Source organism: Syngnathoides biaculeatus, chromosome 14 (assembly GCF_019802595.1).
Source record: "Syngnathoides biaculeatus isolate LvHL_M chromosome 14, ASM1980259v1, whole genome shotgun sequence".
NCBI classification, from domain to species: domain Eukaryota; kingdom Metazoa; phylum Chordata; class Actinopteri; order Syngnathiformes; family Syngnathidae; genus Syngnathoides; species Syngnathoides biaculeatus.
In genome coordinates this window covers 3,343,708-3,404,655 of record NC_084653.1, presented here as the reverse complement: position 1 = coordinate 3,404,655, position 60,948 = coordinate 3,343,708, and the positions used below count along the sequence as shown (strand labels likewise).

Below are 60,948 nucleotides of genomic sequence, written 5' to 3'. Positions count from 1 at the left end.
GTAAACATCAAGTCACAGAGAGGTTTACGGAGGTGTGTGTGTACGTGTGGCTGCAATACTCTTCCATGTATGGAGGCGACGACTCCCTGTCCTAATTTTTTTTCCCCAATCATAGTGAATGAATGTGAGTTTGTGTAAAACCAGGGGTCATTTATGTAAATATTGGCCTGTCCTAATTTTTTTCCCCAATCATAGTGAATGAATGAGAGTTTGTGTAAAACCAGGGGTCATTTAAGTAAATATTGGGATTTGTATTGAAAAAAATAGAAGTGTATAGAGACCGTGCATGTGATGGATGGTACCCAACGAAATATACCTACGCCTGTGTAGCCATCTTTTCTGGTCCGAATTACTCTTTTCAATCTCGAATTATCAAGATGTATTTATAATGCCAAATGACTCATTTGAGAACAATGCGTATTTAAAAAAATAAATAAACTGTTTACAGAGGTAATAGTGTGGCAGCAATATGCTTCCGTGTATGGAGGCTATTTTTTTTTTAATTAATGAATGCTAGTTTGCGTAAAACCAGGGGTAATTTATATTTGTATATTTAAATGAAATCTGAAATAACGATGTGGGATTGATTGAGAACAGATCCAGCAACAAAGTATTTGTATGCGTCCAGATTTTTATACGCTTTCAAACTCTTCTGTGGAAATCTCGACGATGTTTAAATACCTATTTTCTTCACTGTACCATGGATGCCATTTTTGGCCAGGGTTAGGGTTAACTGAGGCTTGCGATGTCTGGAGTTCTTTTGATGTTCTTTGAGGTTTTTTTGCAATTTCTTGGATGAGTCGTCTTCGCATTCTTGGAGTAATTTTCGTTGGTTTTCCACTCCTGGTAAGGTTTGCGTTGGAAATGGCCTTGCAGTCTTTTCATGTGTTTTTTTTTTTGGTCTTTTTTCTTCTCAAAATTTTTTTTCTTTTTTTTTTTATTGTGGCATGATGGATTGCTTCTTGAGATCTTCTATTCAGGGGATTTTGTGATTCAAAAAGGGGGGGGTACTTCTTCACAGAAGGTCAGAAAGGGTTTTTTTTGCCATAATAAATTTAATTGTCATTTGAAAACTACATTTTGTATTTCCTTGGGTTGTCTTTGAATGATATTAAAATTGATTTATTTGAAACGTTTGTGTGTGATAGATATGCAAAACAAAAAAACTGAAATCAGGAACGGGGAAAATACTTTTTTCACAGAGGATCTGAATTTTTTTTTGTCCCTAAATCAATTAAATTTTAATTTGAAAACTGCATTTTGTATTTCCTTCGGTTCTCTCTTAGTGATACTAAAATTTATTTCATGATCTGAAGCCTTTGTGTGTGATAGATGTGAAAAAAAAATCAGGATTGGGTAAAGACTTTTTATTTATATTTCTTTTACAGCACAGAACTTAATAGACAGAATAAAAAGTAACACAATTGCGAGAAAAACAATGAATAACACGTGTTGATTACATGCTTACAAAAATAATAATGAGCACTTTGGCCTGCTTCACAACTATTAATTATCAGTTTTCTTCCTGCAGGTGTCTTCCTTCAAATGTTAAAGGAGCTTTGAGAGCAAAATCAAACTAACACCGGAGCACATTGTTGAACAGTTTAGTATTGCTAGCAAGATGTTTATTTACGCTGTGTAGGGATTTGCGAGTCGGACCCAACGCGTGTTCATGGATCAAGGAAGAGATGACCAATGATTAGACGAGTGAACAGCAAATGGATATATTACAAAGGAATGTGCAATACAGACGTCCGGGTCTTATCTTGGTATCTGCCGCACACGTGTGTGTTCTGGCAGTATAGCCCAAAGAAGACAAAAGCTGTCCGGTAGCACAAGGTTTTTATATGTATGGGTCCATAGTAAAAGTGTCTGCCCCCGCCAGTCTGGTCTTGGGCCGGGATAGTAACTTTCCGCTTCTTATCTGGTGTCGTTCGTCTCCACGGCAACGCCTCGGAGAGGAGGTGTCACCAGCTGGTTTCTGCGTACAAAGATCAAGGACCACCGCCGCGATGACCAACACATTCTTGTCTGATTAGAAAATGGACAACACTTTATCTGTTGATAAAATGTATAAGGTCATACTTGGGGATATAATGAAAGTACAATAAAAGTAAAATAGTCTTCAGTTCCTCTCTTGATCGATGAAATAGATCACAAAAACAAACATGAAAATCACAAAAGTAAACATGCATTGCCTCATGATTCAGAACACTCGAAAGCTTTAAACCTGTACTAGACAACTCAAAAACAGCAAAACATTTCTAAAAAAGAAACAACACTCAAATGTAAGTAGTACAGAATAATCACACAATATGAGCAAGAGCAATGCAATCACACAGCATGTCAACATTCATCATCATCAGTGTTCACTTGGGTTGCAGACACTGCAGGATTTTGCTGGGATTTTGGCCCACCAAATCAGATCACCAGATCTTCTCCAGATCAGACAAGTTTCTCGGCTGTCGCTGAGAAACATGGAGTTTCAGCTCCCTCCAAAGATTTTCTATTAGGTTTATGTCTAGAGACTGGCGAGGCCACGCCAGAACCTTGACATGCTTCTTACGGAGCCACTTCTCGGTTTTCCTGGCTGTGTGCGTCGGGTCATTGTCATGTTGAAAGAACAAGCCACGACCCACCTTCAATGCTCTGACTGAGGGAAAGAGGTTGTTCCCCAAAATCTCACAATATATGGCCACGGTCATCCTCTCCTTAATACAGAGCAGTCGTCCTGTCCCATGAGCAGAAAAACACCCCCAAAGCATGATGCTACCACCCCCATGCTTCACAGTAGGGATGGTTTTCTTGGGATGGAACTCATCATTCGTCTTCCTCTAAACACGGTTAGTGGAATTATGACGAAATGTTCCATTTTTGTCTCATCTGACCACAAAACTTTCTCCCATGACTCCTCTGTATCATCCAAATTGGCATTGGCAAACTTAAGATGGGCCTTGACATGTGCTGGTTTAAGCAGGGGAACCTTACGTGCCATGCATGATTTCAAACCATGACGTCTTAGTGGATTACCAACTATCACTTTGGAAACGGTGGTCACAGCTCTTTTCAGGTTATTGAGCAAGTCCTGTCATGTAGTCCTGGGCTGATTCCTTTCTAAAGATCATTGAGACCCCACGAGGTGATATCTTGCATGGGGTTCCATTCCGATTGAGATTGACCATCATGTTTAGCTTCTTCCATTTGCTAATGATTGCTCCAACAGTGGACCTTTTTTCACCAAGCTGCTTGGCAATTTCTCCGTTGCACTTTTCAGCTGTGTGGAGTTGTACAATTTTGTGTGTGGTGTCTTAGGACAGCTCTTTGGTCTTGGCCATGTTACAAGTTTGAGTCTTACTGATTGTATGGAGTGGACAGGTGTCTTTATGCAGCTAACGACCTCACAAAGGTGCATCTGATTCAGGATAATACATGGAGTGGAGGTGGACTTTTAAAGGCAGACTAAAAGGTCTTTGAGGGTCAGAATTCCATCCCTGTTGGTCCCTCCGGCCGACCCCCTTCCATCCTCCCACATGGTTGATGGAGGCCTAGTCTACTCTGTGCGTTGGCTCCTGTCTTCCAGCCACCGGGGAAGGGGAGTCCAGTATCTGGTGGACTGGGAGGGATACAGTCCTGAGGAGCGTTCCTTGATCTCGTCCCGGTTCGTGGTCGATGCCAACCTCATCAGAGACTTTCACGCCTCCCATCCTGAGGGGCCTGGGCTGTCTGGCGCCAGCCCTTAAGTGGGATAGGGGGGAAATTACTGTCATGGCCCTGCCGGTCCTTGTCCTGGCTGTGCTGGTCCCTGACAGGGCACACACTCAGCAATCAGTGAGGCACACACCTGCGCCTCATTCCACGTAGTCACGGCTGATACAAATAGGACTCCACGTACGGTCTGGCCTTTGCCAGATTGTTGCCTCATGCCTCGTTCCTTCAGTCTCCTAATTCTGTTCCTGCTCTCCCGTGTAACAACCCCTGCCTGCCCACTGACCTTCTTCTCACGCCTGACGACTTTGTTACTGCTGCTTCCGTGGACTGCCTGTTTGATCCCTGACACCGGACTGAATAAAAACGTTTCCCGAACCGGGAAACCCCGTGTTCTGGTCGTGGCAGAAGTTTGCGAGTGATATTTTGTTTCACCAGTATTCTGTGGGCTCAAAGTGATTATGCTGAGTACACGAGCGTTTGAGTGTCACATAGGATGAGTAAAGTTTCAGTAAAACTTTGTTTGCGTGTTTAATGCTGATATAAAACTGAATGTTTGTGGGGTTGCCCTACATTGAGTTATTGTGTAAAAAAAAAGAAAAAAAAAAGGCCAATATCATGATCATTACATGATGTTTTGTTGTGAAGGTCAAAAATATAAAAAAATATAAAATTCAGCAATTTTAATTTTGAAATCATTTAAATTATTGGATTGAAACAGAAAATCAATGTAAAGCACGGCCAATAAAATTAAAATGGAACCATTTATCCATCCATCCATTTCCTTAGCTGCTTCTCCTCACGAGGGTTGGGGGAGTGCCGGAGCCAATTACATCTGTCATCGGGCAGAAGGCAGAGTATACCCTGAACTGGTCGCCAGCCAATCACAGGGCACACAGAGACAGACACTCACAATCACTCCTAGGGGCAATTTAGAGTGTCCAATTAATGGTGCATATTTTTGAGATGTGGGAGGAAACCGGAGTGCCCAGAGAAAACCCACATAGGGATGAGGAGAACGTGCAAACTCCACACAGGCGGGGCCAGGATTGAACCCAGGTCCTCAATATTGTGAGGCCAACGCTTTACAGCTTCTCCAACGTGCCGCCTTGGAAAAATTTAACGAAATGACATTTTTAAAATTAACACACAGTGGGAAGGACAGACCACCAGAGGTCAGGGGGTGAAAGGAGTGTTAATTAGTGATGCTTCCCATAACCGTTGAATACCCGAATGTATTGTGCAACCATGGTTATATAAGTTGTTTTTCAATCACTTGTTTTTCACTATCTTGTTCGCATGCATACACTCACTTGTTTTTCGCATCACTCACTTGTTTTTCGTATCACTTGTTTTTCTGGTCAAGACGTCTGGACCGTTTCACTATCTTGTTCGCATGCATACCAAAGACGAACATTGTTGTGGGATGTCTTGACAGTTATGGCTGCGTAAGATGTTTTTCAGAGCCTGAAGGACACACTTATGTGTCAATAGTAAATCAGGAAACAAACGTTGCGGCGCCAGGTGGGACGGGTAGGCCACCCGCCGTTTCTCTCGCACGCAACTGAAAAGTATAATAGAGAGATGCAGAGTACAAACAGGTAGAGTCTGCTGCGGGTTTCGTACGGACGCCCAGCTGGTTGACAAGCGGACCTCTACCTGGGTGATTGGCTCTCCACCTTCTCGGCATAGGTAAGGGGCTCATATGATTGATTTCACGCAATGTCAACTGTGTTTTGAGAACTTGCATTTGGTCGAAATACATATGCCAGTTATTGAGGCTAAATAGCATTTGGGAACGTTGGTCTTTTGTTGAGTGTCGTCTTTGTCTCCTGAGCACCGACCAGCACCGATCCTTTCAATAAAACAGGGGGTCACTGGAATAGATTGTATTGTTTCAGTGGAAAACATACATTGGACGATTGTACAATGTGTAATAACAGCATATACGACATGTAGCAGCATTTAGAAACAGGTGCACCTTATTGGGGAAATTCCACATAGTTCTAATACACTTGTCATCTAAATATAAAATGTGATTATCTTAAGGCAATGAAAGAGGTTGTAAACTGTCAGCTTGGCATCAAAGACAGTAGTTGCACCAACATTTGTCAGCATTTACACAGTTAAAACCAGACTATAGCCTAAAATACTGTTCATTTTTAATAAGACTATATACTGTATCATATACACATGCGAGTTTGAATGATTGTTAATTTGTGCCTGCAATTCTCGTTCAGGGTGTACCTCGCCTCTCGCCTGGAGTCAGCTGAAATAGGCACCAGCACACCCGCGACCCTGGTGAGGAGAAGTGGTCCAGAAAATGGATATGTGGATAAAGAATCAAGTAGTAATAACACAGGAATTAACGTGTTTTGTTCTTTCGTAACAGCTTACAATGAATTATTTTAGCGCCATGAATGCCATCCACGAGTGAGAAGATAAATTCCTCCGTAGGCTAGATGGCTTCATTTTTCCAATAAAAAGAAAGAACTGTGCATTTAATTACTAAACTTTACCCTGATTTTATTGGCCTGATGGGATTGGCCGATAACTGGCATCTTTTGGTGATTGGGCAATCGGTTTTGGTGTCATAATTACCTGATCGGAGAAAAAAAAATATGTATATACACAGTGCCTTGTGAAAGTATTCGGCCACCTTGAACTTTTCAACCTTTCGCCACATTTCAAGCTTCAAACATAAAGGTATATAATTTTCATTTTTTGTCAAGAATCAACAACAAGTGGGACACAATCATGAAGTGGAATGAAATTTATTGGATATTTTATACTTTTTAACAAATAAAATACTGAAAAGTCGGGTGGGCAATATTATTCGGCCCCTTTACTTTCAATGCATCAAACTTACTCCAGAAGTTCAGTGAGGATCTCTGAATGATCCAATGTTGAATGATGATGATAAATAGAATCCACCTGTGTGTAATCAAGTCTCCGTATAATTGCACCTGCTCTGTGATCGTCTCAGGGTTCTGTTTAAAGTGCAGAGAGCATCATGAAGACCAAGGAACACACTAGGCAGGTCCGAGATACTGTTGTGGAGACGTTTAAAGCCAGATTTGGATACAAAAAGATTTCCCAAGCTTTAAACATCTCAAGAAGCACTGTACAAGCAATCGTATTGAAATGGAAGGAGTATCAGACCACTGCAAATCTACTAAGACATGGCCGTCCCTCTGAACTTTCACCTCGAACAAAGAGAGGACTGATCAGAGATGCAGCCAAGAGGCCCATGATCACTCTGGATGAACTGCAGAGATCTACAGCTGAGGTGGGAGAGTCTGTCCATAGGACAACAATCAGTCACTGCACAAATCTGGCCCCTTATGGAAGAGTTACAGAGCTATTTGTCAACGATATCCATAAAACCTTTCGTTTAAAGTTTGCCACAACTCATCTGGGAGATACACCAAACATGTGGAAGAAGGTGCTCTGGTCAGATGAAACCAAAATCAAACTTTTTGGCCACAATGCAAAACAATATGCTTGGCGTAAAAGCAACACAACTCACAACATTCCCACTGTCAAACATGGTGTTGGCAGCCTCATGGTTTGGGCCTGCTTTTCTTCAGCAGGGACGGGGGAAGATGGTTAAAATTGACGGGAAGCTGAATGGAGCCAAATACAGGACCATTCAGGAAGAAAATCTGTTGAAGTCTGCAAAAGACCTTAGACTGGGATGGAGATTTATCTTCCAACAGGACAATGACCCAAAACAGAAAGCCAAATCTACAATGGAATGGTTCACAAATTAACATATCCAGGTGTTAGAATGGCCAAGTCAAAGTCCAGACCTGGATCCAATCGAGAATCTGTGGGCAGAGCTGAAGACTACTCTTCACAAACGCTCTCCATCCAACCTCACTGAGGTCAAGCTGTTTTGCAAGGAAGAATGGGCAAGAATTTCAGTTTCTCGAGGTGCAAAACTGATAGGGACATACCCCAAGCGACCTGCAGCTGTAATTACAGCGAAAAGAGGCGTTACAAAGTATTAATGCAAGGGGGCTGAATAATATTGCATGTGCCATTTTACAGGCTTTTATTTGTTAAAGAAGTTTAAAATATCTCCTAAATTTCATTCCACTTCACGATTGTGTCCCACTTGTTGTTGATTCTTGACAAAAAAAAGAAATATTTTATATCTTTATGTTTGAAGCCTGAAATGTGGCAAACAGTTGAAAAGTTCAAGGGGGCCATATACTTTGACAAGGCATGTGTGTGTTTATAAAAACTAACCCTATATATATATATATATATATAATATATATATATATATATATATATATATATATATATATACACACACACACACACACACACACATTCATCCATTTTCTTTGCCGCTTATCCTCACGACAGTCACGGGGAGCACTGGAGCCTATCCCAGGTGTCATTAGGAAGGAAGTTGGGTTGACCCTGAACAGGTTGCCACCCAATCACAATTTTACTGCTCAAGCTTTGGTTGGACATACAAGAAATTATTAATAGCAATTTTATAGTTACTCTGGGCAGCAGGCGCTCCTCTGCTCCAGTGCCTTTTTCTGCTGAAGCACCTTGATTAGGGTGCTATTTTTGCGTGTGAAAAATATAACTGTGTGCTGTTGGTGGGGCTCTTTTTTCTTCTGGGTGAGAATATTCTTATCAACAGACATGCCACCTTCAATTATGCTTGAGAACTGAAGTCGCGATAACTCTAAACTCCGCTGCCAGATGAGCGCACCCAAAGTCAGTGCAGTTGGCTGAAGGTCAAGCCGTGTGACTTTTCGTGCTGAAAAGGAAGAAGTGGAAACAAATGTTGAGAAAGATGAGGAGGATGCACTAACACGTGATCACATGACAACTATACGAATGAACAGGCAGTGACTACAAAGCTGCAACATGTACGTGTGCGCAGAAAGGCTGCGGGCCCTGCTGGCCACCCCCGGTACTTAGGGCAGTTGACATTAGTCTAGAGTCCCTCACCTAATCGGGATGCAGAACACGATACTGGGTTTCCCTTAACGAATCAGGATACAGAACTGAATGTGCATTCATACGATGTAAAAACAAAAGCCTGCTACACTGTAAAAAATTATCCATCCATTTTCCGAGCTGCAGGGTACACCCTGAACTGGCTGCTAGCTAATTCCAGGGCACAAGCCGAAAGGAAAAGAAGAAGAAGAAGATAGAGATGAACAACAGTCATAATCATACATAGGGGCAATTTAGATTCTGTAATTAATGCATGCTTTAGAGATTTGTGATGAAACTGGAGTGCCTAGAGAAAACACATGCAGCCACTGGAAGAACATGCAAATTCCACACAGACAGGCCAGGATTTGATACTTGGTCCTCAGAACGGATTAGGGTATTTACATGTAAAATACATTTCTACTTACGAAAGTTTCACGTTACGAAACGACTTCCGGAACAGATTAATTTTGTAAGTAGTGGTAGAGGCTGTATATTGTTTGTTGGATTAGATCAATAACACAGGCTGTGCCCTTGCAAAATAAAGACACTTAAAGTAGTAGCCGATAAAAGTTACACATTACATTGAGATGGCTTACTGGCAGCTCAGACTTCCTGTCTCAGGCCTGTCATCGACCATTTTGTTCAACCTCAGAGCTTGACGGTGCGTAAGTGTTTCCCTGCTGAGACGACTTTGATCACACTGGCTGGTAAACACTCAGACTTCTCTGTGGTGCTGCCACAACACGACCAATGTGGCTTTCCGGGATGGCCCTTGTGGCTGTGACCACACCCTTGAAAGCCTCCTGCACACACCAAAACAGTCATTAGGTGTATGAGACTTCTGGCAAGGCTGGAACTTTGTCACCTGGAAAATTACACTGAAGAAGAAAAAGAAAGAACAAAGAAAATATACCACTAGCCAGACGTTTTGACAGAGTTTCACATTCACTCGTTGCAGGAAGTTACATTTTTATTAAATACCACCATACGTGTTGACTCAATAAATCACTAAATAGAATCTGTTAGAGAACGTGAAGTAGGCTAGAAGATCGCAAGAACCAATGCATTGTGCTGTGATCCGAAGAAATTCAAGAAGAAATCGAAAAAAAAATGAAAATCAGTATGAAAAAGGTTACAATGAATTCTGTTGTGTACCAGAAAATTCTGAAGCTTACGGTCACGCTACCCTGAGAACGCCTGATCTGATCAGATCTCGGAAGCTTCACGGGTTTGGCCCTGGTTCGTACTTGGATGGGAAACCGCCTGGGAATACCAGGTGCTGTAAGATCTCCATGGCTAAATGCATAGGGGTTGCGTCAGGAAGGGCATCCGGCATAAAACTGTGCCAAATATGCCGTGCATCTAAGACGACGCGCTGTGGCGACCCCTGACAGGACAAGCCAAAAAGAAAAGAAGGAGACCACAAAATTCTGAAGGAAAACATCTGGCCATCAGTTCATGCCCTCAAACTCAAGTGGTCTTAGATCGTGCAGCAGGACAACAATCTGAAACACACCAGTAAGTCCACCTCTGAATGGCTAAAAAAAAAAAAAACAGAATTAAGGTTTTGGAGAGGCCAGGTCAAAGTCTGGACTTAAATCCAATTGAGATGCTGTGGTGTGACCTTAAACTGCCAGTTCATGCTACAAAACCCTCCAATATGGCGGACTTGAAACAATTCTGCAAAGAAGAGTAAAACAAAATTCCCCTAGAGTGATGTGAAAGACTTGTCTTAACCATGCCTCCTGAAGTGACGCCACGTGCGCTGACGTCAGACAAACAATTGTCAAAAATATCGGAGCAGCAAGAAAGGAATAGAGCGAAACTGTCCGATTTACCATCTGATTTCTCACTCGCATTCTTAGCTAACAGTGAAATATCGTTGAAAACCATACAGCAGGGCTTCAAGTATGTCAGCGAGCGGTATTTCAATGGTATTTACATGCATATCGATGGAGAAACCATTGATATTAGCGCGAGATCTTTCCAGAGTCAGAGGAAGACCGAGAAGCCACATAATATAATATATTATAACCCAAAGACGAATTCGTCATTGACAGTTTTCTTTTTTCGTGTTACATATCACACTTGTATGCAGAATCTGTATATGTATCTGTATAGCCGTTTGTGAACCACCGTATGAAGGAAAAGAAAGCGAGGCTTGATTTACGAGTTGTTTCTCTCGTTTTCTTTGTGTAACGTCACGCGCTCCCCTCAATAATTATTCTTCAATTAGTGCCGAACCTACGTAAGTCCCAATCGAGTACGACAATCACTACTTTAGTGTCCTCAAACATCCTTCCTTCAGTCTTGGTGTCTCGGTGCACGTCGAAGGCTTTTAGGACTGCTAGTCCGGTTTAGCTTAGCTAATTAGCCGCGAACAAAGGGACACGTTTGTGCAGTCAGATCGTCGCAAAATATCGCTCAACACAGATCAAGCGTGTCTATCATTCAGACTTAGCTATGTTATGCAAGCAAAGAACTGCTAATTCATTTATATGAGACATGTATTGAAAATCAAATATACGGCATACCTTCGTGCAAACACAGTCCGGTTTACCGTAGCCGCGTAGCTGCGAACAAAGGGACACGTTTGTGCAGTCAGATCATCGCAAAATATCGCTCAACACAGATCAAGTGTGTCAATCATTCACACTTAGCTATGTTATGCAAGCGAAGAACTGCTAATTCATTTATATGAGACATGTATTGAAAATCAAATATAGGACTTACCTTCATGCAAACACATCTGTTCTGCTTGATGGATTCAGTTGATCATGCGGTCTTCCTCAAAGTTTTATCCATCAAAGACATTTTTCGTACTCGGTCTTCTGTTCCGGTTGATTTTAGATGGATTCAGTTGATGATGCGATCTTACACAAAGTTTGATCCATCAAAGACATTTTTCGTACTGGGTCTTCGGTTTTGGAAAGGGTACGAATTGAACTCCACCAACTAGCCTTTCAGGATACCTGTCGTCACTATTCTAAAGTCCGTGACTACACCTCTTAACCATATCTATCGTTAAAGAACCCAAATACGCGATAAAACGCCAATAGAAGCTATACTGGACCATCCAGCGTTGTCTGAGATTTGAGTCTGAGATTATGCAGATCTCTGGCCTCTGATTGGTCAGTGACGTGGATTGCGCAATATCCACGGAGGGGTCAATTATCGCAAAGACTTGGTCTAAGTTATTGTTGCCAACAGTGGCACCTTAAACTGGCAGTTCATGCCACAAAGCCCCCCAGTATGCCGGAGTTAAGACAATTCTGCAAAGAGTGGAACAAAATTCCCCTAGAGCGATGTGAAAGACTCGTCACCAATTATCGCAAACACTTGATTTCAGTTATTGTTGCCAACTGTGGCACAATGCATTATTAGGTTGAGCAGGCAAGTACTTTTTCTCAGAGGTTCAGAAAGTTTCAATTTTTTTTCATTTCATTTGAAAGCTGCATTCTGAATAATTGGGTTATTAAAAAAAAAATATATATATATATATATATATATATATATTTTTTTTCCCGTCTAGGTCTGTCAGAACAGGTTAAGGTGGCGGCCGCTGGACGAGTGCCGCCGGAGCAGGGACAGGTGGCAGCCAGTGGACAAGCACTGCCGAAACAGGGACAGGTGGCGGCCACTGTTCGTCCACTGCCAAAGCAGGGACAGGTAGGGGCCGCAGGTTAAGCGCCGTTGGGACTGGTGTCAGCCTGAGGCAACTGCTGGGCAGCAGGTACGGGAACCTGGTGCAGCTACCGAGGAGCTGCAACGGGAGTTTGGCGCAGCTGCTGAGGAGCAGGAATGGGGTCTGCAGTCACTTCCTCAGACTGCCCTCACAGAGGTTTGGGAGGAGTGCATACGAGAGGAGCAGATTGCACAGGGACGCGAGAAGGTGACCTAGGAGAAACAGGTGCTACAGAACGAGGAGCCAAAAAGACTCGGGAGCTGGATTGCATGGACATGCCTAGGACGTGGAACAAGGCGAGGGAACTGCGGAAATAAAGTTACTTACAAACAGGGGGAAGGAAGACAAAATGTGACCTTTACTTGGCCAACACTTGGTAGGCCGGGATAGATGACCAGACAGGTGCCAATGTAAAAGTTAGAGGGAAAGGACTTGGGCTTGGACTCACTGGGGCTGGAGAAGAGGACATGTGGAAAAAAAATTACTTGGGGTTGGAAAAACCAGTGAAGTAAACAGAAAAATCAAAATCTGTCAGTCAGAATCGGACAGGTGGTTAACTAAATCAGAGTCATCTATATAATCGGAAAAATTAGAATTGAAAAATATTGTGAAACAGAACTATCTGAACTGTGAGCTGCAAGGCAAAGGTTACTGTTACTGATATAATTAATGCTTTAAGTGCATTTTAATGCTCACAAGACCATTTTCACTCAGCATTTACAGTGCAAAGGGTTGCATGGTAGACGACTGGTTAGCACATCAGCCTCACAGTTCTGAGGACCCAGGTTCAAATCTGGCCTCAGCTGTATGGCGTTTGCATGATCTCCCTGTGCCTTTGTCGGTTTTCTATGGGTATTCCATTTTTTTCACATATCCCTAAAACATCCACATTAATTGAAGACTCGAAATTGCCCATAGGTGCGAATGTGAGTGTGAATGGGTGTTTTTTACATGTGCCTTGCGATTGGCTCAAGACTAGTTCAGGATCTACCCCACCTCTTGCACGAAATCATCTGGAATAGGGTCCAACACGCCTGCGACTTGTGAGGATAAGCAGCACAGGAAATGAATGAATGAATTTACAATAAAAATACCGATGCATCTGAGACTTTTCAGAAAGTTGTTGAAAAGTACTCTCAAACAACACTGGTCCGCAGCCTGCAATACCGGGCCTCCCACAAACAAAAAAGATGTGTTCAGGGGCAACATTGCAGGGCCATCGCAAAATTAAACTTATATACTAAACATTTTTTAAAATACTTCCAATTTTCTTACAAGTTCTTTGTCAGTTCAAGCCTTGTATATGTGTATGTTAATTTCAAACCCTTTCATGAACTTGGACACAACATACACTGCTGACTAACCAAGTTCAATGTGCATGAGATGAAAATGACATTGGCAGCGACAGAAAGACTGAAATGGTGTGTGATGGAGACTTTCTGAGGCTCTTCAACTCTGATATTGAAGATGATGACTTCAGTGGTTTGGGTGAACACGAGGTGGAGAATAAAAACAGTGACTTTTCTATTATGCTTGAGCCATTTTATTGCCATTTTACAGTCACTGTTTGGAAACAAGCCGCTTATCCTCACAAGGGTCTTGGGGGAGCCAGACCCTAACCCAGCCAGCTTCAGGCAAAAGGTGGACTAAAACCTGTAGTGGTCACCAGTCAGTCGCAGGGCAGATATCAACACCATTACTAAGCATTAATCGATCCCACGCTGCCCACACCAAAGTCAGGCATGTGTACCACAACACCATCAGTGACGCTTGTATGTACTGTAAATAACTCTGGATAAGGGAGAACTTCGTGAAAGGCTTGCTTGAGGTATATTCACATACTTTTCATATGATAACGGCTCACAAGCAGTGAAGAAAATGTTACGCAGCCTAGCAAGCTCGTTCTAATGCTCATGGTTTTTTGTAAACTTGCTACCATTCTGTTGAACACGATAATGACCAGAGCAGCGATTTCCAACTGTTTTGGAGCCAAGGCTTACTTTACAGTTGAAAAATCTCACGGCACTCCAACAAAAAAAGTCACAAAAAGTAGATACATTGATTGCTGTATGGACTTACTGCCATCAAATAGAAGACCAGTCTGTCACTATGCCTCATTGACATAAATAGATGAATGAAGTTTCATTACTTATTGTAAATATATTTTTGAGCATTTAAATACACGTGCATGTACAGTAAATAAACAGGTCATTTAAATAGAGGAATTGCACCATCTTGTGATCTGATCGGTAATCATTTGTTTGAACTCGCTGATCAGTGATTGGCTCCAAAAATCCTCATTGTGTAAAGCCTAGTTTCCGGGCATAGTTCCAGGACAGCCACATCGAGCCTCCTTGGCTCCTCCGCTGGAGCAAAAGGAGCAGCAGTGGAACATTCCAGTGTGATCCCTCTGCTTTTTCTTCACAATCAAAATAAATGGAGAACCCTGCGGAACAGGACAAAAGTTGGTCTTTGAAGTGATGTGATGTTGAGTCTGTTTGATTGCTGACCTCTGCTCCAGAGGCCACTTTATCATTAAAAACAATAGGGTTATGGTGATATTGCACAATAATCACAATTGGACCTTTCCTTTCTATTGGTTTGTCGATGCTTATTCAGGGGTGTTAAACCTATGGCCTGTGAGCCAGAACAGGCCCATCAGGTGGTCCAATCCTTCCTGTGGGCATTGTTCTTCCCCTGAGGACAGTTTTAGTTCCTTTATACCATTGGTTCCCAAACATGTTTTGCAGTACCCTCCTTTGTGGAGATAAAATTTTCAGCCCCCCCACACCCTCTGCAAAAACTTTCAGCGACCCCCAACCTGGTTGCAAACATTATTCCTTTGTACTCAATTAAAAACATGGACAACATCTCGGTGTAACTTAATAATGAATAGTGTTCGTGGTAATCCCGCTGGGCGCGGTCTCCAGTTTGAAAACTGCTGATTAATACGTTCAACTCTGGTTTTGAAAAACATGTTTTTAATTTGACACAAGCACCGTAGAATTGTAAATGTTTTGAATTGCCTGATCTAAAATGTACAAAACTGAAGGAGACAAAAAGATCACCTGAGCTGGCACGCCTTTGAGCCATATGCAGGAGGAGACTTGTGCGACTCCTGCAGAAGCAATGCAAATATATCCAGTGTGCCGGTAGGGTCGGGAATGATTTGCGACTCGCCAGCGATGTCACTCACTTCGGGGAATTACCAATGAGGAGCCAGCATCAGGCAGAGTCGTGCAGGAAGAGGAGGGACTTAAGTGAACTGGGTGATTGTGTTCCTGAAGTGATGGACTGGGTAAACTGAAGAGTGATTCGTTCTGGGGACAGGCTTAAGTGAACTGAGTGATTTGTTCACTTAACTCGCATACTGAGGAACTGAGTGATTCGTTCAGCAAACTGGTGTACTGAGGAACTGAATAGTAATTTGTTCGTTTGTGATTCACTGAGGTCCGACGTATTAGTCCGATAAGTGAGTCATTTCCCATTGCAGCCCTATGGGGGCACAAGCCAGTGCAATCTGTAGGCCGGTCCCAAGCCCGCATAAATGTAAAGGGATGCGTCAGGAAGGGCATCTGGCTTAAAATTTTGCCAAATAAATATGAACATTCATCTAAAGAAACCCATACCGCATCGGTTGTTGCCCAGGTTAACAACGTCCGCACTGTTAACCTGCAGGGCGTCAGTGGAAATTCAGCTAGTGTGGTTTGAAGACAAAGAGTAGGAAAGCAGATTTGTCAGCAGAAGAGGAAGAGGAATGACCAGAACCTACAATTGAGTGTAGGGACTTAGAATGTTGGGACAATGACAGGTTGGTTGACATTACTATTATTAGAAAAAAGGTTGATATATTGTGCATCCAAGAGAGCAGGTGGAAAGGTCGTAAGGCTAGAAGTTTAGGGGCAGGGTTTAAATAATTTTACCACAGAGTAGGTGGGAAGAGAAATGGAGTGGGGTTTATTTTCAAGGAAGAGCTGGCTAAGAATGTCTTGGAGGCGAAAAGAGTATCAGATTGCGTGATGACACTGAAATTTGAAATCGAGCGTGTTATGTATAATTTAACTAGCGGGTATCCCCCACAGGTAGGACATGACCTAGAGCTGAAAGAGAAATTTGGGAAAGAACTCGAAGTAGTTCTGACCATCCCAGACACAGAGTGATTTGTGATTGGTGGAGACTGTAATGGACATGTTGGTGAAGGAAACAGAGTTGATGGAGAAGTGATGGGTAAGTACGGCATTCAGGAAAGGAACTTTGAGGGACAGATGGTGGTGGACTTTGCAAAAAAGATGTAAATGGCGGTAGTTAACACTTTTTTTTTTTCCAAATGAGGAAGGAACAGATGGTTACCTACAAGACTGGGGGTAGAAGCACCCAGGTAGATTACATTTTGTGCAGACGGTCATCTGAAGGAGGCTACTGGCTGAAAGATTGTAAATAAATGTATACACTATGTGTATGCATGCATATCATCCCATCTGTTTCGCTAATGCAATTATTAGTCTGTTTCATAATTAAAAAAATTTATCAATAATAATCCATTTAACTTACCATAATTTCTCGAGTATAATACATCCTGAAGTATAATGCGCACCCCCAAAATTGACCTAAAAAAATCAGGAACACCCTTCTACCAATGTACAATCTGCACCACCAATTTGCCACTACCTATATGCTCAGGATTTTAGAAATGATCTGTATTTATATTTTGTTAGGTTTGTACTTGTATTGTTTTTCAAAAAACTGTCTGTACAACAGTAATTAATAATAATTATTGTGCATGTGCTGATGTAGCACAAATATAATCTCGGGACAAGACACAGGGCACACCTTTCCTGGTCCCTGTAATCCTCAGAACAGAATCCCTCAACAAACTAAAATAAAAGCTCAAACTGTTGATAACATATTAGAGTCTTAAAAATATAAACTATTTAACAATGTTTAACTTAAACATTTTTTGCATTAAATATTTGTGCATAAAACGTTTGAGCATAGTGCAGTTTATCCTCTATTTATTACACATCTTTGGCCAAGCCTTCAAAAGAAGCATCTGACTCATCTCCAATCCGAATAAGATCCATAGTAGCTACCTTTGGTGCATCGCTGTGGAACTCATCATTGATGACTTGGTACAGTTCCCGTGTCTTTTGCATTGCATCCTTAACATTCCATCTTTCTCCCACCGCATGTCATCCTCTGTGCCACCCATGGCGTTTGTGAGGAAACATTTTTTTTTAATCCCAAGAGTTTGGGTTGCGCAGTAAAGTTTTCACTATAGTGTCAGGTGGCTATCAAAACAACGTGAGCTCAAACTATGTAGAAATGAGCGTAATTGGCACAATAAAAAAGCGAGCATTTCAATTGTGTGCGCTCTCCCTTTTTTTGTGTGTGTCCATGTTGCTCGTACTTCGTAGTTTGAGCTCACGTTCTTTTGATAGCCAGTTGAAGTCATTGAATTATCATACTTTCGGACAGCAGCTCTACTTTCGGGTTGGCAGTGTCATCGGCACGGGTCATGACACATTTCTTTAAAAAGCAGCTGCACAACTAGCCATTGTAGTCGACATTTTTTGTTGTACTTTAAGTTAAAACAAACTCATGGTCAGTTGTTTCTGATCTTTGTTGCAGTAGCAACAAGCATGCCACGCTAACGATCATAAAATACAAGCTCCCCTAGGAGCTCATAGATCTCAGGTTGGGGGCGCACATTACCGTAATATATATCAATGTGTAACATAAGACATCGAATATCATCTCGAAATGTATATGTATGCATTTTTTTTTACCACTCTTTGTACCTGTAGACAACTATACAATGAGAGTGTATTTTTTTTATTTTTCATCCATACCTAAATATAATGCACTCTAGTAACTTTTTGAAAATATTTTGGGAAAAATATGCGCGTTAATTTCGAGAAATTACGGTATATAGCGTTTCTTAACAGTCAAAAGACACTTTCCACTCATCAGATAAAAATAACGGCAAGGTGAGTGAGCAGGGAAGAAGCTCGGGTGGCAGATGCTGGCATCGGTGATGTTTTGGACTGGAATACCAAAAAGTCACGTTGGCTGACGAGAGCCGAGCTGGAGGTACACGGAAACAGAAGGATGGTCGGTTGTTGAACTCGCTGCATGCAAAGGTGTTTTCTCCCTGCCTTTCCTACTTTAAAAAACAAGACATCACATACGGTGCTTCAGTGAGTGTATTGAGTGAATGTGAACCTTAGGGATGGATCATTAACAGAATGAGGAAGGCTCAACGGCACTAAATGGATCAGCACTAACAAGCTAGTATGTGAGTTACCTCAAAATTTTGGCTCTCTTGTCTTAAACTAAAGAAACGGTCTAAAAATGAGTGGGAAAGCTGGACCAAGTCAGAAGACATAAAACTACCACTTTCATACCGGATGGGAGGAGTTATTTTTCACAATGACATTTTTGGAATGCGTATGCCTCACCTCTCAGTCTGCCATTGGTTTACCAAAGAAAGGAAATGTGGAGCTGCATTTTAGGGCTGTGCAGCAATGTCGGTGTAGGACTCGTTTCACTGTGGATACTGACACTTTCTTGCCAGCTTCATCCAGCATCTTCAGAGGTTGATTTGCACATTTCCGGCCAAAACACGTTCATCACTGGGACACAGAACCTGACTCGCTTCCTGAGCAATGTGATGTAACCCTGTTCCCGTGATGTTTATACTTATGTATAATTGTTTGAACAGATGTATGTGACTACTTCAAGAATTTTGAAATTTCACCCAAAGATGAACCAGACTTGTGTAGCGCCACGATTGTTTTCATAATTTTCTGGCAGATTTCCCTTTTTCCCCCCATTATTTAAAAAAGGAAGCAGAGTGATTGAGGTATGGCCTGTAATACATCCCCAGGGGTGTGCCGTCAATCAACTCACATGTTGTCAATAAACCTATCAGGAGCTTCCCAGTGTTCTTTAAAGACATAGCAGTTTTTGTTTATGCAAACTATTGACCTAGAAGAACCTAATATGAAATTCTCTCTTATTATTGTGGCATTTTTACAAAATTAAATAATTTTGGTCATCCTGAAACAATAGTGGTTTAGTCTAATTTGACCTCAGACAGTAAGACAAAAAATGAAATGTTTTTGCAGTGTATGTAAACATCTGTTTCAACCTTACATAAATGAAAAAGCAATTACAGAAAGTAACTTTAAAAATGAGAAAATAATATGATTGCATAAAATAAACACCACGCGATCAAACTTTTCTGCTGGCGAAATGCTGAACTGACACTTGGATTAATGTGACTGTTGAGTGGGGTGGCAAACAAAAGTATAGACAATCCCCGACAGTGCCCCTGGCTACCATATCCTAATACCTTTTAATTTGTTGATTACATAAAGTATCTACACTTAGTTACATATTCATGCTGTCCCTTCACGTGTTGAGCTTTGACACAAACCCACACGGAGTACATTCTGGCTTCGTCAGGTGTGTAAGAAACTTTGTAAGAACCGTCATTGTTGTCCACCACTGTGCTTTCCACCATACTGAAAGAATAAGTACAATTGGTTTTAAAAAATTGCACATACGGCAAAACCATCATGAACCACAAACATTGCTTAATCCATGTATTTCCGACTGCTTTTCAAGGTCGGGTTGTGGGGGCAGTAGCTTTAGCAGGGACACCCAGACTTCCCTCTCCCTAGCCACTTGATTCAGCTCTTCTGGGGGCATTCCGGGGCATTCTCAGGCCAGCCAAGTGACGAAATCTCTCCAGCATGTCTTGGGCCGTCCCTGGGGTCTCCTCCCAGTGGGACGTGCCCGAAACACATCACCAGGGAAGCATCCAGGACATATTTGAATCTGATGCCCCAGCTACTTACTGGATCCTCTCAGTGTGCAGGAGCAGCTCAACTCTGACCTCCCCCAGATGATCGAGCTTGTCACCCTATCTCCAAGGAAGAGCCCGGAGACCCTGTAAAGGAAACTCATTAGATGCGGGTTTTTTTAGTCATGACCACCAGCTCGTGAAAATAGCTGAAGGCAGGAACGTAGATTGATCGGGAAAGTTCCTTTTTCACCACAGCAGACTGATGCAAAGTCCGTATTGCTGCAGACGCTACACGGATCCACCTGTGGATCTCCTGTTCCATTATTCCCTCATTTGTGAATAAGACCCAAAGTACTTGAACTCTTCCACTTGGGGCAGGATCTTATCCCTGAACTGGTGAGGGCACGCCCCCTTTTCTGACTGCGAACCGCTCCAGTGATTTGGAGGTCACTGAAGCCAACAGAACCACGTCATCTGCAAAGAGCAGAGATGCAATGCCGAGGCCACCAAAGTGGACCTCCTCCATGCTTCGGTTGCACTTAAAGATTCTGTCCCTTAAATTTATTAACAAAATTGGAGAGAAAGTGCAGCCTTAGCATAGTCCAACTCCAGAAACGAGTCAGACTTACTGACAGCCTTTTCCTACTGAGGACTATTGTCTCAGATTTGGAGGTGCTGATTTTCATCCCAGCCTTCACACCTGGCTGCGATCCACTTCAGTGAGAGCTGGAGATCAAAGCTGCACTGCAAGATGGAAAAACTTCTCTCTATTTGATTCATCCATCCATCCATTTTCTTAACCACTTATCCTCACAAAGGTCTTGGGCTGGAACCTATCCCAGCTGTCATCAGGCAAGAGGCGGGGTACACCATTAACTAGTTGCCACCCAATTGCAGGGCACATCGAGACAAACAGCAGCACTCAGAATCACACCTAGGGGCAATTTATAGAGTCCAATTAATGTTGCATGTTTTTGGGATGTGGGAGGAAACCCACGCAGACACGGGGAGAACATGCAAACTCCACACAGGCAGATCCAGGATTGAACCTCAGAACTGTGAGGCCAACACTTTCCAGCTGCGCCACCGTGCTCCCTCTATTTTATTCAGTGTTGATAAAAGTGACATTTGCACATGTGCTTGTTTGTCATAAAGAATCCAAGTACTTAACTTAATGACTTAACCCAATTCTATAAAATGATAGAAAATTGTCAAACCTTATTTTCAAACATGTACAGTTAAAGACAACAAAATTTAACCCTGAGCATTGTTGTTTCATGGCACTGCAAAAAATAAAATGGATATTTTCTTTTATCTGTCCATCCATCCATCTTCTGAGCTGCTTATCCTCACAAGGGTCGTGGGAGTGCTGGAGCCTTGGCCGTGGTCAGCCAGGAACTAGGATACACCCTGAATTGGTTGCCAGGTAATTGATTTTCCTTTATTTTAATAAATTAATTAAATATAGCCGGTTTCCGAACTGGTGACAACAAATCGAAGAGGCTCCGACCTGCGAGATCGTTCAATAACTAAATCCTGCTGAATTTGGAACGAACGTTGTGACCACTCGACGTGGGATGCCCCTGGTGATGACTTCAGTGGACTAAAATCACATCTGTATAATTTTAGTACCCACATTGGAGGAGTTTGCGTTCGTGTTGCAGCTCTGCGGCCTAGCTTAGCCTAGCTCAGGAAAATCAAGCAATGTTTGGAATGAGGAGGTAAACATTCAAGAGTGAGTACCAACACAACCTGCAAAACCTACTTTTTGTTTACAATGAGGACTGTGAGTACTTACTGACTTACTTATACCAATTTAAATGTGCTTATAGGCCCAGACCGCCTTAGCTTAGCTGGCTAACAACGATTAGCGTATGTAATCAAACAGTGTTGTTGAAGAAGCGTCGAACGTGTTTAACTTCTTAACGTGTACGACCTAAACAATGGGTAGAACGAGGGATGTGAAGACTTATAGGAAATTTAACAAGTCTTTTGTTAGTACCCAAATACGAGTGATATTGTTCGCGTTGAAGCTGCTCAGCTCAAGTTTAGCCTCGCGCGCTAACCACTTTACCTAATCGCTTACATCCTCATATCTTTTGAATTGTTATATTAATTATATTTTCACACAGGTAGTATGTGATTTGTGTACCTGATGTTCTGACTATGTTTATTTGATAGTGTTTATCCGACTTAAACTTTTACATAGATTAAGTAGTCTGTAAATTGTGCATCTTATATGTTGACTTTGTATATTTGATTGTATTATACTGACTTTAACTTTAACATAGACTAGGTAGTGTGTGAATTGTATATCTTATGTGCTGACTTTGTTTATTTGACTGCTTGTTTTTGTCTATCTGCAGCCCGAAGGGGTGTACAATTCTTGTGCGTCCTGTAGGGCGGTCCCAAGCCCGGATAAATGCAGAGGGTTGCGGCAGGAAGGCCATCCGGCGTAAAACTGTGCCAGCATATATGAGCGTTCATCAAATGACGTCCATAACTGATAGGTTGTGGCCCGGGCTAACTACGCCCGCCCTCGGCACTTTTAATTTGCAAGGCGTAGGTAAAAATTCAGGTAATGTAGGTTGAAGACAAAAAAGAGGAGGAGAGCGACTGAGTCGGCAGAAGAAGAAGAGGCATGCACAGTCCCTACACCTGTGTGTTGGGACTATGACAGGAAAAGCTCAGGAGTTAGTTGACATGATGATTAGGAGAAAGGTTGATGTATTGTGCATCCAAGAGAGCAAGTGGAAAGGGAGTCAGGCAAGAAGCTTAGGAGCAGGGTTTAATTTTTTTACCATGGAGTAGATGGGAAGAGAAATGGAGTAGGGATTATTTTAAAGGAAGACCTGGCTAAGAATGTCTCAGAGGTGAAAAGAGTATCAGATCGAGTGATGAAATTTGAAATTAAGGTTATTGTGTATAATGTGATTAGCAGGTATACCCCACAAGTAGGATGTCACCTTGAGTTGAAAGAGAAATTTTGGAACTCGACGAAGTGGTCCCGAGCATCCCAGAGAGAGAGAGAGTTGTGAATGGTAGAGATTTCAATGGACATGTTGGTGAAGGAAACAGGGGTGATGAAAAGGTGATGGGTAAGTACGGCATTCAGCAAAAGAACATTGAGGGTCAGATGGTGGTGGTTCGCAAAAAGGATGGAATTGGCAGTGGTGAACACTTATTTCCAGAAGAGACAGAACATAGAGTGACCTACAAGAGCGGAGGTAGGAGCACACAGGTGGATTATATTTTGTGCAGATGATGTAAACTGAAGGAGGTTACTGATTGTAAGCTTGTGGTGGGAGAGAGCGTAGCTTGACAAAATAGGATGGTGGTGTGTAGGATGACTCTGGTAGTGGGTAGGAAGATGAATAAGACAAAGGTGGAGCAGAGAATCAGGTGGTGGAAGTTGAGGAAGGAAGAATGCCAGAATGCGGCCTTTCGGAAAGCGGTTAGACAGGGTATAGATGGACAGGAAGAGCTCCCGGAAGACTGAAATCCGATTGCCAAGATACTCAGAGAGGCAGGGAGGAGAGTACTTGGGGTGCCTTCTGGTAGGAAAGGGGAGAAGGAGACATGGTGGTGCCACCCCAAAATACAAGAAGTCATCCAAGGAAAGAGATTAGCGAAGAAGAACTGGGACATGGAGAGGAATGAGGAGAGGCGGAAGAAATACATTGAGATGCGACGTGGGGCAAAAGTAGAGGTGGCGAAGGCTAAACAAGAGTCATAAGACGACCTGTACACCAGGTTGGATTCGATAGAGGGAGAAAAGGATCTTTACAAGTTGGCTAGACAGAGGAATAGAGATGGGAAGAATGTACAGCAAGTCAAGGTGATTAAGAATAGCGAAATATGTTGACTTGTGCCAGTAGTGTGCTAAGTAGATGGAGAGAGTACTTTGAGAAGTTAATGAATGAAGAAAATGGGAGAGAAGGGAGAGTCGAAGAGGAAAGCGTGAATGACCAGGAAGTGGCAATGATTAGTAAGGAGTAAGTTAGAAAGGCACTGAACAGAATGAAAAATGGAAAGACAGGTGGTCCTGATGACATACCAGTGGAGGTATGGAAGCAATTTGGAGAGGTGGCTGTGGAGTTTTTGACCAACTTCTTCAATAGAATACTAGCAGGAGAGAAGATGCCAGAAGAATGGCGAAAAAGTGTGCTCGTCCCCATTTTTAATAACAAAGGCGATGTTCAGAGCTGTGGAAACTATAGAGGAATAAAGATGATGAGCCACACAATGAAGTTATGGGAAAGAGTAGTGGAGGCTAGACTCAGGACAAGAAGTATCTGCGAGCAACAGGATGGTTTCATGCCGAGAAAGAGTACCACAGATGCATGATTTGCCTTGAGGATGCTCGTGGAAAAGAAGAAGGTCACAAGAAGCTACATTGTGTCTTTGTAGACCTAGAGAAAGCCTATTACAGAGTACCAAGAAAGGAACTGTGGGACTGCATGCACAAGTCTGGTGTAGCGGAGAAATATCTTAGAATAGTAAAGGACATGTATGAGAGCAAAAGAACAGCGGCGAGGTGTGCTGTTGGTGCGTCAGAAGAATTTAAGGTGGAGGTGGCACTGCATCAGGGATCTGCGCTGGGCCACTTCCTGTTTGCGGTAGTAATGGATAGGCTGACAGATGAGGTTAGATTGGAATCCCCTTGGACTTTGATGTTCGCAGATGATATTGTGATCTGCAGTGAAAGCAGTGAGCTGGTGGAGGAACAATTAGAAAGATTGAGGCTTGCACTGGAAAGGAGAGGAATGAAGTAAAACAGAATATATGTGTATGAATGTGAGGGACGGAGGAGAAGGGGTGAAGCTTCAGGGAGAAGAGATAGCGAGGGTAGATTACTTTAAATACTTGGGGTCAACAATAGAGAGAAATGGAGAGTGTGGTAAAGAAGAGAATAAAAATGGGTCCAAGCGGGGTGGAACAGTTGGCAGAAGGTGTCTGGTGTTTTATGTGACAACAGAGTCTCCACTAGGATGAAGGGCAAAGTTTATAAAACAGTGGTGAGGCCGGCCAAGATGTACGGTGTAGAGACGGTGGCACTGAAGAAACAACAGGAAGCAGAACTTGAGGTAGCAGAAATAAAGTTGCTGAGGTTCTCGCTTGGAGTGAACAGGTTGGATAGGATTGTTAATGAGCTCATTAGAGGAACAGCCAAAGTTGGATGTTTTGGAGATAAGGTTAGAGAGAGCAGACTTCGATGGTTTGGACATGTTCATAGGCAAGAGAGTGAGTATATTGGTAGAAGGGCGCTGAGGATGGAGCTGCCAGCCAAAAGAGTGAGAGGAAGACCGAAGAAAAGGTTGATGGATGTTGTGAGGGAGGACATGAGGACAGTGGGTGTCAAAGAAGAAGACGCACAAGATAGGCTTAGATGGAAAAAGATGACACGCTGTGGCGACCTCTAACGGGACAAGCCAAAAGGAAAAGAAGAAGGAGATACTAAAACTATGCAACACTTTTTAAAAAGATTTACTCTCCACAAACAATATTTTAAAAGCCAAGGTGGGCCCTTCACTAAGTGCCTTTCAAGCTTGTACCGACACGGCACACACTCGTTTCCGGTGTGAGTTGGACTCCACCAAGGCTGCCCTTTGTCATCGATTTTGTTCATAAACTTTATGCACAGAATTCTGGGCGCAGCAACAACTTACAGGAGGTCCGGTTTGGTGTCCTCAAAATTGGATCACTGCTTTTTGGAGATGATGTCGTTCTGATAGTTTCATAAAGCCGTGATCTACAACTCTCACTGGAGCGATTTGCACCTGAGTCTGAAGTGGCTGGGATGAAAGATCAAGATCCCAGGTACAAGTGGCCGAAATGATTTTCCTCTGCAGGCTGTCTGGACTCTATTACATATACGGTGAGAAGTTCAGAGTACAGCCACTGCTCCTTCACATTGAGTAGAACCAAATAAGGTGGCTCGGTGGCAGCTGTTTAGAATGTCTACTGGACGCCTTCCTGGTGAGGTGTTCTGGGTGCATCCCACCGGGAGGAGATCCCATTGTCAACCCAAGACGCACTGGAGAGACATCTCTCAGCTTGTCTGTGAACGTCTCAGGATCAGCTGGAGAAAGTGGCTGAAGAATGGGAAGTCAATGCTTCTCATCTAAAGTTACTTGCCCCATGACCTGACCTCCTAGAAGTGGACAAAAATGAATGAATGAAAGAGCAGAACTTCTGTAGAACTCATAATTAGAACTAAATACTTGGCATCCATCCATCCATTATCTACCGCTTTTCCGGGTCGGGTCGTGGGGGAAGTAGCTTCAACAGGGATATCTAGACTTCCCTCTCCCCAGCCACTTCTTCCAGCTCTTCCGGAGGGATGCCGAGGCGTTCCCAAACCAGCTGAGAGACATAGTCTTTCCAGTGTGTCCTGGGTCATCTTCGGGGTCTCCTTCCGGGGGACATGCCCGGAATACCTCACCAGGGAGGCGTCCAGGAGGCATCCGAATCAGATGCACCAGCCACCTCATCTGGCTCCTCTCAATGGGGAGGAGTAGCGGCTTGACACTGAGACCCTACTGGATGACCGAGCTTCTCAACCTATCTCTAAGGGAGAGCCCGGACATGATTTCCGTGTTTCTCAGCGGCAGCCCAGAAACCTGTCTGATCTCGAGAAGATCTGTGTGGAGGAGTGGGACAAAATTCCTCCTGCAGTGTGTGCAAACTACAGGAAACATTTGACCTCTGTAATTGCAAAGAAAGGCGACTGTACCAAATATTAACATTGGTTTTCTCAGTTGTTCAAATACTTATTTGCAGCTGTTTCACACAAACAAATCGTTAACAAAATCCTACATTGTGATTTCTGTGATTATCTGTCTGACAGTGGACATGCACCTACGATGAAAATTTCAGACCCCTTCATGATTTCCAAGTGGGAAAACTTGCAATATCGCAGGGTGTTCAAATACTTATTTTCTTCACTGTATAAACCTTTTGGTTGATATCCGGCAGCACAATCTCAAACATATCAATAGTAATCACTCCATGTTCTCCTACCCAGAAGTACCCTGATACCCATTGTTTACAAACATTTTGAATTGGTGTTTAGTGAATCGATGGTGGGTTGGTGGATGGGTATGAAGTATGCATGGGTAGATGGATGGATAGATGAATAGTATATGTCCTCACCAGTTCTTCTTCTCTCTGTGGATAATGCTAACTAGCACGCCATGTGTCATGTGGTCCCCGGTGGAATCTCGGCAAACCAGTGTAAAATCAGCCCGGTGGCCCTCATTGGCCTGCTGGAGACCTGTGGACAGCAATGGGAAGATACATTTTTCAATATTTGGGTTTCACACTACATAGAGAACCAGATCGCACAAATGCAGTCATCCTGTGAGATGTCAGAGTGAGAGGGGTGTGCAAACAATGCCGTGCCTCTTTATATGAGGAATGGTGCCTCTCGGGCACCTAGAAATTAGCCAGGATGACGAATGTTCCTCCAACAACTAGTTGACTTTTTTTTTTTTTCTGCAGCGGGGTTAAATCAGGACCCTCCAGCTTCAAAGCCAAAGTCCTTACAGATGAGCTCATGTAGCCTCATCCATAAAATATTAAATGAGATACAATTTAATAGCATACAATAGGAGGGAGAAAAATATGTGAACCCTTTGGAATTTCTTAAAAGTACTGCATCAATTTGTCATAGAATGTGGTCTGATCTTCATCTCAATCACAAGAATCAACAGTGTATGCTAAAATAAATACCACACAATTATATGTTTTCAAAATTTTATTGAAAAAAAGTCAACATTCACAGGACAGGGAGGAAAAGTAAGTTGAAGCTTTAAGCTACAGATTTTACAAGAGCTAATCAGTCAGGTGTGAGCAAACTGGAGACAAATTAATGAGGCAAGATTGGAGATGTAACTTAAAACCTCTCTTGCCACTAGAAAACACACACCAGTTTAGAATTATCTCCTGTTAGGCTAAGGTGTACCATTTCTCACTGCATTCATTAAATTTTGAGAACTCTTTATTTTGATTTGAAGCTTAGGACCATGAAATGTGGTTGAACGAAAGGCAGTTGATTTGCCAAGATTAAAGTTTCAACAATCAATCTAGATGGCTGATCTATGAGTAAGTTTCTTTCGGCTTGTCCCGTTAGGGGTCGGCAGAGCGAAACATCTCAGGTGAATGCTCTTATTTGTTTGCACAGTTTTTACCTCGGGTGCCTGCCCTGATGCAACCCTTTTGAGGGAGTAGAGGCCCTAGTGAGATACAAACTCACAACCCCTGGTTTACCAAACTAAAAATGTAAATTTTTGTTAGCTGATCAGCACAGGCTTCCAGTACCTTCCCCAGCACGCCATCTGGGCCAGCAGCCTCCCTGATGTTTACAGACCTGAGCACACATCTCACTTCATGTTCTTGTGTTGTAGTTGGTGATGCGTTGTAATCCCTCCCACATCTTATTGTAGCTATTTTCTGTGAAGCACTCCTCAATATCACTTTTTGTAGGCCACCTTGGCCACTTTGATGCCTCTCTTTAAGTCAGCTCAGGCAGCGCTGTACTGTGGCTTGTCCCCTGACCTGAAGGCAGTGTTGCGGTGTCTCAGGAGGGCCTTAGTGTCTTCGATGGCCCTGTATGCATGTTTAATATTGGAGTAAACATGGTCCAGGGTTTTGTCTCCTCTGGTGGGACACTTCATATACTGGACAAATTTGGGTAGAACAGTCTTCAAACAGGCTTGATTGAAGTCACCAGGAACAATAAATACCCCGTTGGGGTGGGCAAGCTGCTGTTTTTTACAGTCACAAGCAGACGACTAAGTGCTGTGCCAATGTTAGCATCTGGCGGGATATAAACAGCGATCACAATGATTACCGTTAGTTCCCTTGGTAGATAAAAGGGTCTGGACGAGGCTGAAAGGACGTCTAATTCTGGAGAGCAGTGGGTGCCGATTATTCTGCTGTGAGAACACCAGTCGTTGTGCACATAAACACAAAGTCCATGTTGTAATTCCAAGTCATCCATTTTGTGGGTAATGGATTTACCGTCGGTCAGAAAGATGCTTGGAAGTTGGTCTGTGAGGTTGCTTCCTTAACTTAGCAGCCAGGCCCGACAGACATTGTCGCTTTTTTTTTTTTTACACTCCCTCCGCCTTCTCCGTCGCTTGCTGGGAAGATCGGTTATCCATGGACGTCTTGGGATGTCCTCCGGAGTATTGTTTTTCTTTTGATATCCATTTTGATATCCAAGTGGATTACATTCTGTGCAGACGATGTAATCTGAAGGAGATTACTGACTGTAAGGTAGTGGTAGGGTAGAGTGTAGTTCGACAGCATAGGATGGTGGAGTGTAGGATGACTCTGGTGGTGGAGAGGAAGATAAAGAAGACAAAGGTAGAGCAGAGAACCATGTGGTGGAAGCTGGGAAACGAAGCATGTTGTGCAGCCTTTCAGAAAGAGGTGAGACAGGCTCTCGATGGACACGAGGAGACAGTGGCACTGAAGAGACAACAGGAAGCACATCTGGTGGTGGCAGAAATGAAGATGTTGAGGTTCTCTTCAGGAGTGAGCAGTTCGGATAGGATTCGAAATGAGCTCATTAGAGGGGCAGCCGGGGTTGCATGTTTTGGGGACAAGGTTCCAGAGAGCAGACTTCGATGGTTTGGACACGTCCAGAGGCGAGAGAGTGAGTGTATTGGTAGAAGGGTGCTGAGGATGGAGCTGCCATGCAAAAAAAAAGCGAGAGGAAGACCAAAGAGAAGGTTGATGGGAAGGGAAGACATGACAAGAGATGGTGTTGCAGGAGACAGGTGCACATGGAAAAAGATGACGTGCTGTGGTCACATCTAACGGGACAAGTTAAAAGGAAAAGAAGAATCGGGAATGTCTTTTACAGTGTTGGGGACAGAATCTGCACCTTTTATTGTAATGACGATTTAATTGTTTGATACGAATGATCAAAGCACTTGCAGGCATGAGGATTTCGGCAAATATGGTAGCCAATCTTTCGGTTCCGTTGATTTTTGTCCTGGGAAACGGTGGGAAACGATTTTTCGGTCCCCGTTGATAATGCTCATGGGAACTAGTTTTTACATGTACTTCAAAATAAAGCCTTAGCAGGCATGAGCATTTTGTCTTTTACGCTTAGCAACCGACATGTTTGACTAGCGTTTGAGTGACCCGGATATGAATAACTCGACCTTGCGCATGCGTAGCGCAGAAGCGGACACCGGTGCTGTTTGTAAACCACACTGACAAAGCTGGGCGTTTTAATCATTAAAAATAAAGGGGTTCATGTAGGTTCGTTTTATACAGATTGTTGTATTTCGTTGAGAACTTGTTTTACATTCCACACGTGGGTGAATTTTATTAAAAGTAAGCCCAGAGATCTGGGAAACGGACTTTCGGTTCCGTGTTTTCTCAGGCTGGGTAACGACACGGTAACGGAACGATCTTTTCCGTGAAATGCTCATGCCTGCACTTGAATAATAATACAGACTGTGCTGAACTTTTTTTGCTCTCATATGAAATGGTGCTAGTGTTTCTGTCGTGCTCCTTAGAAGTTGCTATGGCTTCAGTTGTCCATCAAATGACACCATCACTGAAGCCAGCTTTTTTGCCACAGTTGTTAGTGCTTCCTGAGGCTTCAGTTGCCCACCACTATTTAAATGTACAACCAAAACTTGTTTCATGGTAATGGTTAAAACATGGCCATTTCCGATAAAGTACTCTGGTTTGACCATGTGAAGATGTCTCAAATGTGTAGAAGTCTGCCTCAAGCGCATGTAAGCGCATGTAGAAGAAGAAGAATTTACCTCTAGCCCGCATAGAGGAAGAATCTTCCTCAATTGCGCATGGAAAAATCCACCTCAATTGCATGTAGAAGATGGAGCTACCTCAAGAAGAAGACGGTGCTTGTTTTTGGTGCACTGATAGCAAAACACGGCACAACATGCACAAACACAAAATATGTCCATCCATCCATTTTCTGAGCCACTTATCCTCACAAGGGTCACTGGAGTGCTGGAGCCTATCCAGGCTATCATTGGGCAGGTGGGGGGGGGGGTACAACCTGACCTGGTTGCCAGCCAATCGCAGGGCACATAGAGACAAACAGTCACAATCACACCTTGGGGCAATTTAGAGTCTCCAATTAATGCATGCTTTTGGGATGTGGGAAGAAACTGGAGTGTCTGGAGAAAACACACACAGGCACAGACATAACATGGAAACACCACACAGGGAGGACCAGGATTTGAACCCTGTTTCTCAGAACTGTGAGCCCAACGCTCTAACCAGTTGCCCCACTGTGCCAGCCTGCAAAATATATACCTTTTAATTTAAAATCCTTCACAAATACTGGCTCCATGCGAAGGTCATCCTTTTTTGAGGTCTGCCAATGGATCTTAAAAGTATGGAGGCGTGTGAAAGAATCAACCATATATCTTTAATTTAAAATCTTTCACAAATACTGGCTCCATGCGAAGGTAATCCTTTTTTGAGGTCTGCCAATGGATCTTAAAAGTATGGAGGGGTGTGAAAGAATCAACCATCACCAATGGATTAAAAGGCTGGACTGCTACGCGAAGACAACAGGACAACTTCAGTGAAGATGAAAATGACATTGAGGGGGACAGAGAGGCTGAGATGGTGTGTGAAGAAGACTTTTGGATGCTCTTCAACTGCACTACTGAAGATGACGACTTTCGTGGTTTGAGTGAACAGGAGGAGGGGGGAATAAAAATATAAATTTTTCAGTTTTTTTCCCAGTTTTACTGCCATGTTACAGTCACTATTTGGAACCAAGGTATGTAAGTAAACATTTACAGTCTTTATGTGTGAATATCTAATTTCACAACGTACAGATAAACTTCACTATTTGCTTGAGATTGCGCTGGAGTGTTGTTTTTTTTTTTTTTATTACTGCTTTTGATTTATTATATTGAAGAACATTTCCACCTGTCCTTTGGAATTCGTAGAAGAGTTCATCACTCATCCTAAAAATATAATTGTCAAATAGTTGCCTTATCCATGCATCCTTCTCTCTCATTCTTCACTCTAACCCACTGCTCATCCGCTGATCGCTGATGATGATTGGATGTATTTTGGGACTAATCCTTTGAGCTGCTGAATTGTTTGAAAAGAAAGAAATCTACTCTTGAGAAAGAGTGCTCAACTGACGAGTAAAATGTGTTTTCTCTTTATGCAATTTATCAGCCTGCATATCTCACCGCAACCAAAGTAATCCATATACTGCTTTAGTATATTGGAACATTGTGGCTGTCCAAAATTCATCGTTGTGCACATCTGATTTACAACTACAGGAAATCTTTGGTTGAGGTTAATGCTACCAAAGGATAGTCAATCCGTTATTAAATGTAAGGGTAAACTCAATTTTTTACTTCCTGTCCTTGTGAATGTTTACTTGTGGTAAAAATAAACACAAAAAATATAATTGTTTGTGTGACAGTTTAAGCAGACTTTTGGTTTATTCTTGTGATTTAGATAACAATCTGACTATATTTTATGACCAATTTGCAGAATTTGAAGTAACAGATGGAAGCACTGAATGAGGTCCAAAAAACGAACTAGCCATCATTCCATGTTCTTAACTCCTCACCTTCTCCTTCTATAGTGCACTTGCTGGGGTCCAGATCCATAAAATAGATCACGTCCACCATTGGGTAGGCGCTCACCTCTCCTGCCGGCCCCTGAGGATCAAAACGAATACCAGTGCCATCATCGGGGATGAGCGCCGCCAAATGGTCATCACAGCTGCTCTCCACCAGGCTGCTCAGCCTCCTCAACGTCACACTCTTTGCACTAAGGATCTCAGCATCTGAACCACAGGTCAGTGGCCTCTCCGCAAATTCCACACTTCCCCGGATATCTAAAAGTGCTTGATGCAGCTGCGCCCTCTGCAGATGCAGTTGGTTCCTGCCAAACAATAGAATGACTCAAAAATGAACAGCATTCAAACTGTCATTCAGCATACCAACGCTCAAAACTGTTTACAGCATATCAACATCCAAGATTTCATGAAAGGTCTTTTTTTTCATTGTCCATATTTCACTAACAGTCGTCACGGTGGACGATTAGTAATAGCATCTGCCTCACAGTTCTAAGGAGCAAGTTCAAATCCTGGCCAAGTGGGTTTTCTCTGGGCACTGCGGTTTCCGCCATAATCCCAAAAATCTCCATGCTAGGTTAATTGAAGCCGTTAAATGTGAGATCCTGGTTGTTTGTTGATATGTGCCCTGCGATTGCCTGGCAACCACTTCAGGGTGTACCCTGCATCCTGCCCGAAGATAGTTTGGATAACCTCTAGCACTCCTCCAACCCTTGTAAGGACAAGCAGCTCAGAAAGTGGATGGATGAATATTTCACTAACCAGTGGATTTTATGTTTTTTGCTCAAGAAAACCAAAATGACAGTCATTTCTAATAATAGTAATAAATTTTTGAGCCATTGGTAAATAACTAACTGCCTCTGGAGTGGCCCCTATTCATTAGACTACACCAATCTGATCGGTGAGCTCGATGTTGGCCAATAATTTTATGGTGATTGGCTTTATTGTCATAACACGCTGATCCAATCAAGGACTTCATTGGTTCTGCAACAGACATTTACTTCACGTCACCATCGTGCACAGTATATCTGAATCCAAAAGCTAGTCTTTTTTTTAATAGCAGGAGTGATATAGTTATTTTTCTTTTGACGTAGTACTATAAATATCTGATGGCTGGTAAAATTTATTTCAAAATGTCAATGACATGGGACAGACAACACATCTGAGACAGACAAGACGTAAAGCCTGGATCAGACTACAAAATCTTTGCTCTTTCGTGATTGCAGACTACTGCAAAAAAATCTCATTTTCCGATACCACCATATTATTATTTTTTTTTATGATCATTGAGCTTTATCTTGTCAACTCAAATGTGTCCAAAGACACTCGTTAGGGATGAAGAGTTGACCCCTCCGACTGTATTATACGAAGAAAATGGGGGAAAATATGATAGTAGTCACCCTGCTCAGGACAGGATTTTAATTCGACGCTGGCTTGAGGTATGCTAATGTACTTTTAAAACGATACGGCACAGAAGCAGATAACACAACATTATATAACAAACCAGTGCTGGCACGAACGGTTAATATCCCCGCGTTAAGTCGAATCATAAACTAATGTTTTGGTGTGGGAGAAATATTTTAATTATACAGTAATAAAGTAACTTAATTACAGTAAGTTAGCACCCGCTTTTTCTGTCATGTTATAATGTTTTTTTGACCTGACTGAGTAGAATACATGATTTGATCTGTCACTATGCCTTACTGGCAAAAATAGATATTATTATTATATTATATATGATATTATAGGATTATTTATTATGCCTGTGTGGAGTTTGCATGTTCTTTCCCTGCCTGTGTGAGTTTTCGTCTGTCACTTCGGTTTCCTCCCACATCCCAAAAACATGCATTAGTTGGAGTCTCTAAATTGCCCCTAGATGTGATTGTGAGTGTTGTCTGTCTCGATGTGCCCTGCAATTGGCTGGCAACCAGTTCAGGGTGTACCCCGCCTTCTGCCCGATGAGAGCTGGGATAGGCTCCAGCACTCCCAAGACCATTTTGAGGATAAACAGCTACGAAAATGGATGGATGGATATATATATATATATATATATATATATATATATATATATATATATATTTTTTTTTTTTTTTTTTTGAGCAATTAAGTACATAAGTATAAACAGTTAATGAACAGATAATTATAATAGACTCAATGCTCCATCTTATGATTACTTTGATTATCTGTTATTGTCCTGATCAGAGAATGCTCCTAAAAATCCTGATCAAGTGTCATGCTGCTGGATTCCAGCCCGGGCTGGGCGTGGCCAGCTAATCAGAAGGTGCACACCTGCGCCTCCTGAACACTGATTAGACCCAGTACATATAGGACCCGGGGGACGACTAATACTCTGCTAGATCGTTGCTCTTGATGACTCGTTCCCGCACTCCTGCTTTCCTGACTTTTGATCTCCGTGCACCGACCCACGCCTGTCCACTGACCACCCTCGTAAGCCCATCCGTACTGGTACTGCGGATTGTTTGGACTGTCTACCTGATCTCAGACCTCGGACCGAATAAAGGTTTCCTCTGTACTGTCTGCTGTCTCTGGAGTCGTGCATTTGGGTCCACCCTTGAGCCCCACATCGTGACAGAACGATCTAGCCAGAACATGGACCCAGCCGACTCTGAAGCCATTCGCCGTGCGCTGCAAGTGCAGGGCAAACGCCTGGGTGAGCAAGAGGCTGCTCTCCAGGGTATGACTCACCAGATCCAGGAGCTCTGCGCCCAGCTGGAACCGTGGCTAGCCTCCCAAGCTAGCGCGGCCGCTCCTGTGCCTCCCCGTGCCGCCATCACTCCGCTCTCTCGACCAGAGCGGTTCTCAGGCGACTCCGGTAACGTCAAGCCCTTCCTGGCGCAGTGCGATCTCCACTTTGAGCTGCAAGCGTCCGCTCTTCCCACGGACCGCTCCCGGATCGCCTTCGTCATTTCCCACATGACAGGGAGGGCGGAGGCATGGGCCACCGCCGAGTGGAGCCGTAACTCGGAGACCTGCCGCTCATGGGCGAGCTTCGTCTGCGCGCTCACCCAGGTGTTCCAGTACGCGGTTCCGGAACGCCAGGCGGCATCCTTGCTCATGACAATTCGCCAGGGACGTCGCCGCGTGTCCGACTACGCCATTGAGGTCCGGATTCGGGCTGCCGAGAGCCGTTGGAATGAGGAAGCCCTCCATGACGCGTTTTACGAGGGACTGTCCCCACAGATCCGTGGCCACCTCGTTGCCATGGATCTTCCGCCTTCGCTTAACTCCCTCATCGCATTGGCCCTCAAGGTGGACCAGCGCCTCACCGTGCAGAAACAGATGGAGGGCCTGAGGGAGGAGGAGAGGGAGAGTCGCAGTCCGGTTGCTTCCGCTTCCCGGCCACCCGTGTTGTCGGCTTCATTGGAATCCATGAAAGTGGAGGGGCTTGGCGGCTCAGCGGAGGAGCGCTTACGTCGGCGACGAGAGGGACGCTGTTTTTACTGCGGGCGTTTGGGACACTTGATCGCCCGCTGCCCGACTCGACCAGAGCACTCTGACATCAGGATCTCTACTCCGGTGAGTGTGCGGTACACCGCGGCGGGGTCAGGGAGGTCCCTTCTTCACCTCACCTTGGGAACGGACTCCCGTTCATGCACTGTGACGGCTTTCATAGATTCTGGGTCGGAAGCAAACCTGATCAATCCCCGCGTGGTCGAAGAGCTGAGGGCAGCAACCTTCCCCACGCAACGGTTTCGTCACGCCTATGCCGCCAACGGCAAGTTCCTTTGTCGGGTTACACATCGCACTCAGACGCTACGTATGAGCTTTCCGGACACTCACTCGGAGCGTATTAGCTTCCATGTCTTCAACGCACGTAGTAGCGACATAATCTTGGGCAGCCCGTGGCTCAAAGAACATAATCCGCACATAGATTGGACCACGGGTCAGATCAAGTCTTGGGGAGAGGACTGTCTCAGTCGCTGTTTCGCTGTCCGGGAAGACAGGGGTATTCAAGTCGCGCCAGTTCGGCAAACAGAACCTAGTACTGCCCCGGACCTGACCGCGGTGCCCTCCTGCTACCATGACCTACGGGAGGTCTTCTCTGAATCTACGGCAAAGTCTCTGCCGCCACATCGGTCATACGACTGCGCGATTGAACTCCTGCCAGGCACCTCTCCTCCCAGAGGGAAACTGTTCTCGTTAACAGGACCAGAGCATCAAGCCATGAGGGACTACATCGAGGACTCGCTGGCAACTGGACTCATTCGCCCCTCATCCTCACCAGGCGGTGCGGGGTTTTTTTTTGTCAAGAAGAAGGACTGCACGCTGCGACCCTGCGTTGACTACCGAGGACTGAACGACATCACAGTCAAGAACAGGTACCCTTTGCCGCTGATCGCTACAGCATTCGAACTCCTCCTGGGAGCCCGGATCTTCACCAAGCTCGACTTGCGCAGCGCTTATCATCTGGTGCGGATTCGGGAAGGGGATGAGTGGAAGACGGCGTTCAACACCCCCACAGGGCACTATGAGTATCTTGTGATGCCTTTTGGACTGACAAACGCCCCGGCCGTCTTTCAAAACTTCATTAACGACGTGCTTCGGGAGTTCCTGAACAGATCTGTCTTTGTATACCTGGATGACATTCTCATCTTTTCAGCAGACCTAACCTCTCACATTCAACAAGTCAGAGAGGTGCTCCGGCGTCTGCAGCAGCACCAATTGTACGTGAATATGGATAAGTGTGAGTTCCATCGGGCATCCGTGTCCTTCCTGGGCTTCGTTCTGGCTGAGGGAGAGATACGGATGGACCCCGGGAAGGTTGACGCGGTGCTGCGGTGGCCTACCCCCACCAACAGGAGGGACGTGCAGAGGTTTTTGGGATTTGCCAATTTCTATAGGAAATTCATAAGGAACTTCAGTTCCGTGGCCGCTCCTCTGCATTCGCTCACCTCGCCACATACCACCTTCGACTGGTCCGGGACCTGCCAGGAGGCCTTCAGCAGGCTCAATGCAAGTTTCACTACTGCGCCCGTTCTCATTGTTCCGGACCCAGATAACCAGTTTGTGGTGGAGGTGGATGCATTGAATTCAGGAATCGGAGCAGTCTTGTCGCAGAGGAGTCCCAGGGATGGAAGGATCCACCCGTGCGCGTTCCTGTCTAGGAAGTTGACCCTGGCAGAGAGGAACTACGACGTGGGAGATTGGGAACTGCTGGCGGTCAAGAGCGCGTTGGAGGAGTGGCGGCACTGGCTGGAAGGCTCACAAGTACCGTTTGTTGTCTTCACGGACCATAAGAACCTTGACTACCTGAAGTCTGCGAAGAGGTTGAACGCCCGTCAGGCCAGGTGGGCCCTATTTTTCACCCGCTTCCGCTTTAAGGTGTCCTTCCGCCCAGGCTCCAAAAACGGCAAGCCGGATGCACTCTCGCGGATCCACGAGGGAGGGCGCACGGATTCAGACGCCGCTACTATCCTGCCAGCGGTGTGCTTCGTGTCCGGTTTCACCTGGGCGATCGAGTCGCGGGTGAAGGAGGCCCTGGGAGAGATGCCGCCACCCGCGGATTGTCCGTCGGGCCGCCTTTTCGTCATCCCATCTCTGCGGGGAGACGTCATCAACTGGGCCCATACCAACAAGACGGTCTGCCACCCGGGTATGGCGAAGACGCGTTCAGTGGTCGAACAAAGGTTCTGGTGGCCTAACCTCAGCAAGGACGTAAGGGAGTTTGTCAACGCCTGCCCGGTGTGTGCTGCGAATAAGACTTCCCGCCTACAGCCTGTTGATGAGTTGCGACCCCTGTCCATCCCCTTTCGTCCGTGGTCACACATCGCGCTGGACTTCGTCACCGGCCTGCCGCCTTCACAAGGGAACACAGTGGTGCTGTCCATAGTGGACCGTTTCTCCAAGATGGTCCACTTCGTGCCGCTTCCGAAGATCCCGTCGGCCAAGCAGACAGCCCAGTTGGTATTAGACGAGGTCGTCCGTTACCACGGCCTACCCCAAGGCAACGTTTCGGACAGGGGTCCGCAATTCAGCGCCCGTTTCTGGAAGGAGTTCTGCAACCTCATCGGCGCTTCGGCTAGTCGGACATCAGAGTCTAATGGCCAGACTGAGAGGATTAACCAGGAATTAGAGACCGGTCTTCGATATCTGGCATCCAGGGACCAGAGCACGTGGAGCCAGCACATCAAGTGGGTGGAGTATGCCCACAATTCTCTACCCTCCGCCTCAACAGGTATGGCTCCCCTCCATGTCGTGCATGGCTACCCTCCGTCCCTGTTTCCTCCACTTGTCACAGACTCCGCGGTCCCGTCAGCCCTGGCCGTGGTGCGACGCTGCAAACGCACCTGGGAAGCAGCTCGGAGGACACTGCTGCGCATGAGCAGCGCCTACAAGGCCGCAGCGGACCGCAAGAGAAGGGCCGCACCAGAGCTCAGAGTGGGACAGCGAGTGTGGCTCTCCATCAATGATCTCCTGCTGCAGACGGAATCCCGCAAACTTGCTCCCAGGTTCGTTGGCCCGTTCCCGATTTCCAAGGTTATTAACCCGGTCGCCGTCTCGCTGAAACTGCCCAGGTCGATGAGGGTGCACCCTACGTTCCACGTCAGCAGACTTCGCCCGAATCGCACGTCATCGCTGGCTCCTCCGCTCAAGTCCCCCCCGCCCCCCCGAATGGTCGACGGTGGGTTGGTGTACACTGTGCGCCGGTTGCTGTCTTCCCGGCGCAGAGGAAGGGGGGTCCAGTACCTGGTGGACTGGGAGGGATATGGCCCGGAGGAGCGCTCTTGGATCCCCTCCCGCTTCGTCGTGGACCGCTCCCTCATCAGGGACTTTCACGCGGCTCACCCTGATGCTCCTGGGCCGTCCAGAGCCGGCCGTTGAGGGGGGGGGGGGTACTGTCATGCTCCTGGATTCCAGCCCGGGTTGGGCGTGGCCAGCTAATCAGAAGGTGCACACCTGCGCCTCATGAACACTGATTAGACCCAGTACATATAGAATCCGGGGGACGACTAATACTCTGCTAGATCGTTGCTCTTGATGACTCGTTCCCACACTCCTGCTTTCCTGACTTCTGATCTCCGTGCACCGACCCACGCCTGTCCACTGACCACCCTCGTAAGCCCATCCGTACTGGTACTGCGGATTGTTTGGACTGTCTACCTGATCTCAGACCTCGGACCGAATAAAGGTTTCCTCTGTACTGTCTGCTGTCTCTGGAGTCGTGCATTTGGGTCCACCCTTGAGCCCTGCATCGTGACATCAAGTAAAGCAAAGCAAAGCAAATTTATCTGTAGAGCGCATTTAATACACACATCTTCTCGAGCTGTCACCTTATCGTGGTGGAGGGCTTTGTGTGTCCTGATCATCCTAGGAGCTAAGTTGTCTGGAGGTTCATGCTCCTGGTAGGGTCACTCATGGCAAAAAGGTCCGAGGTGAGGGATCAGACAAAGTAAGACTCCAAAACCCCTATGACGAGTGCAAAAATTGGATCTCGGTTTCCCTTGCCCAGTGCGGGTCACCGGGGCCCCCCTCTGGAGCCAGGCCAGAATTTCCTTGAAGACGTCTTGAAGTCGTTTTCCATGCCTTGACCGAACTCCCACACCTGGGTTTTTGCCCCTGTGACCACCGAAGCTGCATTCCGCTTGGCCAGCCACTTCCTATCAGGTGCCTCGAAAGTCCCACAGGCCAAAAATGGCCAATAGGACTCCTTCTTAAGCTTGATAGCATCCCGAACTGTTGAGGTCCACCAACGTGTTCGGGGGTTGCCGCCACGACAGGCACCGACTACCTTACGGACAAAGCTTCGGTCGGCCGCCTCAGCAATGGAGGCATGGAACATCGTCCACTCGGACTCAATGTCCCGCGCCCCCACTGGAACGTAGGCAAAGTTCTTTCTGAGGTGGGAATTGAAATTCCTTCTGACGGCTGCCAGCTGTTCTCAGCAGACCCTCAAAATACTTTTGGGCTGCCATGTCAGACCAGCATCTTCCCCACCACCAGAGCCAAATCATCACCAGATGGTGATCAGTTGACAGCACCGCCCCCTATCACTCAAGTGTCCAAGACATGCGGTCGCAGGTCCGATGACATGACTACAAAGTCAATCATCGAACTGCGACCTAGGGTTTCCTGGTGCCAGGTGCACATGTGCCCCTTATGCCTGAACAATGCAAGTCAAAACTAGCAGGCATTCGAATGTTGTTTTCCCTGTGATAATGAAGTCATTAAATTCTTCATCAGCAAATTTAACATTTTCTTCCTTGTGCCATTGTTGGGACACTCACATTCTGCTGCACTAATCAATAACAGTATCAGTAATTTATTTTTGTGGACTATCGCACGACAAGCGAAAACCAATATCCAATATTTGTATCCATCGTAGGGGTAATGGAGTTGTACTTGGTCTGGTCCCTGACGTAGGGGTGTGAAGCCCCAGACAACTTCGCTTTTAGGACTCATCAGCAAACACAACCCCCCCCACCACGATAAGGTGACGGCTTGAGTGGGTCTCAAAATAATGTTTTCACAGTTATCACATTACCCTATCAACTGGACCAAATCAACATTCCTCCCAATTACTAGAAACTCATGGAATGCTGCAGCACAAATTCCAGATTACCTCATTCTTATAGGAAACATGACAAATTTAGGTTGTAATATTTTGCCATAACTCAAAGAGCTAACAAATCTAAACTATGCAGCACTTCTGAATAAATGTCATCTGATTTAAGACACTGGAATAGCTTTCCTATATTACAGGGAAGAATATACACCAGTCACTGTGATTTGACGGGTGCACACGCGCCATCGCACTCCCAAATCTGCACAGTCGAGCACGAAAAATCACACTCGTAAAATTATTTACGAGTAGAAATATATAGACATTCTCAGTGCACATGAAAACCAATACAGCGCAGTGAACCACAACCTGACTTTTTTTTTTTTTTTAAACAGGGAAGCACAAGGTCTCCTGGTAGTTTACTTGACTCCGCCCCTCTTCAGCTCTTAAAGGGGTACATTCATAATTACAAACACCGTCCAAGCCAAAGTAGAAAGTACAGGATGAGATGGTGTATAATGTTAAAATTCCACCTTGGCACAACCTGATCAAGGATGAAAGCACAGAAAATACAGTGCACAAAAAGCTATTTCTGTATTTTAAATATAGGAGGCAACATAACATTAACCTTCAAACTGTTTGGGAGCATCATTCAGCTTTCGACATGCATTGTTCAAGTCATTCTGCAAGTAATAATTCAGTTTTACAACAAGAAAAACCGATAGGCATATCATTGTGGGTTAAAAAAAAATTAAACAAAGTTGCAAACGACATTTTAAATTTATAGTTTATAGTTGGCTTGGTTTAGTTAGCAATATATTTATTTGTTTGTCGACATTTTCATTGTAAGTGTGCAAAAACCCAAAATTGTTTTTAGAAATGTTCTGATGGGAATGTAAATGCTGTAATCTGAATCTTTGAATGAGCCTAGTAACTTCAATGGATGACGCCGATCTGACCACAGTGCATACGTCTGATGTTGCTCACAGTGGTCAAAGGCGGTGGTCACGGGCTTCGTGTGTTTGCTCAGCCACGTAAAAAATTAGAGGGAAAGTTCTCCTTGACATTAATCTACAAGTTTATTTCATAAACGTTGGTAACAAAAGAAGCCTGCCTCTAAACAATCAGTATTCACCCGGAAACAGGAAATGCAAGTTAACCGAACTGAGCATGTTCCGAAGTGATGCCAAAAGCACATATTCCGAGCTGCTTCACGTACTGTGAGCACATTTACGTTGAAAGTCATCAACATCATGAGCCATGTCAAAGGAAATTCATGTACACTGAAAACATTTCTGGGATATAACACAGGTAATGTTTCAGCATCTAACTGTAATAAATATGAGATTATGATTTACTTTGACTTGATCTAAGTTCTAACATTAGACTAGTTTTCTCCTGTGGTACCGCGTTATCTTGAAATTGAAAACTTTTCCCCTCTCCATGATCTAAGAAATTATTATCTACTGCTATCTTTCATCAAGGAATTTACAATAGATACCACCATAAATTACGCTAGATTATAACAATACATCATGATGAAATAAAATAATTTGATTATATGAATACTTATTTTTGAAGTTGAATGTCTATTGACCTCTTTTAAAATGTCTGTCTGAGTGCAATGTCAATGAATTATGATTATGTTATCAAGGAACAACCACATACTTGGGTAAAACAACTCGGTAAATTATTTTAAGGTGTTGAGATTCCAATCCTAAACACACCTGCAACTTTATCTGCGGGCATGATTGGTGGACCACACCCGTAACTTTATATTTGTGGCCATGACTGACCACACCTGTAAATTTTTCAAATGTGAGTGACTGATACACGATATACAGTGAAGAAAATAAGTCCTATTGGTTCGCCTTCAAAAGTCCACCTCCACGCCATCTATTATCCTGAATCAGATCGTTGGCTGCATAAACACACCTGTCCACCCCATACAATCAGTAAGACTCAAACTTGTAACATGGCCAAGACCAAAGAGCTGTCCAAAGACAACAGAGACAAAATTGTACAACTCCAAATGGCTTGGAAGGGCTACGGAGAAATTGCCAAGCAGCTTGATCAAAAAAGGTCAACTGTTGGAGCAATCATTACAAAATGGAAGAAGCTAAACATGACGGTCAATCTCAAGATGTCACCTCATGGGGTCTCACTGATCCTTACAAAGGTGAAGAATCAGCCCAGGACTACACAACTGTGTGAAGTTTACATGTTCTCCTAGTGGCTCCGTGGGTTTTCTCCGGGTGCTCCTGTTTCCTCCCACTTCCCAAAAACATGCAACATTAATTGGACACTTTACATTGCCCCTAGGTGTAATGTGTGAGTGTAGCTCTTCATCTCTTTGTGCCCTGTGATTGGCTGGCAACTAGTTTTAGGGTGTACCCTGCCTCCTGCCCAATGACAGCGGGGAGAGCCTCCAGCACTTCTGTGACTCTTGTGAGGATAAGTGGCTAAGAAAGTGGATGGATGGATTAAAATGTTTTCAAACATTAAATTCTCCAATAACTTTTTTAATGAACCCCCCAACAACCCATATTGGTATCATACCTGCGTTGGAGATGAAGCTCCTCCAGGCGATGCAGCAAGGTCAAGCAGTGAGCTTCCACTGCACTGGCGTAGCCTCGGGCAAATATCCTGACCTCACTGGCTGTAGCCTCCACTCTTGTCTGCAAAGCGTCCTGGGAAACCTCCACCTTGAGAAGGTTGTAAATGTTTACAAATGAAAGAGGAGGTGCCAATTTCAACTCGTCACACCTTCTGCAATGTTTGTTCCAATCTTTGCAGATGAGGTCTCAGTCGTACGTTGACTAGCGTCCTGATGCGGTCTCTGTGACAGCCGATGACTTCGTGGGCAGGGCAGCAGCGGTGCTCAGAGTGCAGCGATGCGGCACATTCCAGGCACACTGGCAGATCACAGGGCTTGCAGAAGAGGTGCAACTCCTGGCCAGGATGGAGGGCACACAGAACGGGGCAGCAGAGGCCACCCTGAGACTTGAGATCCTCCAACCTCTGAATGGGGTGAGACGCTGTACGCGACAGCATCAATGTAGAACAGCGATTCTGAACACATTAGTCTGACATAAGAGATCTTCTGGTAAGCTGAAGGAAACTATCCAATTACATTTTTATATCTTCGTTCATCTATACTTTGGTGTCACCGAGGTGGTGCCCATGGGCACCAGGTAGCCCAAGAAGATCACATAAATAGCTAACTTTCCTCAAAATAGCACACCAGGGACATTTTGGACTTTGACATTATGATGATCTAGAAATGTTGGAGAACTGATCACTTAGAGATTTCTAGAAATAAAGTGTTGCATCACGATATTCATATGTTCCTACCTTATTAAATAATCACTGATCATTTTTGTGAAAAATAAAATGATCAGTCTTCCTACTGAAGACTTTTTACTTTTATTGCACTTTCAATATTTGCTTAAATATGACCTGTTACATTTAACCAACAGATAAAGTGTTGCCCATTTGCTAATCAGACAAGGATGTGTTCTGAAGCCGGTGGTTGTCCTTGATCTTTGTACGCAGAAAACCAGCTGGTGCCATACTCCTCTCCCAGGCGTTGCCGTGGAGACGAACGACACCAGATAAGGAACGGAAAGTTACCATCCCGGCCCAGGACCAGACTGGGGGGGGTGGGCAGCCACTTTTATCATGGACCCATACATATAAAAACCTTGTGTTACTGGGCACCTTTTGTCTTCTTCTTTGGCTATCCTGCCAGAAGAGACACGTCTCGTTTGCGGCAGATACCTAGAAAAGACCTGGACGTCTGTACTGCACATTCCTTTGTAATAAATCCATCTGCTGTTAAGTTTTTCTAATCATTGGTCATATCTTCCTCGACTCATGAACACACCTAGGGTCCAATCCCTACACTACTGATGATTATTATTACAAAAATATATAGATCTGAGCATATCCAGTGAATTAAATAATAAGGGAAATGCAAAAAGGCATGTAAAGCCAAGGCAACAGCCAAAATCTGATTAAACAGCAATTCATCCCCTAGTAAGTGCAAATGAATATCGGGGTTCAGTCATAATTGATGGAGTACAAAATGATCACACTCCTAAGGTGTGAGTCAAGACGCATCTCATGTTGGGAAATAGCAAACGGGTGTTTCAAGACCATCGTAAACTAACTGTTGCAAAACAACGATGGCATTGGTTACAGGTGCATATTTAAGCTTCTGAATGTACCACTGAGCCCAGTTGGGTCCATTAATACGTAAAAATAAAGCCAATCATACCACCATATATTTGCCTTGATCAGGTGGTCTTAGCAAGATTTGTGACGTAGGAGTGCACATAATAATCTGAATGTTGTCAAAGAGCATAGGACCACCTCTGGAAATCTTAAAAAAAAGAACTGGAATTAGCAAGAACTGTTGTCACAAGGAAAACAGTGAGTAATGTACTCTGCCTCTCTTTGGTTTTGTGCCTGCCCCGGGAACGGTGGAGCAGCTCTACGCTCTCGGTAGGGTCCTCAAGGGTGCATGGGAGTTTGCCCAACCAGTCCACATGTGTTTTTTAGACTTGGAGAAGGCTTTCAACCATGTTCCTCTGGGAATCCTGTGGGAGTTGCTTCAAGCGTATGAGGTTCCAAACCCCCTGATATGGACTGTTCGGTCCCTGTACGACTGATGTTTGAGTTTTTTATTTGCGGTGAAAGTTGTACTCCGCCAAGGCTTCCCTTTGTCACTGATTCTGTTCATACTTTTGCAGACAGAATTTCTAGGCACAGATGGGAGAAGAAGTCTGGGCTTCTCTGCTTAAACCGCTAACCCAACAACCTGACCTCGGAAAGGCAAAAGAGTGAATGAATGAATGAATGAGTTAATTTTGTGGGAAAAAATACAAAATGAGTTCTTCCAATTAGTGTTGGTTAGCTGTCTTTGAATTGTAATGTTTTTGTGAGAGAGCCCTTTGCACTGGAAAAAAATAGTGTATGGCTATTCTTGATTGCTTTATAATCATTGCTGTTGAAGAGGGGATGTATTCTAGATGCATTTCCGCATGAAATATATGAAAATACTCTGATGCACCCTACTCCAATAAAGAAAACAGACACATGTACCTCCATCCATTCTTTTTCTGAGCAATTTATCCTCACAAGAATCGCAGGAGTGCTAGAGCCTACCCCAGCTATCAACAGGCAGGAAGCGAGGTACACCCTGAACTGGTTGCCAGCCAATTGCAGGGCACATGGAGACAGACAACAGTCGCACTCAAAATCACACCTATGGACAATTTTGAATCTCCACTCAATGCATGTTTTTGGGATGTGGGAGGAAACCGGAGTGCCCGGAGAAAAGGTATGGGGAGAACATGCAAACTCCACATAGGTCGGCTGAGATTGAATCCCAGTCTTCAGAATTGTGAGGCCAACGCTTTACAGATGTGTCACTGCAAATGGACATATTTTGTCTATATTTAAAATGGCATTTTTGTCATACATCTGGACACAGTATCATATATGGCCCCCAGGTATTGGTGATGAAAAATTAAGGCCCTCTCCATCATTGACGTTGCCAATCTATGAAATAAATCTTCCACCTGTTGTCATTCATACAACAAAATAATAGCTTTGTATTAAACCAAGCATGTATGCTGTTACAGTTCTCTGTACAGTATACTTCATGGGATTTTTGTTTGGTGATGCCCGTAGGTTTTTCAAACACAAAATAAATATGCCTTGGTTCAACAAAGCATGGGAAATACTGGTAATGTAAACAAATGTTCAACAATGTTTTTTTTAAATAACAATGTATTAATATAATTTAGATTTCATTTAGATTAGTGGGAGAGGTATTAATTTAACAATACATTATAAATTACCTTGATTATTAAAACTTGAATTGTTGTAAACCTGTGCAGGTATTATTCATCCATCTATCCATCCATTGTCTGACCGTTTATCTTCACAAGGGTCACAGGAGTGCTGGAGCCTTTACCAACTATCTTTGAATATGAAGCGAGGTACACCCCGAAGTGGCTGAGGGCCAATCACAGGGCACGTCTCAACAAATAACCATTCACACTCACACTCACTCACAGCAACGTGGAATTTAGAGTCTTCAATAAGGGAGGAAATCGAATCGCCTGGAGAAAACCCACGCAGGCACGAGGAGAACATGCAAACTTTGCACATGCAAGGAATTGGAACGCTGGTCCTCAGAACTGTGAGACAGGCCCTCTAATCAGTCGCTCCACTGTGTCTGTGCAGATACTCACAATATTTAATGTACATTTTGATTAGTAGGGCGGCACAGTGGATCAGCTGGTAAACCATTGGCCTCACAGTTCTGAGGTCCCGGGTTCAATCCTGGACCCGCCTGTGTGGAGTTTGCATGTTCTCCCCGTGCCGGTGTGGGTTTCCTCCGGGCACTCCGGTTTACTCCCACATCCCAAAAACATTAACATTAATTAATTGGAAACTCTAAATTGTCCCTAGGTGTGATTGTGAGTGCAGCTGTTTGTCTCTATGTGTGCCCAGCGATTGGCTGGCAACAAGTTCAGGGTGTACCCCGCCTCCTGCCCCTTGAGAGCTGGGATAGGCTCCAGCACTCCCCGCGACCCTCGTGAGGATAAGCGGTGAAGAAAACTGATGAATGGACGTTGATTAGAAATGAATGTCAATTTGTCGTACCAATAGTAATAGGAGTGGTAGAGGAAGAGTCTCCAAATTTCAAGTGAATTGTTCTAATTTCCAGATGGATTTTGAACAGTATAATAATTCTTGAAACTACATTTGGGAAAGCAACACCATCTTAACAGATATCGTAATCGTAAAAGACAATCTACTCTGTTCATAAAGAGGCAGGAAAAATACACAGATTTACACCCAGAAGTTGCAGCTTTGTAGAAGTTACCCCTGAAGACAACAGCTGAAGAAGAAAGTAAAGGCAAAATAAATCGTGGAAGAGAAGAAGAGAAATACCAGTGCGCTTGTAAACAGAACTGGCACAAGTTGACACAGCAGACTTGGCAGCAGTTCTCAGCGGCTCCTTCGCCACACAGGTCACATTCGAGCAGGCCGTCGCTTGCCAAGGTCTCCAGAAACACTTCGTTCAGCGCCTGGTGGTCGGTACTCAACTCGCTCGTCCCAGAAGGCGGAAAGTCCCCCTCGGAGTCACAGGCCGGGCAGAGCACAGTGATGTTTGCATGTGCGCCTTTCCCGTTCCCCTCCTCTTTCGTCGTCGCTCCTCCGTCCCCCACGACGTCCCCTGGGCGAGCTCCCACCGAGAATGGGCTCCAACTATTTGATGCAGTTCAGGCAGAAGATGTGCAGGCATGGAAGGATTTTAGGGTCCCGGTACAAGCGTTTACAAACGCTACAAAGCGCCCTGGGGTTCACCGACACTTTTGATTTTTCCATTCCCGAGGCTGTCGTCAGTTGTTCGGGATAATCGTTTTCTTCGGTGCTGAAAGAAAAAACAAAACGAAGTTGTGTCCTAATTTTGTTCAAAAGCTGTCAGAGGTTCAAGTGAAAGTTTTCTCTGTTCACAATCATACGACTCAAACTTTAGCATAAAAACAAATACAGTCCAAATGTAAAAGTCGAGATAATCAGCTCATATCCCAACGGAATGCACTCTGTGGAGCGTTCAACGCTTCAGTGGGACATACGACACATCGTCATCGGTGAGCCAATGGGAGGACGCTGGGGTCCACCAAGGGCGGGCCAAACACTTTTAGGGACCCGCATAATCACTCCAAACATGTACATACAATTGTCCCCTCCATTGGCAGAAATTAATTTTGAAACTTCTTAGACTATATTTATGTCACGGACGAGACTCGGGGGTGGACCCAAATGCAGGACTCAGGTGAGAGGTAAGCAGTGCGGAATAAGCCTTTATTGGTTCCAATGTCGGTTACCAGGGAGTCAGTCCAAACAAGCAGCAAGATCAGTAACGGCAGGCTTACGGGGTAGGTCGGGAGACAGGCGTTGGTCGGTACACGGGAGGTAGACGTCAGGAGTACGGTAGTGCGGGAACGAGGCATGAGAGGCAACGATCTAGCAGAGTAATAGTCGTCGCCCGGGTCCTATATGTACTGGGTCTTAATCAAAGGTCATGAGGTGCAGGTGTGCACCTTCAGATTAGCTGGCCACGCCCAGCCCTGGCTGGAATCCAGGAGCATGACAGAACCCCCCCCTCAACGGCCGGCTCTGGACGGCCCAGGAGCATCAGGGTGAGCCGCGTGAAAGTCCCTGATGAGGGAGCGGTCCACGACGAAGCGGGAGGGGATCCAAGAGCGCTCCTCCGGGCCATATCCCTCCCAGTCCACCAGGTACTGGACCCCCCTTCCTCTGCGACGGGAAGACAGCAACCGGCGCACAGTGTACACCAACCCACCGTCGACCATGCGGGGGGGCGGGGGGGACTTGAGCGGAGGAGCCAGCGACGATGTGCGATTCGGGCGAAGTCTGCTGACGTGGAACGTAGGGTGCACCCTCATCGACCTGGGCAGTTTCAACGAGACGGCGACCGGGTTAATAACTTTGGAAACCGGGAACGGGCCAACGAACCTGGGAGCAAGTTTGCGGGATTCCGTCCGCAGCGGGAGATCTTTGGTGGAGAGCCACACTCGCTGTCCCACTCTGAGCTCTGGTGCGGCCCTCCTCTTGCGGTCTGCTACGGCCTTGTAGGCGCTGCTCATGCGCAGCAGTGTCCTCCGAGCTGCTTCCCAGGTCCGTTTGCAGCGTCGCACCACGGCCAGGGCCGACGGAACTGTGGATTCTGTGACCAGTGGAGGAAACAGGGACGGAGGATACCCATGCACGACATGGAGTGGAGCCATACCTGTTGAAGCGGAGGGTAGAGAATTGTGGGCATACTCCACCCACCTGATGTGCTGGCTCCACGTGCTCTGGTCCCTGGATGCCAGACATCGAAGACCGGTCTCTAATTCCTGGTTAATCCTCTCAGTCTGGCCGTTAGACTCTGGGTGTTGACCCGATGTCCGACTTGCTGAAGCGCTGATGAAGTTGCAGAACTCCTTCCAGAAACGGGCGCTGAATTGCGGACCCCTGTCCGAAACGATGTCCTGGGGTAGGCCGTGGTAACGGACGACCTCGTCTAATACCAACTGGGCTGTCTGCTTGGCCGACCGGATCTTCGGAAGCGGCACGAAGTGGACCATTTTGGAAAAACGGTCCACTATGGACAGCACCACTGTGTTCCCTTGAGAAGGCGGCAGGCCGGTGACGAAGTCCAGCGCGATGTGTGACCACGGACGAAAGGGGATGGACAGGGGTTGCAACTCACCAACAGGCCGTAGGCGGGAAGTCTTATTGGCAGCACACACCGGGCAGGCGTTGACGAACTCCCTTACGTCCTTGCTGAGGTTAGGCCACCAGAACCTTTGTTCGACCACTGAACGTGTCTTCGCCATACCCGGGTGGCAGACCGTCTTGTTGGTATGGGCCCAGTTGATGACGTCTCCCCGCAGAGATGGGATGACGAACAGGCGGCCCGACGGACAATCCGTGGGTGACTATGTCTCTCCCAGAGCCTCCTTCACCCGCGACTTGATCGCCCAGGTGAAACCGGCCACGAAGCACCCCGCTGGCAGGATAGTAGCGGCGTCTGAATCCGTGCGCCCTCCCTCGTGGATCCGCGAGAGTGCATCCGGCTTGCCGTTTTTGGAGCCTGGGCGGAAACACACCTTAAAGTGGAAGCGGGTGAAAAATAGGGCCCACCTGGCCTGACGGGCGTTCAACCTCTTCACCGACTTCAGGTATTCAAGGTTCTTATGGTCCGTGAAGACAACGAACGGTACTTGCGAGCCCTCCAGCCAGTGCCGCCACTCCTCCAACGCGCTCTTGACCGCCAGCAGTTCCCTATCTCCCACGTCGTAGTTCCTCTCTGCCGGGGTCAACTTTCTAGACAGGAACGCGCACGGGTGGATCCTTCCATCCCTGGGACTCCTCTGCGACAAGACTGCTCCGATTCCTGAATTCGATGCATCCACCTCCACCACAAACTGGTTATCTGGGTCCGGAATAATGAGAACGGGCGCAGTAGTGAAACTTGCCTTGAGCCTGCTGAAGGCCTCCTGGCAGGTCCCGGACCAGTCGAAGAGGGTATGTGGCGAGGTGAGCGAATGCAGAGGAGCGGCCACGGGACTGAAGTTCCTTATGAATTTCCTATAGAAATTGGCAAATCCCAGAAACCTCTGTACGTCCCTCCTGTCGGTGGGGGTAGGCCACCGCAGCACCGCGTCAACCTTCCCGGGATCCATCCGTATCTCTCCCTCAGCCAGGACGAAGCCCAAGAAGGACACGGATGCCCGATGGAACTCACACTTCTCCATATTCACGTATAATTGGTGCTGCTGCAGACGCCGGAGCACCTCTCTGACTTGTTGAATGTGAGAGGTTAGGTCTGCTGAAAAGATGAGAATATCATCCAGATAAACAAAGACAGATCTGTTCAGGAACTCCCGAAGCACGTCGTTAATAAAGTTCTGAAAGACGGCCGGAGCGTTAGTCAGTCCGAAGGGCATCACCAGATACTCATAGTGCCCTGTGGGGGTGTTGAACGCCGACTTCCACTCATCCCCTTCCCGAATCCGCACCAGGTGGTAAGCGCTGCGCAAGTCGAGCTTGGTGAAGATCCGGGCTCCCTGGAGGAGTTCGAATGCTGTAGAGATAAGCGGCAAAGGGTACCTGTTCTTGACTGTGATGTCGTTCAGGCCTCGGTAGTCGATGCAGGGTCGCAGCGTGGAGTCCTTCTTCTTGACAAAAAAAAACCCCGCACCGGCTGGTGAGGATGAGGGGCGAATGAGTCCGGCTGCCAGCGAGTCCTCGATGTAGTCCCTCATGGCTTGATGCTCTGGTCCGGTTAAAGAGAACAGTTTCCCTCTGGGAGGAGAGGTGCCTGGCAGGAGTTCAATCGCGCAGTCGTATGACCGATGTGGCGGCAGAGACTTTGCTTTAGATTCAGAGAAGACCTCCCGTAGGTCATGGTAGCAGGAGGGCACTGCGGTCAGGTCCAGGGCGGTACTAAGTTCTGTTAGCCGAACCGGCGCAACTTGAATACCCCTGTCTCTCCGGACAGCGACACAGCAACTGAGACAGTCCTCTCCCCAAGTCTTGATCTGACCCGTGGCCCAATCTATGTGCGGATTATGTTATTTGAGCCACGGGCTGCCCAAGATTATGTCGCTACTACGTGCGTTGAAGACATGGAAGCTAATACGCTCCGAGTGAGTGTCTGGAAAGCTCATACGTAGCGTCTGAGTGCGATGTGTAACCCGACAAAGGAACTTGCCGTTGGCGGCATAGGCGTGACGAAACCGTTGCGTGGGGAAGGTTGCTGCCCTCAGCTCTTCGACCACGCGGGGATTTATCAGGTTTTCTTCCGACCCAGAATCTATGAAAGCCGTCACAGAGCATGAACGGGAGTCCGTTCCCAAGGTGAGGTGAAGAAGGGACCTCCCTGACCCCGTCGCGGTGTACCGCACACTCACCGGAGTAGCGATCCTGATGTCAGAATGCCCTGGTCGAGTCGGGCAACGGCCGATCAAGTGTCCCAAACGCCCGCAGTAAAAACAGCGTCCCTCTCGTCGCCGACGTAAGCGCTCCTCCGCTGAGCTGCCAAGCCCCTCCGCTTGCATGGCTTCCGGTGAAGCTGACAACACGGGTGGCCGGGAAGCGGAAACAACCGGACTGCGACTCTCCCTCTCCTCCTCCCTCAGGCCCTCCATCTGTCTCTGCACGGTGAGGCGCTGGTCCACCTTGAGGGCCAATGCGATGAGGGAGTTAAGCGAAGGCGGAAGATCCATGGCCACGAGGTGACCACGGATCTGTGGGGACAGTCCCTCGTAAAACGGGTCATGGAGGGCTTCCTCATTCCAGCAGCTCTCGGCAGCCCGAATCCGGAACTCGATGGCGTAGTTGGACACGCGACGACGCCCCTGGCGAATTGTCATGAGTGACGACGCCGCCTGGCGTTCCGGAGTCGCATACTGGAACACCTGGGTGAGCGCGCAGACGAAGCTCGCCCATGAGCGGCAGGTCTCCGAGTTACGGCTCCACTCGGCGGTGGCCCATGCCTCCGCCCTCCCTGTCATGTGGGAAATGACGAAGGCGATCCGGGAGCGGTCCGTGGGAAAAGCGGAAGCTTGCAGCTCAAAGTGGAGATCGCACTGCGCCAGGAAGGGCTTGACGTTACCGGAGTCGCCTGAGAACCGCTCTGGTCGAGAGAGCGGAGTGATGGTGGCACGGGGAGGCACAGGAGCGGCCGCGCTAGCTTGGGAGGCTAGCCACGGTTGCTCCTGGATCTCGTGAGTCATACCCTGGAGAGCAGCCTCTTGCTCACCCAGGCGTTTGCCCTGCACTTGCAGCGCACGGCGAATGGCTTCAGAGTCGGCTGGGTCCATGTTCTTGGCTAGATCGTTCTGTCACGTCCCATCTGAACGAGAGGTAGGACCCAAATGCAGGACTCAGGTGAGAGGTAAGCAGTGCGGAATAAGCCTTTATTCGTTCCAATGTCGGTTACCAGGGAGTCAGTCCAAACAAGCAGCAAGATCAGTAACGGCAGGCTTACGGGGTAGGTCGGGAGACAGGCGTTGGTCGGTACACGGGAGGTAGACGTCAGGAGTACGGTAGTGCGGGAACGAGGCATGAGAGGCAACGATCTAGCAGAGTAATAGTCGTCCCCCGGGTCCTATATGTACTGGGTCTTAATCAAAGGTCATGAGGTGCAGGTGTGCACCTTCAGATTAGCTGGCCACGCCCAGCCCTGGCTGGAATCCAGGAGCATGACAATTTACACCGTAAATATTGCACAAAATACATTATTACATGATATTATTATATATATACAAAGATATATACATACATACACACACACACACACACACATACATATAGAAAGATAGAAAGATAGATAGATAGATAGATAGATAGATAGATAGATAGAGAGAGAGAGAGAGAGAGAGAGAGAGAGAGAGAGAGAGAGAGAGAGAGAGAGGAGAGAGAGAGAGAGAGAGAGAGAGAGAGAGAGGAGAGAGAGAGAGAGATAGATAGATAGATAGATAGATAGATAGATAGATAGATAGATAGATAGATAGATAGATAGACATAGAGGGAGGGGCCTGTTCACCTGTTTGGTCCCTTGAAAGTGTTCACGAGAACCACGAAGTCTGAAAGTGACAATGAAATCAAAAGTGTTGTGAGCGACTGGCTGAGACATCAGTCTTAAGATTTTTATTTTGAGGGAATATGGAAGCTTGTGCACAGATGGCAAAAGTGTGTGAAAGAGCTGTGAGAAAAAGAAAACAAATGTAAGCGTCTCTCTGTATTAGAAGTCCTTATACTGAATAATTCACCCTATTATGTGACTGATGTGTGGAGGCCTGGCCACCAGGCACTTGCCTTCGAGCCCCACCTCCAGGCCTGGCTCTTTGGGGCCTGGTGACCGGCGTCCGGGGAAAGGAAACCGAGATCCAATATTTGCATTCATCATGGAGGTTATGGAGTCGTACTTTGTCTGGGACTTAGGACCTTTTTACCATGGGTGACCCTACCAGGGGTGTGAAGACCCAGACAACATAGCTCATCGGATCATTGGGACGCACAAACCCCTCCAACACGATAAGGTGAGGGCTGGAGGAGGGGCTCATTCAGCGGTCCCTTAATGTCCAGGGCGATAGGTTCCATTAGGAACAGATTCCATTGGAGCTTGTGGTCTTTTGTGGGGGTGAGCTCTGGACACACAGCTGGAACAAGTTCGACATCAGAGACTAAAATCTTCCCTCGTGGTACCAGTAGTATCAAGTTCCTAGTCTGGCTAGAGTCCGCTCTATTCCGAAATCCCCACCCACAAGCCCTTCATGCATCTGCCTTTGGTCATAGCTTGCGTCGAAGAACGATTTGTGGGTAAAACTCTGTGTCGCCAAGGCAGTAAAAGTGCCACGTTAGACCGGCATCTTCCCCCATCACCGAAGCCAATTCACTACCAGGTGGTGATCAGTTGACATCCCTGTCCCTCTCTTCACCCATGTATCCAAGACATACAGTCACACGTCCGATGACACAACCACAAAGTCGATCATCGAACCTCAACCTCGGGTGTCGTGGTCACTGTCATTGCCCACCTGGGCATTAAAGTCCCCCAGCAGAATCATGGAGTCCCCAGAGGGAGCACCATCCACCACTTCCTCAAAGGACTTCAAAAAGGGTGGGTACTCTGAACTGCTCTTTGGTGCATAGGAACAAACAACAATCAGGACCCGTCGCCCCACCCGAAGGCAGAGGGAGGCTACCCTCTCATCCACTGGGGTGAACCCCAACATACAAGTCCAGAGGCAGGGGGAAATCAGTGAAGAATTCAGATGCAAAAGCATATATATTATATTACTCATATATAATATATACAGTATTATATCAATCAAAGAATCTACAGAAACAACAACAATGGGTATATCTGCTTTTGCATCTGAACTCTTCAATTATACCCAGACCTGCTCGTCGTGGGCAACTCCAGAGTGGAACAGAGTCCAACCCCTTTCAAGAGGACTGGTACCAGAGCCCAAGTGGTGCGTAGAGGCGAGTCCGATGTTATCTAGTCGGAACTTCTTGACCTCATGCACCAGCTCGGGCTCTTTCCCTACCAGGGAGGTGACATTCGATATCCATAGAGTTAGTTTCTGTAGCCAGGGATTGGCTCGCCAACGTCCTTGCCTTTAGCTAACGTCCAGCTCACATCGCACTTGACTCCTATGGCCCCTCTCACAGGTGGTGAGCCCATGAGAAGGGGGACCGATGTTACCCTTTTGGGCTGTGCCCGATCGAGCCCCATGTGTGCAGGCCCGGCCACCAGATACTCAGCTTCCAGCCCTGCCTCCAGGCCTGGCTCCAGACGGGGGCTCTGGTGACCCGCGTCTGGGTAAGGAAAACCGTGCTCCAATATTTGTATTCATCACAGGGGTTATGGAGTCCTACTTTGTCTGGGACAAAGGACCCTTTTGCCACGGATGACCCTACCAGAGGCGTGAAGACCCAGACAACTTAGCTCATAGGATCATCGGGACACACAAACCCCTCCACCACGATAAGGTAACGGCTCAAAGAGGGGCTCATTCAGCGGTCCCTCAATGTCCAGGGCAATGGGTTCCATTGGATCTTGTGGTCTTTTATGGGTGCGAGCTTTGGACGCACAGTTGGAACAAGTTTGGCACCAGAGACCAAAATCTTCCCTCATGTGGTACCAATGGTATCAGGTTCTTAGTCTAGCCAGAAATGCCCACCCACAAGCCCTTCATGAATCTGGCTCATTAGCTTTGGTCGTAGCTTGTGTCGAAGCACAATTTGTGGGTAAATCTCAGTGTCGTCAAGGCAGTAAAAGTGATGGAACAGAACCACATGCCAAAGGTACAGCCGTTTCCACTGAGACCAGTTTGTTTAAACAGCTGGACTGTGTGGCGAAACAATAGTCTATGGAGGGTGCTTGTTACTCGCTTTCATCCAGACGCGTATCAGTGAAATATCAGCAACTGCACCCTGGGCTTGGCTCAGCTCCCCTATGGTCCAGAGAGAAAACAAAGAAGCAGTGTCGGTAATTTTTCCAATCAGTTTTACTGTGTGTATATCAGTCAGAATGTTTTGGTTTAAAGTCTTTGTGTCAGGTGAGGAGGTGCTTTGACGCATGCCCACTGGACACAGTAGCCAATAGCTGGCAGTTCCTCCACCCATATGAGCCGGCTGCCCTTCCATACCCACTGGACTCGGGAACAAAGACCTGCAATCAGAGTTCAATTGACACAGATGAGTGATGCCGCCAGTTAGCGCGGATATAACGTGCATTTTGCCGGGGAATGACGACCGGCAGTGTCATCTGGAGAGGCTATTAGCGTTGGTGCGCACCTGACCTGGACGGTGGACAATCTCAAAGTCGTACTTGGCAAGTTTCTCAAGCCATCAAGCTTGTTGTCCATCCGGCTCTTTCATTTTCGTGCACCAGCGCAGGCTGCTGTGATCAGTCTTCACTTTGAAAGGACGTCCAAGGGGATACTCTCAAAAGTGAAATATGAAATCAAAAATGGCAGGCAGTTCTCATCTCGTGGTGCAGTCGTTCCGTTCAGTTTTTGTCAGCTTGCAACTGCTGTATGCTAGCACACACTCTATGCCATGCTGCGTTTGTGAGAGCACAGCATTGAAGCCTGTATCACTTGCGTCAATGTCCAACATCATGTTGCCATGGTCAAGTGGATAACCAAGGACAGGGGCTAAAATGAGGTGACACCTAAGTTCATCAAAAGCGGCTTGGTGCACCGAATGTCACTGGAAATGAGGATTTGTCTCTGTTATGCAGCGGTTCAGCTATCAAGGCAAAGTCTTGTACGAATTGACGATAGTACAAAGCCAGGCTGGTGAAGCATCAGTCTTCCTGGATCGATGTTGGTGGGTGGCACATTCTGACTTTTTTCACTATGGGCACACCATGCTCTGACACTATAGGTGTAGCGCCGGAGAAAAGGAGTCGGACACAGGAACAGAACTTGCTTTATTGTTCGACATCAAAAAACTACTCACATAACGGCGGGAACTCTGTTAACCTTTTACTCCGGAAGCACAACAACAAAAACAGTCCGTGCGGAACCCCGCACCCCAACTCGAGGTCCCGCGGGTGAATTATGTAAACACCACACAAGCCCCCCCAGAATTCACCCATAGTCAAAATCCTTGTGCCGTGGAGGGATGATGACCCGACCCCGGCGGGTGTGCACTGTAAGGGCCGAGGGGTGCGGGGCCGCACTGACCATTGAGTCACGGGACAAGGGCTCAGCCGGGGTCAAGGGCACCCTGGCAGGCGCAGGGGCACAGGGCAAAGGGGGACGACCCTGGCGCGGGGGGAGGGCGAACCCCAAAGGCTGGGCAATGTCCAGGTGCGCGGGTTTGACCCTGTCCGCGGAAACAGTCTCGGGTCTGCTGCCAATGTCCACGAGCAGGCTCTTATCCCCGTGCTCCAGGACCTTGAACGGCCCGTCGTATGGGGTGCGGAGAGGTCCACGGTGGGCGTCATGACGAACAAACACAAAATCCGCAGAGCGCACGTGACGGGGCAGCCGGGCAGCTGGGGTGCCATGTTGCGACCCGGATATGCAACTTGGCAGCGAAATAGGCACCATTTGGCCGGTTTCAATTTCAAGTTTGTTTGTTGGAGTCAGTCAAATACCTGACCCAACCACTGAAGCATCACTGGCACGTCTCTGGCGCAGTACGATGATGTTGTCCAAGTAGATCATGCAGGTCTCCAACTAATGCCAGCCAGCACGCGGTCCATCAGCCATTGGAATGTCGCTGGAACATTGCAGAGTCCAAACGGCATACGTCTTTCTAAGGTGTGGTGTAGTCATATTGGCCTGGTTGCAACTGGGGTTGCTTTCCTTTGGTTCATCTTCCTTTTCAGCGCCTCTTAGCTACCTTTGAGCATAGCCCAGGGCAAATAGAGCTGGATATCGACAGCTCCACTCTGACTACACTCGTCAGGCTTAAACATATCTGGTGTGCTATTTACATTACCTCCCATATAGTCAGAGGAGAATGGGTTTGAATCAGTCATTTGTATCAATTGAGTAGGAGCTCAGAATTATGTAGCCAATGCTTTAACCAGTTGTGCCACTGTGTTACATAAAGTAATAAGTAATACTTAGCCACCATAATAATTGCTTGTGCCATCTTCAGCAGGAACACTTGAAATCAAGCATTTTCGATACCAAGCAAAGTGTGTTTTACATCTTTCTGGTGATATTTTGGTTCACTCTTCCTTGCATATAATTGAGATGGAATTTAATTTTTTAGAATTTAGAATTGTGAGCACCGAATGTATGTACGGCGACAATGACCTGTTTGCGGCAAACTCTCAAAATAAGAAATGTGATGAAAGTCCAAATGTTACCTCCTCTCATTCCTCATTTGTTCTCCCCATTTTTTGGTTGATGCTGATGAATCTCTCTGTGCCTTGTGTTGCCTTATATCTTGTCCCTCCAGTTGTTTGAGAGCAACTGCAGGATTCTTCTGAGCTTTTTGTCCTTTGTCTCAACAAGGCAAATGTTTTCCTTTCAGGCTGTTGAATCACATACACAAAAAATGTTGGGTGCTAATAACTTAATCGCTTGTCTATTTGGACCAGGTTTCACCAAACTTTTTGAGCCTGAGGGTGACTTCGTGAGCACCGATCATATGAAGGGCTACATGAACTGTTTGTGTCAAACTTCCAAAAGAACAAATCTCCTTATACTTTACAAGTATATTAATACTTTATATTATCCGACATTATTTTTAATGTTTCATGAATGTAAGCAGTTCAGATTCCAATTGTAAAGCACAAATATTCTTCTTTTCCTTTTGGCTTGTCCTGTCTTTTTCCATCTTCGCCTATCTCGTACATCTTCCTCTCTAACACCAACTGCCCTCATGTCTTCCCTCACGACATCCATCAACTTTCTCCTTGGTCTTCCTCACACTCTTTTGCCTGGCAGCTCCATCCTCAGCACCCTTCTACCAATATACTCACTCTCTCGCCTCTGGACATATCCCAACCATCGAAGTCTGCTCTGTCGAACCTTGTCTCCAAAACATCCAACTTTGGCTGTCCCTCTAATGAGCTCATTTCTAATCCTATCCAACCTGCTCACTCCTAGAGAGAATCTGAACATCTTCATTTCTGCCACTTCCAGCTCTGCATTCTGTTGTCTCTTTGGTGCCACTGTCTCTAATCTGTAAATTTTGGCTGGCCTCACCATTGTTTTATAAACTTTGCCCTTCATCCAAGCAGAGACTCTTCTCTCACATAACACACCAGACATCTTCTGTCAGATGTTCCAACCTGCTTGAACTTGTTTCTTCACTTCCTTACCACACTCACCATTGCTCTGGATTGTTGACCCCAAGTATTTGAAGTCATCCACCCTCGCTATCTCTTCTCCCTGTAGCGTCACTCTTCCCCCTCCATCCCTCTCATTCAAACACATATATTCTGTTTTACTTTGGCTAATCTTCATTCCTCTCTTTTCCAAGTGCATGCCATCTTTCCGATTGTTCCTCCACCTGCTCCCTGCTTTCACTGCATATCACAATATCACAAATAATAATAATAATAGGCGGCACCTTGAAGCAGCTGGTAAAGCGTTGGCGTCATAGTTCTGAGGTCCCGGGATGAATACTAGACCCGCAAGTGTGGAGTTTACATGTTCTCCCCGTGCCTGCGTGGGTTTCCTCCGGGCGCTCCGGTTTCCTCCCACATTCCAAAAACATGCAACATTAATTGGACAATCTAAAATTGCCCCTAGGGGTGATTGTGAGGGCGGCTGTTTGCCTTGATGTGCCCTGCAATTGGCTGGCAACTAGTTCAGGGTGTACTCCGCCTCTTGCCATTGACAGCCTGGATAGGCTCCAGCACTCCCCCCGACCCTCGTGAGGATAAGCGGCGAAGAAAATGTATGTATGGATGGATGGATAATAATAATAACAATTCTTGACCTGTACTATTTTTTTAGAATATGCCTTGTGGGCACTGTGTTGGTGACCTTGCTTTAGAAAATTTCCTGAATGAGTCATTGCTCCTCTCTCAGGGTAATCTTTGTAGGCTGGTCACTCCTGGGAAG

At 45.9% G+C, this 60,948-nt stretch overlaps 1 protein-coding gene and 1 long non-coding RNA gene across 2 annotated transcripts; one reads left to right on the top strand and one right to left on the bottom strand.

Moving 5' to 3' along the window:
* Positions 1–1,361: 1,361 nt before the first annotated feature.
* trim45 (tripartite motif containing 45) lies at positions 1,362–59,384 on the bottom strand. The gene is given in 13 exon segments (XM_061842312.1): positions 1,362–1,981; positions 5,039–5,582; positions 8,227–8,491; positions 9,273–9,482; positions 14,684–14,807; positions 19,758–19,887; positions 27,327–27,447; positions 32,770–33,086; positions 43,859–44,004; positions 44,066–44,356; positions 48,271–48,579; positions 48,581–48,752; positions 59,241–59,384. Coding segments are annotated over 10 exon segments (1,785 nt in total). The 5' UTR covers positions 59,258–59,384; the 3' UTR covers positions 1,362–1,981; positions 5,039–5,582; positions 8,227–8,491; positions 9,273–9,324.
* LOC133512564 (uncharacterized) lies at positions 18,078–48,272 on the top strand. Its single transcript, XR_009798211.1, has 4 exons — positions 18,078–21,597; positions 32,785–32,999; positions 44,096–44,329; positions 44,855–48,272. It is a non-coding gene; the product is annotated as an uncharacterized LOC133512564 (long non-coding RNA).
* Positions 59,385–60,948: the final 1,564 nt, after the last annotated feature.